Source organism: Phoenix dactylifera, unplaced genomic scaffold, assembly GCF_009389715.1.
Source record: "Phoenix dactylifera cultivar Barhee BC4 unplaced genomic scaffold, palm_55x_up_171113_PBpolish2nd_filt_p 000189F, whole genome shotgun sequence".
Classification (NCBI taxonomy): domain Eukaryota; kingdom Viridiplantae; phylum Streptophyta; class Magnoliopsida; order Arecales; family Arecaceae; genus Phoenix; species Phoenix dactylifera.
In genome coordinates, this window is record NW_024067716.1 from 674,193 (window position 1) to 746,281 (window position 72,089).

The 72,089-nt window shown below is 37.3% G+C and overlaps 3 protein-coding genes across 4 annotated transcripts; all 3 read right to left on the reverse strand.

Moving 5' to 3' along the window:
- Positions 1 to 8,647: 8,647 nt before the first annotated feature.
- Positions 8,648 to 9,650, reverse strand: LOC103722589 (voltage-gated hydrogen channel 1). The gene is given in 1 exon segment (XM_026810581.2): positions 8,648 to 9,650. A coding segment is annotated over 1 exon segment (507 nt). The 5' UTR covers positions 9,394 to 9,650; the 3' UTR covers positions 8,648 to 8,886.
- A 174-nt stretch (positions 9,651 to 9,824) lies between these two features.
- Positions 9,825 to 42,211, reverse strand: LOC103722590 (abasic site processing protein YoqW). 2 transcript variants are annotated; one of them, XM_026810580.2, is made up of 8 exons: positions 41,924 to 42,211; positions 41,660 to 41,831; positions 40,730 to 40,815; positions 34,535 to 34,647; positions 25,436 to 25,501; positions 16,906 to 17,012; positions 16,521 to 16,586; positions 9,825 to 11,775 (listed from the first exon to the last, which is right to left on the reverse strand). In XM_026810580.2, the coding sequence occupies exons 1-8, from the start codon at positions 42,091 to 42,093 to the stop codon at positions 11,374 to 11,376; spliced, it is 1,182 nt and encodes a 393-aa protein (XP_026666381.1). In that variant the 5' UTR covers positions 42,094 to 42,211; the 3' UTR covers positions 9,825 to 11,373. The 2 variants fall into 2 exon arrangements, with proteins under 2 accessions (XP_026666381.1, XP_008811415.1); XM_008813193.4 differs by having other exon boundaries at positions 41,984 to 42,209.
- A 5,653-nt stretch (positions 42,212 to 47,864) lies between these two features.
- Positions 47,865 to 53,052, reverse strand: LOC103722591 (beta-galactosidase 13-like). Its single transcript, XM_008813195.4, has 19 exons — positions 52,856 to 53,052; positions 52,329 to 52,424; positions 52,126 to 52,238; positions 51,960 to 52,026; positions 51,732 to 51,824; positions 51,471 to 51,614; positions 51,286 to 51,374; positions 51,083 to 51,188; positions 50,904 to 50,991; positions 50,675 to 50,793; positions 50,345 to 50,509; positions 50,052 to 50,248; positions 49,868 to 49,974; positions 49,612 to 49,721; positions 49,398 to 49,508; positions 49,213 to 49,314; positions 48,757 to 48,971; positions 48,382 to 48,661; positions 47,865 to 48,279 (listed from the first exon to the last, which is right to left on the reverse strand). The coding sequence occupies exons 1-19, from the start codon at positions 53,015 to 53,017 to the stop codon at positions 48,169 to 48,171; spliced, it is 2,475 nt and encodes an 824-aa protein (XP_008811417.2). The 5' UTR covers positions 53,018 to 53,052; the 3' UTR covers positions 47,865 to 48,168.
- Between the last annotated feature and the right edge of the window lie 19,037 nt (positions 53,053 to 72,089).

Below are 72,089 nucleotides of genomic sequence, written 5' to 3' on the forward strand. Positions count from 1 at the left end.
TTTATCATTTACTCTAGCTTATCCTTTTTGAAGTAATTATTTAATTAGAAAAAATAACTTGTCTCCAATCCCTGTGGACCGACACCCGTAATCACTGTCCTACAGGATACGTGCTATTGCGTGGTTTATTTTCAAAATTGAAAGAACCGATCACAAATAAAGATCAAACCTTATATACTCGAAAAACATAAGATTATGTTGAATCCTTAATTCTTAATGACTTCAAAGTTCTTTCATGATATAAAAGTATTGGGGCATAGATACCAAAACATGAATTTATGCAGTGTAGGATACATAAAATTCAAGGCTTTGAAAGTTCTTTTAGATCTCTCTTAAAGACTTTCTTTTACTCCTTTAAAGATCATAGCATCAAAATCAATTAAAATGAATTGGCTCAGGATTGAAATACTAAAGTGCAAGCCAATAAGAACTCATAAGTAGATTCCAAGACAAATTTTCGAAACTAAGACAGATGGAATCATTTTCAATTAAATTTTCAGAAATAAATGATTTACCGATGAATACAGATGGAAATCCAACTTTCAAAAGATATTCAATGAAGCACAAAGTTTAATCCCACTTTACATTTAGTATTCTTTGTCTCATCTTTAGATGCGAATTTATACGATTAAGTTCTATATGATCTCTCACTCTGAAATTTTCTTTCTCCCCCTTAATTAATCATTCCATTTGAGAGTTTAGAGTTTGAAGATAATTTTCAATAAAGAGATTGAGTATTTAAAGCTCCCCCTCAAAAGATGCATTTTCTTTCAAACCTTTTTTTTTGTTCTTCTATAATATCAAGAATGTAGAGTGATCTAGAATTTTTCAAAATTTATAGCAATCACTCTTTTTAATCTTTCAAGAATAAATTATATTTTCTCTTATTTTTTTTTTGAATATGTATGGAAATATTAATCAGAAAATAATTCTTTTGAAGCTCAAATTTTTTTCAAAAGTAATTATATTTTCTTTCCTATAAGAATTATTGAAGTGAGTTGAAATATTCTAAGCTTTAGGATCATTAACTCTCTTCTTAAAAATAGCTTTTTTTTTTAATGATAGAAGCATTTAATTATGTAGGAGTGTATATTCAAAATATTAATTTCTTAGTCATAGTTTTTTAGCAACGTATATATGAAGTACCATAAATCTTTTTAATATCAAAATAATATCATATGTTTAGAACCATTTATTTGCAATCAAGATCATTGAAAAACACATCATTTAGACCAATTTCAGTACACTTATAAGATAAAAAATGATATGTTTCAGATGCGTATCGGAGCAAACAACCAAGGTATCCAAAGTAATTCTATTTTTCTTAAACCGTAGTTTTCATCTAGAAATCATATTGAGTTATTCCCCAAAATGATGCAATCATTGAAGTATATAATGAAAGTTACAAAAATGCAACGATAGAAGCATTTTTAAATTAAGTTTAAGCTTTTATCCTTAAGGTGTGTTTTCAAGTGATCGAAACTTCATTTGGCTTTTCACAAGCTTTTTATATACTTTCATTTATCTTGTCATTCATTTCCTCATTTTGAATTTCTTCCTTTAACCACTCAGTGAATATTCTAATCTTCATTTCTTTTGGTTTTACTTTTCTATGCTCTATACTCTATTTGCTCCCTATCCGGTGGAGTTGAAAGGGGCACGAGGTACTACCACTAGCCTCCCTCTTGTGCTGTCCCTAATATGCCCTACACCGAATAGTTGGGTCAAATAGTGCCGGGTACTACCACTAGCCTCCCCATTGGCACCATCCCTATGATGAGCAATATAGAAGGGTTAAAATATTCACTTCAAACTTTTTCTGTAATTAATTACGGATTTTATCTCTTCCAAAAGGAATGTTCATATTAGTCTCACAAATGTGCCAAATATATTATGCTTGTTTTGCTTTTCCTAAAGATTGGAGTATTTGCCTTTACTTAGATTTTACTTCCCTTGAATAATTGTTCATTTTCTTTTCTTTATCTCTCTTTCTTTTTGTTATTCTCAAATAATTTACATGAAAGAGCAGAATAAAGAAATAATCTTATGTATCATATAGATGTATATCATGCAAACAACATTTTCATTATGCTCAAGAATTCATAGCTTCTCACAAGTCAATTCAAATCAGCATTTTAAGCATATACTTGTGTATTTCATGGTTATGATATAGGCAAAGGAACATTTTAGTTTGAGCAAACCATGAATCAATTTCTAAAAGCATAAGTCAATTAATACATATATAGACATGATATCAAGAAATTAATAATTAAAGATTTTAACCATGCCACAATAAGATTTAAGTTATTGACTTTGCTCAGCTAATTTATGAGAGAGGTATCTAAAATTACCGATTCATTCTATATTCTTCAAGTCAAACTAGATTTCTTATGTGTGAACATTTGGCTGAAGAAGGTCCTCTCTCTTGTTTGCATGTGAATGTTTATTGTATCTTATGTGGAGGTGTCCTTCAAGTTGAAATCTCTCATTTTCTTGCTCAAGGATCCTGCATTATTAACAAACTCCTTTTCTTTCTTGAAAGAAAGTCATTAGTTTCTTCAAGATACAGAACATTCATCCAACATATTTTTAACTAGATGACTCAATATAAGATATGACAATAGTTGAATGTTGAGTCACTTTACTCAAGAGATTGCCTAAATATAAGCAAGCACATATCACTTGAACTAAAAAGATAGTTTCATTAACCAAGATGGTTCAAGGACAAGCATGTGAGGCAATAGAAAGATTCATCAAAGTTAAATCAATTTTTTTTTGTTTTCAGAATTAATTTAACTTAGATTCTATTTGCATAAGATAATTATCAATAAAATATACAAGTTGAATTTTAATCAGATTATCTTAAGTAGTTGTTTCTATCAAAATTCTGATTATGATTTAGCTTTCAACACAGATACTCTTGTTTCAGGAAGACAAGTAATCTTCTTTTAGAAAAAATAAGAAATATTTTTGACTTATGAGAGATAGCTCAAGAAAATTAATATTCATGCTTTAATAGATTTTTATGCTCAGATTAAACATGATGAGTTAAAATTAATCAGTGGAATTTGAGATCATTTTAGAAAAAGATATTAATCATGGATACAATGATTATGCTCAATGAAATATTTTAATGATCAGATTTATTGATTTTGAATTTTAGAATAGTCTTGAGCATTACTTGTAAGAGGGAAGACGATTTGTTATTATAGAAACTTTTAAGTAAGTTTCTTATTATGATCATAACACATTAATCATTTATGATTGAACCAATTTGAAATAATTATGATTTAACCTATGATGCATATATGAGACTTATAAAGCAAATCATAATACATTTCAGATAATCATATAAGGAATGAATGGTATAATAACATGATGAATTACATTCATACCTTCACGAAGGATAACCTAAGATTTCATAAGTATTATGCTCAATAAAGTTTTAGCATGAAATCAGCATCAACCATTTATATTAGAGAAGAAATTTAGATTTTGAAAAACTTAAAGGAGAAGGTTATACATATTCATTCATTGTTTTCTTATTATCATGCAAGCACTAGAAAAATTTTATGCTAAGATCGTTGAGATAAAAATTCAACATATGAGGCATTTAAGAACTTTGATGCAGAGAGTATCGTAATTTCATAAAAAGATAATTTTGATACACGATGTAGAATGTTAAACCTTATACTAGATTTAATGAATAAATTGAGACTTATCTTTAATTATGTGTCAACGCACCCATTTGTATGAAAGTTTCATTTGTTCCATGGGTAGCTTGGCACACTTATATCTACACCCTCATATTTTTATTTTGGGTACCCAAGCTTGCTTGGATCCTTGAGGGTTAGTGCATATGGTTCCTTTTGGAACCCAAATCTGTTTAATCGTAATAACTTTACCATTTGATTTATTCGCATTAGAACCATAGGTAAAGTTTTTATACCCAATCTTTTTATGTTTGAAATAAGTTATCTTATTTAATGGTTTGCTTGGCGAATTGATAACCTTTTTCTTTAGGGGTTTATTGTTGAGCAAAGAAATCCAGCCAAGTCTTGATTTATCAAAAACAGCATGTTGACTTTCAAACATCGTTTTTAATCTTTCTGAACTTACAGTGAATATGTTAATAAAAGATTTCAATTGGTTAACTTCTTCACTTAAGTTTTGATTTTCTTTAATTAAATTCTGATTTTTCTGAATCAATTCTTCTGAATTTAATCTTAAGCGTTCATTCTCAGAATTTAATTTGTCTTTTATTTCAGCAGTAGAATTTCTTTCCTCTGACATTTTCAGATGTAGCTTTTTATTCTTTAAACTAAGCTTCTTATTCTTTAAATTAAGCTTCTTGTATTCTAAGTATAAATCAGAAAATGCATCATGAAGTTCATCAAATGTAAAATCAGATTGAGCTTCAGTATGTACTTGATTTTTGAATGAGAAATCACTTTGTATTCGAGTACATACCTCATCTTCATGTGCCACAAAGCATAGATTTTCAATTTCAGTTTGCTGCTCTTCTTCTTCGGAGCTAGTTTCAAATTCACTAGAAATGTTAGTGCATTCATATTTAACTTCAAGCATACTCCATATTTCCTTAGCAATCATGCAAAAAGATATGTTATTAAGTTCACTATCATCCAATGCACAATATAGAATATTCATGGCTTTTGCATTTTGCTGAGCTATTTTCTTATCATGATTAGCATTTGTATGTAGCCCATTGACTATGATACTCCATAAATCGTAGTCATGTGCTTGAATGAAAATGCGTATGCGTGCTTTCCAATGTGTGTAGTTTATACCATTAAATAGTGGAGGTCTATCAATTAATTGTTCCTCACTCATAGAACATCCCACTTGGGTTGTCATGATCTTTAACTCTTGATTGTGAGATCAAGAATTACTATTGGAGCACCTTGCTCTGATACCACTTATTGCCCAAGGTGACAAGCCAAGAGGGGGGGGGGGTGAATTGGTTTCTTTTAATTTTAACTATCTTACTTGTGTTAAATGATGAGTTAGTGAACTTAAACAAATCATAATGCAAACAACAAGAAGTATAGTGGTTCGGTGCTCTCCTTAACACCTACGTCCACTCCCCAAGCGACCCCTTGGGAATTCACTATAATTCCGCGGATTACAGTTGGATTGTTTTCCGGGCTCACAATCCAAAAACCTTTACACTTTGGTTTTCCGGGTTCACCAAAAACCTATGTTGGTTTTACGGGCTCACCAACGAACCTTTACAATTGGTTTTACGGGTTCACCAATCAACCTATTCCGTTGGTTTTGCGGGCTAACCAACCAACCTTTACAAGTAGTTTAATAAACAAAGGAAGAAGATTTAAGCTCCTAGATGAGCAAATATAACAATATAATCTACAAAGAAGAGTTTAGAGAATAGTTATCGCTTGATGTGACTTCTCTCTTCTTTGTCAAGGATGCTTCACTCTTCACGGGTGGATGGAGCTCTTAATGACTCTTTGAATCTGCTCAACCACTTTTTTTTGACTATTGAATGAAGCACTTGAATGAAGAAGATTAGGGCACTTTCTCTTTCTTGTGTACTCTCTGATATTCTTTGGAAATGATGTTCTATCTGATGAATAGTGCCACTTTAAATAGTTTTCTTCATCAATTGGACAAGCCCCAATGGTTAGAATTCAAAAACTAGCCGTTACTCACTGTTGGAAGGACAAAAAGTACTTCTGCAGAACTAGCCGTTATGCTTCTGCCCGTGTTTGGGTCGGCTCAACCTGTCCTTGGGTCGACCCAACTTTCACTTGGGTCGACTCAAACATTCCTTGGGTCGACCCTCTCAGAAACACAGAAACTTGCAATTCAGCCTTCCTTCACTTGGGTCGACCCAACCTTTCTTTGGGTCGACTCAAGGTTCAGTTGGGTCGACTCAACTTCTTCTTGGGTCGACTCTAACAGTGTTTCCAGAGAACCTTTTCTGTCATCTGTTCTGTCTTGCCTTTGGGTCGACCCACTCAGGGTTTGGGTCGACTCAAGCTTGGGTCGACTCAACTTCATCTTGGGTCGACTCAAGCTTAGGTCGACTCAACTTCATCTTGGGTCGACCCTCTCAGTATTTCCAGAGAACCATTTTCTGAGTTGTTTGAGAAGCTTGATGTTTGGGTCGACTCATGCTTTCCTTGGGTCGACCCAACTTACTGTTCATCTATGCCATTTTTGCAGAAGTGTGCCAAATGCTTTCCTGATGTGCCGGGGTCGACCCAATCATCCTTTGGGTCGACTCAATCCACACTTTGCTGCATCTCAAGGTTAGATTCATTCATATAAACAATGAAATGTATCTTTATCAATTTATACAAATATACTGAGAGTAACAGACTTATAAATGAAGTATCGATTTAACTTATAACATACTCTTGATAATTGCTTGTTAATTATCAAAATAACACTATCATCCTCAGTTCCCAAGTCTTCAAAAGCTATAAATCAAGGGGAGAGCTAGGGGAGAAGTTAAGGAAGTTGGAGAGAACACATAGGGAAGAGATTTCAAGGGAGATTTCAAGAGAAACCTTCCAAAAGCACAAAAGGGCCATTCAAAGCAAAAGTGAGAGAAGAAGAGCATCCGAGTGAATCCCAAAGCTTCCTCTCCAACTGTGTACTGCCTCAGTGATCCTCTACCTCATGCAAAATCAGAAGAGGGTCGAGTAAAGAAGAAGCCGAGTTTCTTCATCTACAAAACTTGTTTGAGGGCTTCTTCTCTTTACTCTATTTGTTTATATTGTTATATCTGCTTGTTTAAGAAGCTTGTATTTGTTTTAAACTCTTGTTCTAATATCTTGTAACTTGATTCAATCAAGGGATTGAATCAAGGGGTTAAGATTTGTTGGTGAGCCAAAGGGAAAACCAACGGTGTAAGGTTGTGGTTGGTGAATCGGAAAAAACCAACTGGGTTTGATTGTGAACCTGGAAAAACAATCGGTTGGTTCTAGTCGGTGAGCCTGTGAAAACCGACCGAGTTCATTGTGATATCGTGAAAACAACAAGTTAGGTTGTGAGCTTGTAAAACAACCGGCTGTAATCTGAGGGATTATAGTGAAATTCCCAAGAGGTCTTGGGGAGTGGATGTAGGTGCTGGGGTGCACCGAACCACTACATCTTTATGTTTGTGATGCCTTATCTCTTGTATTTCATGCCTTACATTCATACTTGATTGTGTAATATCTCTAGCTTTATTTTCTATAGAGTTATAAGTGATTGTTTAGAATTTGCTTAGCTTCCACTCCATTCTTACCATACACATAGATTAAAATTGATCATACAACTATAAGTTAATTTTAGATCAATTGCACCCTAAAGCCATAGTATAATTGCTCTAGCTTAATTTTCCACTGCTTTACTTGTAAATGCCTAGAGCTTAAGTAAATAACATCTTATCATTCCGCTGCATTCAATTCAAAGTAAAAATTAGGGAACATAATTTTTAGAAAACCCAATTCACCCCCCCTCTTGGGTTGTCACCTTGGGCAACAGGATGGGTGATCTTTCCCGCATTCTTAGGCAGGAGTATGAGCCTAGTCTTGATTGCGTCTGGATTTGGCGATTGGGCATCCTCCCGAGGGTCGCGTTGTTCCTCTGGAAGGTGGTTTGGGACCGGCTCCCTACGAGAGCTATACTTGGTGGACGAGGAGTGAGGATCCCATTGGAGTGTGGGGTGTGCGGTGCGGTCGAGACGGTAGACCATGTTCTGTTTGGGTGTACATGGGCGAGGGATACTTGGCGCCTGGTAAGAGTCCCACAGTTGGTTTGGAGCTGTAGAGACCAGTTCTTACAGTCCATGCGTCAGGGCTCGGAGTCCCCGACGCTTAGTCAGGTGGTGGTTCGAGCGAGCTATACCGCCTATCAGATCTGGTTGGCCAGGAACGCTCGTACATTCGGCAAACGACATATGTCGCCAAGATTTGTAGTCGAGAGCGCCCGCTGTCAGGCGGCAGAGCTGTGTCACATCACCCCCGTTGGAGGGACCTTGACAGCTCAGGACATCTGGAGCTCCCACTCTGCTTCGGCAGCTTCCCGCACGGTGTTTTTCACCTAGGAGCCCCCGCCCCCGAGTTTCCTCAAGGTCAACTTTGATGGGTCAGTTTTGGATGGTGGCACTAGGGGAGGCGCGAGTTTCGTTATTCGGGACCCGTCTGTTAGGGTTGTGGCTGCTGGGGGTAGTCAGCTATTTGACACCTTGGTACCGAGTGCGGAGCTGAGAGCTGCCTGGGCGGGCCTTTGTCACACTCGGTGTGTGTTACAGGCTAGGTCTATCATCCTGGAGGGTGATTCTGCTACCGTTATCAGTTGGATCCAGGGGGGACCTTAGGGTGACGGTAGCGACCATCCCTTGCTCCGGGACATTTGGGCTATGGTGAGGGATGGAGGGGCCTTTCAGGCCAAGCATATTTACCGTGAAGCCAATGGTGCGGCGGATTGGGTGGCTGCGTATGTAGCTAGTCATTCCGGAGGCACTTTGTGGACTGTAGATGAGGAGCTGCCTTTGGCACTCCGAGGTATCCTATTTTTTGACTTTATTGGGTGTATCCGTACCCGTCAGGTATGATCCATCCGTATTAGCAAAAAAAAAAAAAAAAAAAGAAATATAATTGCCAAGGAACAAAAAAGCACGGTTATACCAGATCAATCAAGTGTGAGAAATGAAAGTAGAGTGGATCGGGATATATATTAACAGGTCCAATTCCTTGGTAGAGGACTTCAACATCTACTGGTGAAGTCAATTTGAATCCAAAGGATAGGAACTAGAAAAATACAAACAGAAAATATAATTTTAATTGAAAAATACTTAAGAAAAATACAACCCAAGCCTCCCGGATGGATCGTCGCTCAAATCTCCACCAAGCATCAAACCAATATCCGCAGACTTGCCAATTCCTCCTCTTTCTGCCTGATCCTACCATCCTTCTCGGCCACAAACCTCTTCATCCTTCCGTTTTCAAACTTCAGCTCCTCCAACTGCGACACTACTTCCTCAATCTTGGCCTCAATGGCCTCGCTGCTGTGCTCGAACATGCTCTCCACCACTCTCACCACCCTCCATAGGCTCACCACCACGAGCAGCCCGGCGACCCTCCCCTGGGCCACCACTTCAAAAGAAAAGGCCCCGGTCACCACCAGTCCATCGATGATAAGCCTCGGATGCACAAAAAATGAGCTCCCAAGAGCCATCGCCAATGCTAGAATCCTTGCAGAGAGTAGGCTCAAGATGGCAACGCCTCTCTAGTGATGCAATTTATTGCTTTCCTTATTCCTATCGTGATAGGAGCAAGATAGGAGAGAGGAGGAGAGGTCAAGGATGGTGAATGCAAGGTCAAGGAGAATGAGGACAATGGCAGTCAGGAGGGTGGGCATCCCTTGTGGAGTTGCATTGAGTTTCTCCTCCTTGGGTTGCGGGGCAGCCAAAGAAGAGGAAGAGGAGATGCCATGTTTGCCTTCTCTGCGAGTTAGCCACCAAATGTTGGATGGAGGACTCGAGTGCCTCGGTGGGTGTTGATTTGGAAAGGTGGGGATATGGGAGAGTGGATTCGAGTTGTCATGTCTTTCAATAAGATTATCTGGGATCGATGATTGTGGGTGATTTAAGATGGGTCTGTGAGGAAGTACAAAGTGTGAAGCGGGGTAAAGGTATTGGTTAGGGGAAGACCAATCACTTCTTTATTACAAATTGTCATGTTGAAGGCTAGCTATGGTTTCTCTTTTCTATTGCAATCGCCTTCTTTCATTGAGCCTTCGAGGTTCGAAAGGCGAGCAAGACTAGTGTAGAATCTTTTTGGGTTCTCTAGAGTTTTTATTTGACAATGTATGTAATTTTCTTGAGGACTGGAGACTTTGTTGCAACTCAAAGAATACGGACAGTTGTAAAAGAGAGGACAACCTGTTTGGCATCGGTTAATGTGATTTCCACTCCTTCATGGGAGGAGTTTGTAGTTGTATGATATTCTTTATTCTTTAATAATTTGACTGGGTCTCATCTTTCCTTTCCTTTAAAAAACAAAGGAAAGAAAAATTAAACTTTAGCAGAGCCTAGGCTTGATCTGCCCAGACCCAGCTCAACCTAATTCAATGGCATGGCTAATCGGGACAGCTTATATTGCATTGCTTAACAAATGAAGAGTAGAAGCCTTATTATGTTTTGATAAGATTCTCAAACAATCATCTTTGTCAAGTTCAACTCGCTGAAGGGATTATTGGATTTGTTTCTTTACCATGAATGATGGAGCTAACACCAATTGCTTTCGATGGTTACTACTTGCGCTGACAATGAAAGGTATTGTGGTAATCATACTCTTCAAATTTGAAGTACCCTTGTATTACTTTCATATATTTCCTTGCTTAAACAACCTTGTGATTATATTCAAATTCATATTAGAAATTGTCGTTTATTTATAATTATATAACTTATAATTTTCTTATGGATACCTAGGAACTATAAAATTCGTGACATGATATGGTGCTAGCAGGCGATCATAGTGTTTTTGCACTTTTGTTTTTCCTTTCTGTAGCAAGCTATTTTTAAAAGAAATTAGTGTATAAGTAGATTTATTATCTTACACTATTTTTGTTAATTTTCTCTTCGAAGCTTCAACTATTTGAATTCATTTAGAGCTTTGTCAAATACTATTCTGAATTTCAGGCATTGAATTTTGGAATATGATATTAACTAACGATGAGGGCCATTGCTCCGTGCTGTAAAAAGCTTAGACGGTGAGGGTCCGAGGCCTGGAGCAGCTATTATGTGCACAATTCCCCGCCCTAAGTACCCGGATAGTGATTTTAATTCTGGTGTTCAATTGGCACTCAAAGCCTGGCCTAAAGTCTGCATGACTTGGTTTATACTACTTTTGCATTATTGATCGAATGGCGATGATCTGACATGCATAACCACAACTTTTTATGGGATGAAACTAAATCAAACGGCTGAAAGCTGTAAAAGATAATAAAAGTGTGCAGATCTTGTGAATGGTACGTCCTTTGTCTGAGGAACCAATATCATAAGAAATTAAGGTGGTGCAATGAATTTCGATGTTGTTTATAAAGCAGTTCTACTTTAATCCGACTGACAAAGTAATCAACAACTCAGTGTGCTGATCATATGTGCCATATATCAAATCAGATTTTCTGTTAATTTCTTCCTTGGTTAGATCAACTTTACATGTATGATAAGCATGCCCTAGTGGGAGTTACAACAAAAAGCATCCATCAGTGGTCAAGTTGTTACAAAAGTAGTGGAAGATTGACACCATAAACTATAAGGATTTTCCAGTTTATACAAGACATGTGACAACAACGTACACAGAAAAACAAAACAAGCTAGTGTCGATGCAACAAGCTCTAGCGTTTCCCAAAATATGAAAGCAGTGATGCTTGTCTATCACCAGTGCTCTTGACACTTTTTCCCTTCTTCACTGGACTGGCAGGCAGGACAATCGCAGTCTCAGTCTGAGATATAGAATTAGTTGCCATTTCCTCAAATTCTCGTTTAATACCACAAACATCTGGTCCAATGGTTTCCCCTTTGGGTGGTGCAAAGTGATCGGACTTGCCATTCTTTTCCTCCTTAGTGAGTTCTTCAGTTTCTTCAGCATCAGGTTCATCTTTGACACTACCAAAAGCATCCGTTTGTGGAAATTCATTGGATGATTTCTTGTGTTCTGGTTCTGACTGGCTTTTATCAACTTTCTTTTTTGCGAAGAACTTTGACATTGGGTTTTCACCAGTAGATTTCAGCTTTATCTGCAGATCAAAAACAGCAGATTTGAAAGTATAAAAAAGAAAAACAAATCAACTTGGTTTGAGAACCAAAGTGCAAAATTTGACTGTAAAGAGTCCAAAGCAGCAGCAGCATGCCAGCATGATACATTCAACAAAGAGAAGTTGACAATTAGCATCTAAATTTGACTCTGTAGAGTTTTAGGTTATAATTTATTTTCTCTTGTGCATCCAAACAGGGCCTTTTTTGAATATAAGTTTCCTACACCAATTATGGATAGGGCTCCAATTACATGAGCAGCTCTGCCAGCTGCCAAGGATTTTCAAGTTAGCTAACAAGTCGATGTCTATACAAGCCAAGATTTAATTCATTCGTTTGCCTAATGTGGGGCCCGAAATTTTAACCTAGCTTACAAGACTTATCCAGCCCAAGCCATAAGGAAGCTAGACTATCGAATTCAACTTAAACCAATCATCAGATCTTACTCCAATGGGAGTCACACCACTGAGCCATCTCCTTTTTCAGTATTGCCCCCACCACTTTATGGCAGAGGAATTTGAAAATACATTCACGATATTAGCATACACTCCCTATATCATCTTTAAACAATTGTTTAGAGCGAGGATCACAGCAAGTGTGCACCTAAATCACCCATTTTCGTGCTTTTTGGAAAATTAATGCATTTTATAAACCAAATCTTCCATTTAGGATTTCAGTCGTAAGAATTAAATGCAAGACTATTGGGGTTATTTCCAAGAAACTTTCCCAATACATCCAGAGTATGGGAATAGAACCAAAAAAAATTCTGTTTTGGAGGCAAGGTTGTTACTTGTTACTATAATGACAATCAATGGTTCAAAGCATCTTACTTGAAACTAAAGCTCAAATGAAATAAGACATCAATGTCAAGTTTCATCAATGCAGACAGAAGAGATGGAATCCAAACTATAAATAGAAGCTTTTTAGCATTTGCCTTCCACCTTGTTGTCCTTGAGTCTTTAAACTAGTATTAATTTCTCATAAAATGAGAGGATGAAAGTTGGTACTGAGGGCAAGGAACTATGAGAAAGAGAACTAAGTCTCAGGCTATGAAGTTTAGAATTTAAGTTGGAAAAACACACACACACACACGGTGGTAGGGTCCAAATTATTTTCCACAGACCTCGGTTGAGTTGCTGAGATTCTTGGAATCTTGAAGCTTAAAGATTTTGAGTGGAAAGAGTCCTAAGGTTTCAAGACTATTGAAATAATATTGGATGCTTCTGAAGAGTATTGAGAAAGACGTATAAAAAGAACAGTTTTGACGTAATAGATTATGAGATAATTGATGTATAGAGTAAGAGAAATGATGTGACAGACGGGCCATAAAAACAAGACCAGTGCCTCCCAAGTTGGAGATTAAGATTTTAAAATAACGTGACATCTACTTCTCCAAGCATAAATGAACATTAGTGTGAGATTCAAGTTTTAGATAATACTTTAAAATGCATCTCTCAATAGGCTATTAAAATAATAGACATGTAGAGTAAGAGAATTGATGGGATTAAACTTAAATCAAGATTCAAGATCTTAGGATCTCCATCTCCAACATATGGAGAAGCTTAAAAATGGGGACTAAAATGGTCATTACCATGAGACATGAAGCCAATGTGCAAGGGAACTACAACAAGTTGGATTCTGTAGGTCCTTCCCATACAAGCTTCACACCCTTTTCTCAACTAAGGGATCTTAAGTAACCACTTCAACCCAAGAGCTTAAGCTATCAAGGAATGGGTCAATACTAGAAATCAGGCTCAGAAACCTGCTCATGTGCATTGGACCATGCATGTGGGGGGATAAACAAGATATGGTAAGAACTAAGATGACAGCCAGGATAACAAATAAATAGCTGATTTGGAGGGATTTGAACCCAAAAGTTCTATAAACCTTTACCTTTGATACCATATTAACTAAGAATTTGATCCCAAAAAACTTAAGCTGTAAGGCAAGTGTTGACAATGTATATCAGGCTTAATAGGCGGTTAGCATAGGGAGGGTGGAAAAATTAAATTAGCACTGCCCCTGCCAGTTTTTATGCCTACATTTTCATATTAAAAAAAAAAAGTTAACATATCACCAGGGCCCCTCATTTACATGACTGCTGAAATTTTAGTAGACAATATATCATATTGTGATTGCGTAATTAATAAAATCCAGATCTATAAAACCTTCTACATACACAAAACTTCTTATACTTTTCAAAGAAGACCATCAACCTTTTCTCTCTCTACAATTTTACATTAACCACATATCTCGCTGATTTACACTTTTGATACTTAAGAAGATAATCTAATGCATGAGTAGCTAAAATATGTATCTAGGAAACATGGAAGGTGCATCTCACAGAGGTAGATGCAAGATGTGGCAATAAGAAGCTGGAGAAAGGAGGATGTGGTGAACCAAACAAAATGGATTTGGAAGAGTAAACCCATATTTTGAAAGTAATTTTTGACACCATATCCTTTATGATAATATATTTAATTTAAGTAACTAAATAGATGTTGACATATCATAAATAACAACTGCGGTGTTCATTACAAAACTGCTTTATGGGCATCTATCAACTAGACTAAATATATACTGTTGCTGGTGGTCTGAGTTCCCCCGTAACATATACATATGTAAGTATGTAGGTATGTGCTTCTGTACGCATGTACTCGTATGCACATGTATATACATATGTATTACATAGCCACAACCCTACAATAATTTCAACCTACCAATGAAATATAAATGGCAAGACATATTAATCATGATCAACAATTCTAAAATGTCAAGAAACAAATATTCCAAAATATTGTTAAGCAACAAAAGGGTGGGGAATGAATAATTATTCAAGAAAATAAATACACAAGCCAAATTAATGTCTTGAAAAATCCAAATTTATTTAGTATTGATGTACATTTTCTTTAAGATGTGTAACATCATTATTTTTAGTGCAAATTCCCATTGATATGTATGCAGCACATGTTTCAGCACCCCACACCTAGCAGCAATGTCCATTTTGGGATTGTTCAACCATAGGTAAGGAACTTAAACAAAATCTTCTCTGAAAATGCAGTGGTGATGCCATCACTAGGGTTTGAACTTTGAAACCTGGTCTGCTTGCAATTGGAAAGGGATGCCAAATAAATGAGCTAAGGCTGGCTGGAAACCCAAAACAAAACTTTATTTTTGGTATTTAATGAGATTCTAGGTGTTCTATACCATGCTTAAATTTTGTTGATTCTAGTTAAGATGGATTACTATGCATTTTACACTGACAAAATGATTAAGGACTTGCAAGGACATGTGTCTAGTTCCCCATTGGGTGCATGTTTGGGAGATCTTAGGCCCTTACATAGGGCCAGGGACACTAAATAATAACCTTGTAGCGAGCCCTTTTTGGGTGAGGTGAGGTCCCATATTATTACAAAATGGCATCAGAGCTAACCTACCTTAGCACATGTGTCTACGTTAGATTGTAGCATGGGCCCCTTTTGGAGTTGGCCGCAAGTCGATCATAGTGTTTGTAATTGGACCCTTTTCCCTCGTAAAGATACCAAGGCTTAAACAAGGGGAGCATGCGAGGACCCGCACATGCATATTTATTCCCACATCAATTACGCGTTGGAAAGGTCTTGGATATTTAAGCAAAGCTGAGGAGCCCAAATAATAACTTTGAGCTACTCCTTTTGGATGAGGTCTCTAATTTTTACAGATATCTTCCTACAATATTCACTTCTCTCCTAGAGGTGAGGAAGCAAAATCATGTCTCTTGCTCTATTGATGATATAGAGTAGCATGCCCTGCCCATGGTCAATACATCCTTGAATTATTTTAGTTTAGTGATTTATTATAAGTTGGAAGTTACACTAGCTACACCTAAAAAATTTCCAACATGAAATAAAGAAGAAAAGCCTTCTTGAAAGAAGAAGAAGAAGAAGAAGAAGAAGAACGATAACCATCTTCTCTCATTAAAAATTTCCTATTAGAAATCTAAAATTATGAGTTGGAAGCTACCATTGGTTAATCTAAGAAAATTCCAACATGAAAAAAAGAAGAGAAGCCTTCTTGAATTAAAAAAAAAGAAGAAAACAACAAAGAGAATCATCCTTTCTCATTTAAAACTTTTTGTAGAAATACAAAATCAGCACCCTACTAATATTACATAGACTCCTTAAGTCGATATACATCAAGTTATGGGAAAGAGTCTTCTCATTTAATCCGCACTAACAGTAAGTATAGCCATGATGCTACAGCGGTATCTTTCTCCAAGAGAATAGAATTTATATTATATTGTTATAAAACTTACTGTAGCCTCCTCTATGTAGGCTGTAATTTAAGTGCTCCCCTTTTTGAGTTATTTATCCTTTCCAAGAGAAGACATAACCCAGAGATAGTGACCCAATAAAAGGAAAATTACAACTCATGATGAACAATATAAAAGGTCAACCTGAAAATATATTTCATTTGACTTAATAGAGTTTCATCTCTATTGCAGAATTTTTCAAGTTCCATTGGTGAAAGATACATTTTTACCTTGGTGACAAGAGTGCCTTGCTATGTATGAAGTGTCTGAGAAATTATCAGCAGTATCAGTTGATAGGAATCTCAAGTAATTTTACAATATTTCTAGAATTTGAAAACATGTATGCTGTTTTCCTCAACATTTTCATACTAAGAATTGTCATTGCTTACCATAAGTTAAAAGGGCCAGTTTAAATCAATACAAGCTTAAAAACAATACCTCTTTAATGCACTCAGGGCCATCAAAGGATGGTTTACCGACTGCAGTGGTCACAGGGTACCAAACCTAAGCAACAAATGTTACAAGTAAAAGAAATTAACAACAACATATGACCAAATCATTAAATCTAGCAAATTTGGTATATGTAAACTTGGTATATGTAAATGAGAAACAATCAGAATGGTGACAAACAAAAAGTTTGGAGAAATACTTTCATGAATTGGTATAACAGTAAAAAAGAAGAAGATCATAGTTATATCAATAAATATATCATAGTCTAGTTCATATTTTTGGTCTCAGGTACAAAAGATTTTCCCTCAAGGGTCTTCAGAAAAAGTTCCCACAAGATGGTACAGGATGCCAGATATGTTATAACAGAGTTTACCAGATCAGAATCTTCATATGGCCCAAGGACAGCTTCAAGCTTTGGTGTGGATTTTTCTAGCCAAACATCAATGGAGCCCTTATTTCCCAAGATCACGGGCATTCTATCTGCAGTTGGAATGCATATTAAGAGTCACGAAGCAATATATTATGCCTATAACTTCCATAACTATAGTTTCCCGTAAAAAAAAAAGCATTGATAATATGGCAAAATTAGTGGGAAGGTTGAATGGATATATTAGCCAATATACTTTATTATTACTTTATAGAAAGAAACAAGAAACATAAGTAAATATTAAATAATACTAAACAACATAACAAAAAGCTTAAGCTAGAATTTTGCCATCATTTCTTCTTTATCTTGAGATTTAGCTTACACGGTTATCATCAACATAGTATAAGACTTAGTTGCCAGAATTGAGTGTGGGTGCAAGAGAAGGTGCGGGTTCAGGGAAGCGGATATTTTAAAAAAGCCTTTGTAAAGAAACATTTAGGAAGTGAGCGCAGATTCAAGATTCTGAGAAGATTCCGAAGCATGTGCATTACCCTAGGTAGAAGATTCCAGCGAACAAGATATATAAATGACTTTTTAATTTCAAATAAGTTTTAGAGAATACTCATGCATGCTATCAAATAAGAAAACAAATAAAACAATACAATTTGATTGGTACAACATAATCAATAATTCAATATATCAAATGATAGGGTAAATAAACTATTACTAGGGAAATTGTAGTACACAAAGAGCAACGAGCAGCAACAAAGCATGAATAGAACTCCCCTAGAAAACATTAGATAACAACTAAGTGAGATCGATTCGTTGGGCATGTTGAGGAGGAAGACAATTAGTGAATATTATTGCCAAGAGTATTGTTTACATAGATTGGACAAGGGTAAGAGTGAAGACCAAGAAAATTTATGAGTTCAAAGGAATAAATTTCTACAAATTAGTTGAAACAATGAAAAGTAAATTGTAACTTTTATTGAAATATCTGCATCAACAAGGATCCCATTGCAATTCAAGTACAAGTGATTCTAGACTAAGTTTGTTTTCAATATATTGGTCCATCTCTAATGCTCAAAATACCTAGTATCAAGGTCCACGATAATGGACCATGTACCGGTAGGATATATTATTGATAATTTGATATCATACCAGGCCGAAAATTGTATTTTGTTTTTATTTCCAAGATTTATTTTCAAGATTTTTAAGCTTCCTTTATTTAGCTTTCTGAGTTTGTTTTTGATGTTTACATGCAATGTACTTTAACTTTTTTTATGGTACATGTCTAAAGACTGGCATAACTATGAGATATGTTAAATTAACAAAGTATAACATTGAAAACATAAAATGCAATATAGTTTTATTTTGGCATGATTTCCCAATATTTTGCCAATTTTTTCCCATTTATGGGATGTAACAGAAAAAAGAAAAGGAAAAAAAGATGCCCTTCCCTAGATTGGACGTCTTGTCCACTCTTCTACTAGCTCCCTCTCTTTCTCCTCTCCTCCTCTCTTACCTTGAAAGAGAGGAAGAAAAGCTCTTTCTCCCCCATTATTGAGGCCCCAAACCAATAAGGGATCCTTATCGAGCAAAACCACCTGGAACACTCTGGTTTAGGCCAAAAAACCATACCAAGACCATGAATCTTCTGGTTTGTAGCTGATACTATATGATACTAAACAGATTGGGTGGTTCGATACAGTATTGTAAACCAAGGTCCGGCGTACCGGTCCGGCTCGGCGTACCGGTGGCCGGCCGGACCGGTACGGTACCGGCCGGGCTCCGCGAGCCAGACTTTTTTTTTTTTTAATGTTGTCTCTGTTGGATCTTAAATTAAGTGAAAATTGATGTTTTTTTATTACTTTTTTCATGATTTTTGATATTTTCATATTTAAATTTAGGGTTGAAATTTGAAACATATATGATGCATGATTGCATGTTATGTTTTCCTCCCGTTCCAAATGATAAAATCATACACATAAAATATCTTCAAATTAAGATACAATCATTTACATACATTTAAAGTACTCTAGGATATCTAAAATCGGGACGAGTGCCGATGGCTCTCGTAGATATCTGGATCATAAGTATAATCAGGAGGAGGCAAATCAACCCAATCAGAAGGAACGCGCGCCAGGTTATAAGAATTGTCGGATCTCTCGCTCACGCTCTGGCTCTGAGAGGTGTCCTCTGATTGTGTAGGGGCCCATCCAAATATGGCGGAAGCAAAATCCAATGCACCATATCCGTATTCGTCAGGCTGAGGCTGTGGATAATAGAATCCGTATCCGTATGTTGTCGGATCTGCAGTCGTATCCTGTCTTCCTGAACGACCTCGAGGAGCCCGTCTTCTATATCCAATAATATCCTCACGATCTCTATCAGGTGGTCGACCGTGGTCCGTATCCTGTGTAGCACCCATAAATTGGGACTCACCGGTGAAATAAAGACCACCCTCCGGCTGTGTCTCATGAGTACCATACTGTCCTCCGCTCCCTCCATGGCTAGAAGATCCATCACCACCAGAACCTTCATCGCTGCTAGTCCAAGTCTCTTCCTCGACACTCTATTGGGATTCTTTGTTTTCCTTTCCTGGCCCTCTCTGTCTGGCTCCCCTGTGCCTGCGGCTGATCAGCTCTGGGAGTGCGTGGAATATTGCGCTCAGCCCATTGCTATGGATCGACCCCAGCTTCGGTGGCTATGAAGGTAGCTGGTCGTGGAGGCGATCCTGGCTCGTCAAGCTCGGACTCCTGCTGCTGGCCTACAAGCCAGCCGAGTAGTGGATCATCGTCATCAGCGGTGAAGGACCCGTAAATCGGATCTGTATACTTGAGCTCCACTTCCTCCTGGATGCACTTTAGCCTCAACCGCAAATTGTAATGCACATAAACAAGGTCGTTGAGGCGCTTTTGCGTCAAACGGTTTCTTTATTTGCTGTGGATAAGGGCGAAGGTGGACCAATTGCGCTCACATCCACTAGAAGAGACTGTTTGGGAGAGGATCCGGATAGCTATCCGCTTTAGATTTCTCGCGGATCCGCCAAAATGCACCCACCATTCAGCTGCAAAAATATTTATGAAAATTACATATATGATAGTTCCATAATAGTAACTAAGTAACACCAGGTGAATGTTTTCCTGATGTGTCACGTACCTGGATTCATATTGTGTTTGCTGACGACAGCCGCTCGTTGGCCAAAACTGTAGCTGCCCTCTCTAAATAATTTGCTCTGTGAAAAATAAGCATAAGAAAACCATGTTAATAATTGAAGATGCTGATATACTTACACATGCTGGTAATTACTAAATCATAATTACCTCTTCAAGACATAGGGCCGCTTTTTCTGGATCTGCCTCCATCTTGTAAATCACATTACGCAAAGCATCCAGAAGTGTTTCATCCATACCAATTCCATCTATGCTGTACTGAAACCGGGGGTTTAGGTAGTATGCTGCACATATACGAGACTATCTTAGCATAATTATATAATTATATCCATCACTATAATTGTCACTATAATTATATCTTAGTTTACCTGCTAGATGTAATTCCGTACCCATTTGCGCTCCCCACCGTTGCTCAATGATGTTGATGTATGACCGGCCATGTGCTGGATCTGCCTCCATAATCTGATCCTTTGCCTTAACCATCATGTGATACAAAAACCCCATCTGGGGGTAGATCTCGCTATCTACGGCCCGCAGCACTTCATATAATGGTTTGATAGCCTTGACTATTGTAGTAGCCCGTTGCCAGAATGGCTGTCTCGTCACCAAGTCTTTTATCTTGCTCCCTTCAGTGCCGGCATAAGAATATCTACTATCATACCACTCGGGACTGGCAAACATCTGACGTAGGGCTCCTCTCTTCTCGAGTATGCTATCAAGTGCGATGAAGTTGGTAGCAAACCGTGTGACTCCTGGTCTCAGAATCTCTCCCCCTGCATACTTTCTCATCAATGAAAGATCCCAGTTATGGTTATAAATATACCTCGTAATGCGTTGGGCTGTCTCCACCGTTTGTTGCACCCTACGGATCTTTCCAATGTCCATCAACATAAGATTGATACAATATGCAGCACATGGGGTCCAGAAAATATGTGGCCGCCGCTCCATCAAGACCTGCCCGGCAGCCTTATATTGCGGCCCATTATCAGTGACGACCTGCACGACATTCTCCTCTCCTACCAGATCAATCACATCCTCCATAAGTTTCAGCATGTACGAGGTGTTGTGCACATAAGCCGAAGCATCAATCGACTTGTGGAAGAAGGTCTTAGCATCACAGTATGTCAGGAAGTTGATGATGCTCCGCCTGGTCGGACCGGTCCAACCATCGCACATGATGGTTAGTCCATATATGGGCCACTTGCTCTTGTAGGAGTCAATCCAATTCTCCAGCTCCTCCTTATTGTTGTCAAGAAGCTCACCGTATATATCCTTCGGGCCTGGAGGAGCTACACCGGGACCGGCAGCTTGTATGGCGGCAATGGCAGACCTGTAGTATGTATTGTCTGCCACATTCGCTGGGATGTGGCTGAAGTGAAACCAGGATCCAATAGCTCGCCACATAGTTTTCTTCTTATCCTTCATCCACATTGTGTCTACCCTCTGCTGCCTTGAATCTCTACTGGGGAGAGCATGCGGATCTACATCATGAATTGTCGCTCCTTCTGGAACTCCTCTAGATGACTTCTTTCGGCTACCAAAACTATCCAGCATAGATGCAATCTGGCCACGTTCTTTGCCGACGCCCTCCCTTACTGAAGTTGTCCTCAAGAACTCTGGATCTTGTCTAGTGCTTCGAGAACCGCCGCCCGACTCGTATGCAGAGGGCCCAAATCGAGCTCTATGCTTGGCCACCTCCTCGTGCTGCCACTGATCATCCAGGCTTGCATGCATGGCCGCCTGAATATCTGCCTCCTCCTCATCTAGATCCTCGACCTCCTCTGGCTCCCTAGAGTGATAGGAAGGTGGCTCTGCCGCTTGGCGATCGACCTCCGCCCTCTTCTTGGAAGCCATCTCCTTCGCTTCTTTGGCCTCAGCAAGATTCTGCCTCATCAGCACACGAATCTCGTTAGGACAATTTCGGCACGTAGCAACCTCACCGGAATTTCCGGCTAAGTGTTGCTTCAACCTGGTTACCCCTCCTCCTTTGAAAACCTTGTCGCAAAACTTGCATTGAAACTGGTGTCGTTGCCCCTCACTTCCAAGTCTTCGCCCATAAGACCAGCCAATATCACGCTTTGCAGGGTTCGTTTTTCTTGATGGCTCCATTTCTATCATAAAAGGACAACTTATCAAAAAATTAAGCTAATAAAGTAAATTTTTGCATTATCTTATTATTTAAGTAATTTATAAACTATTTTTTTAAGTAAATTATTAACAAAATTAATGAAATAATATAGGATAAAAAAACCGCACCTTAAATAGTCTCCGCTGGATTTTTTGGGCAGGACCTCCTCCTCGCTATCTCTCAAATCTTTCCGTCTCCGCACCTTAAATAGTCTCCGCTGGATTTTTTGGGCAGGACCTCCTCCTCGCTATCTCTCAAATCTTTCCGTCTCCGCACCTTAAATAGAACCTCTCAACCTCAAATTGTTTGGGAAAGAAGTGAGCCTCGTTCGGTTTTTATAACCGAACGAGAGGCTTAAGATCGTGCTGTTAATCCCAGATTAACAGAAAAGAAGTGGCCTTTCGGCCACTTCTTTCGTTGATTTGATGGGAAAGAAGTGGCCGGAGGCCACTTCCTTGTTTTTTAATGGGAAGGAGTGGCCGGAGGCCACTTCCTTTCCCATTAAAAAAGAAAAAGAAGCTGTGGCCTGTCGGCCACAGCAATTTTTTTTTTTTTGAAAGAAGTGGCCCGTTGGCCACTTCCTTCTTAAAACCACGCGCGGCGCGTGGTTTTTGAAACCACGCGCCACGCGGTGGTTTTAGGAACCACAGCGCCTCGCTGTGGTTCCCAAAAAAAAAAAAAAAAAAACTTTTTTTTTGGAAAGAAGTGGCCCGTGGGCCACTTCTCCCTTAAAACCACGCGTCGCGCGTGGTTTTTGAAACCACAGCGCGAAGCGCTGTGGTTTCTTAAAAAAAAAAAAAAACCCGTACCGGTGCGAACCGGCCGGTTCGCACCGGTACGAGGCCCGTACCGGCCGGTTCGCAGATGAAAACCGGATATACCGGTTTTCATCTGTCTCCGGTACCGGTCAAGCACCGGACCGGTTTGTACCGGCCGGTACGGGCCGGTACGGCATTCCTTGTTGTAAACTATGCCTAATATGACGCCAAATATAAATGATACTTTCCTCTAGATTGATTAGTAAGAGCAGCTTCAATCTGGAGTTCAGCGGATATGGCTACCCTCCATATATTCCTTCAGGCAGGTACAACCATGAGCCTTGGTATGACCACAAAGCTTCAGATCTATCTATTTGTTCTACCTTACGGGGTCCCACTATTCTCCATTTATGGTGATAATCATACCCATGGAATGACCTATGCAATACAATGAGTACAAGCAATACCATGCACACTACCAGCAGTATATGATATTGGAGCGGTGTCGAGATTATATCAAGTGGACACACAATGTGGACCTGATACTCGATGAGGACATCTATAAGCTTGCCAAGTTCTTGCACATGCACTAAGGTGAGGAATTGCATTTGCATATCAACTTCTAAAGAATATGATATAATTGTTGAATGACATTTTAAATGGATTTTTACTTGCTCAATAGAAAATTAATCAATCCACTACTCATACTTACAATACCCAACTACACCCCTCGTAGAATAAGTCTATGATTTTTAGTTGGCTAATTGCTTTTCACACATAATATTTTATATTCAAGTTATATGATTTGGGTAATACATATGCATATTAATGACTTTAGCACACATAAAAAACAAAAACTTGAGTAGTTAACTTGATAGTCTCACCTAATTCATTTGAAAACATAGCATTAAAAAAAGAAAACATAATAAGAAACCATAACCAGATAACAGAGGCCAAATAACGTTGTACCAATCATATCAATGCATAGCACTAGGTTCATTTTGTCAATACAATCTGCAGTATGTGTGTATCGTACCAGACCCCTCTTATAGATGCGCTTAACATGTAGAGCCTGGATTGGAACAAATAGACTACAGGACAGAAAAATATGCCATACAAAAGGATTAAAGAAAGGCATACATACCCATATCCTAAGACACATCTACATCGGCCCATTTCCCTCCAGTGCCCACCATGAATGCCACCAAATTTGGTTTTTGAATGTGCCCATTTATTATCAGACCATCCAAGTATCTCTTTCCTAGAGCACCATTTTCTACCACCTACTTATCCCTCATAAATGATCGGACTTCCATGAGATAAGGCAACATCTTCTTCACTTTTCTAGATTCACCCCATTTAGACAATTTTTAGAAACTCTACCACATCTCCATAAACCACCATTAATCTTCATGTTTGCAAGTTGGCATGTGTATGTTGAACAAGAAGAAGTAGTTCCTTTTTTCAGTGAAGCTAGCTTATGAAACTTTGCTTGTCAAGCTTGTCTTTGGAAGTTGGTAAGCCTTTCATGACATAGTGAAGCTTTCCTCTCTGTCTGAAGTTTGTGATTGTTCTTCTATATTTGCTTCGAGATCTTGGGCTAGCAATGACCTTGTTTACCACTACTTGAGAAGGGGATCCTCTGTCTCGCAGGATCCACCATTCTTCATAATCTATCCTCTCAAATTCATTCTTCATCCAAATTTTGCTATTATCTGAGACTATTATGGGAAAGACTCAAGCATGCACAACATAAAAAAAAGGTCACAATAAATTTGGCATCTGGTTTTTACCAGCAAATTTTAAGTTTATTTGCAAGATCTAAATATGTCTTGACAATTGTTAATATGATCACAATACTAGCATCAGGAAGTATGTAGCAGTGATTCCCGCGTATTGTTTATATGGTGCATCAAGAGAAGTGAATAGTACACCAAGATATCAATAAATTGCATGCTGTCCACAAATTTGAGCATCGATAGCTTTATAAGGTAATATCTGTCACGCAATTATGACTGGCATAAACAATTTGTGAAAGACGAGCACTTTTGCATTTGGGGGTTGAAAGGCACAGAGGAGCCCGATCTGTACCCCATTTATAAAACAACAGTTTTTGAGAAGTTGTGTAGCAAATTCCATCATAACTTTGATAGTGGTTTTAGGTATCCCATAATGCACATTCAAGGAATTTACCATAAAAGCAAGCCACAAGATTGCAGACCAAAGATCATCAAAAAGCTTGTTTTCTTTTTAAAGTTCTTTCATGATTGAAATAATTCCTTTTGCTTAATCATTTACTATGCCACTTCCATATCAGTTTCTTAATTTTCTAATTATTTGTTTCATCAAAGGGAAGTTTGTGAAGCTTATACCTTACGGGCAGCCTTAATATCTTGCATTACACCTTGTTTTCACAAATTATTTTTATGAATATTATTCCATTTCAAGAAATTGAACAAACTAACATAGCTAACCATGAAGCCACTGCAAGGCTGTTGAGGAGCGAGTTGTCAAAATAGTGAAAGTGTGAAGAATCTCTCCTGTGACAAAGGACAAAGCAAATTTAGACAAATTAAAAGCCATGAAACTCTAAAAAAAAAGTCAAGAAGACGTTCTAAATATATGAAATTCAAAGAAAAAATATTTGATAAAAAAAAAATATGAGAAATAGCAACAAACTACCTTATATTGGTTTTAGCTCATAACTTTCTGCAAGAAATTAACTAAACTAATTTGTTGAGGTTTCTAATACAAGACAATGATATATTTGGTATGACATGCTTGGCTTATAGTGACGTTCCATTTCCATTAGAAAATCACTTTTTCCTCAAATGCATTTTGTAGGCTTATAAGATATAGTGTGCATATTTTACTATATGGCGCAGTCCAGTATGAAAAGCAATCTTTGTTATCTTCAGAGTCCGATAGTCTTCTTTGTGGATGATTGTAATATGCAGAAAACAGTTGCACATTCATGGAAACAACCGAAATAATATAATGTAAAACATGAAAACCTTACACTTTTTGTTAGCTCGAACATAATTTATATGTCTTTATGTGTATGTGTACATTATAGAACAACAATGTTTATGACATTGTCCTGGTGCATTTTTTCATTGTTTTTACCATTTTATCAGTACATACATGAATGTTATAGTACATATAGAGGCTGGAATGGGTTCTAAAAATGGGGTGGCTTTATTCCTTCAAAAAAATGCATCGCTTCAACACTTATGAAGCCATTTTTGTTCCATCAGATCATAAATCATATGAAAAAAAATCCTTTAGAAAGGATTCTAACCGATATCATGTGAGGCTTGTCCACCCAGTAGAGAGCTCCATAAATGGACTGAAACCTTCAAAGCTTCAATATCCTATTTACACAGTCATACCCAGCCCAAAATGCGAAGTCAGAGGATCTCTGAATTTTGATAATGCTCCTTGTAACGTACACCATCAGGTTCCAATTCATCTTTTGGCAAAGTAGCTCATTGATGGTCTTTTCTCTTTTGATAAATAGCTCATTGATGGTCATGGATCATCCATCCAGCACAAGAATTATTGGATTTGACCTCTACTTACATGGACAAGTAATAATGCATAACAAGAGAAAACTTCATCAATTTTCATATTTAGAATACCTTAAGACTGGTAGGTATAGATCTCCAAGTAGTTAAGGTGATATTCTCCTCTTTAGATTGAATGTGCCGCACTCCAGCCAGTCAAAACCTAAACCCCCTAAACTCACATGGAACAACCTAAAACATTGCAGGACTCACTTAACCATCTAATTGTTCTGGCACAATAGTGAATCTCTTGTTTAGGTTTCTCAGTTTTTCATAGCCAGCATGTAGCTTCCACGTTCTGAATAGGAACCATCATAATTTGTACCTTTATGGCATTATAGCCTTCCAACAACCCAAGTCAAAGTCCAGTTGTCGCATTTTATTTGCTAATGAATCCTTGTCCATCCTTCTCTTAAGGTTCTACAATCACAATTAAATCATTTTGTACCTTATTTTAGAGTTTTTGGGTTTTTTTCTCTTTTGAGCACACAATTTCTTATTGTCTTTAGGTTATTGGAGGTTATTTGTTGGACTTAGTCTACTTCCTAACCTTCTTTACTTTAACAGCATTGCTTGTATGTGAAATCCACTTCAAAACATACATTTATCATTTATATAGGGTTCCTTAATCCTCTATGAGTTTGGTTGTGCGAAGGTTTTGGATCCAAAATACACATGAAGGTAGGCATCCTACTATTTAAGCCATTTATTCATTGTCTAGATTTCATAATCATGTTCCTTCAATCTCTTTGTACACACATTTAGTTTTAAATCCCTGCATCCTATTTGACTTTGAATCACCTTATCTATATATGAGTTTGGTGGTGTGAAGGTTTTGGATACAAAATAAACATGAAGGTAAGTATCCTCATACAGTGGCATCCTACTATTTAAGCCATTGATTCATGGTCTAGATTTCATAATCATGTTCCTTCAATCCCTTTTTACACACAATTAGTTTTAAGGCCTTGCATCCTATTTGACTCTGAATCACCTTATCTATATAGACTTTATAATCATGTACCTTCAATCTCTTTTTACACACAATTAGTTCTAAATCCCAGCATCCCATTTGACTTGAATCACCTTATCTATATTTTGTTTTATTGAATCAAAACTAGATGCTATCTATCCTTTTATTTGAAAAGTCTCAAGTTTTATTAATTGAACTGAAACCTATTTTCCAGCAATGAACCCTTGACCAACAAGTATTCGTTGCTTTTTAGTGTATCTTGACCAACAGGTATAACAGTTGGTGCATTAGTGAACCCTTGACCAAGGTTGGCTCTACCGGCATTGGGACCCGTACCGATTGTCCGGAGGTATGATACGGTACTGGTATCATGACATTCCGGTCCATTTTGGACCTCTTTTTTATTTCCAAATTTTGAGCTGAAAACGGCATATGATTCGTTGACTTTAGTTCAATATTCAAAAATTTAAAAAAAAGTGCTTGAAATGGAAATTTTTCCACTCTCCCCCATTCCAAAACAAAGACGGCAGAAAAGAGAGGGAGAGGGGGGAGAGGGAGAGAAAGAGAGAAGAAGAGAGAGAGGGAGGGGGGAGAGAGGGGGAAAGCCTACCTGAGAAGGAGCAGGAGGGAGGAGGGGAGAGAGGGGGCAAGAGACGGTGGGACTTACCGGTAGCAGTCGAGGAGACGAGGTTTTCAGACGAGCAAATGAGCGAAGGACGCGACGAGGGATCTCGAAAGAGCAAAGTCGAGGGATCTCAAAGCCGAATAGAAGCAATCCATGGGGGTAAGATGTTTTATCAATAAAACAATACTGAACTGACCTAAGAGGATGAACTGTCCCAAGACAGCTTTGGTACGGTTTGGTACAAGCCAAACCGTCGGGTTTGGGTTGGTTCGACATTTCTTATCCTTGACCAATGGGTATAATAGTTGGTTATTGACCAGCTGGTATTAATTTGATTCTATAAAGTGATTTCAATTGCATTTCTATGCTTTCAAAATAAAATGCACTAGTAAATGTTACCTGTTCTGATTTTCAATGTTTTGAAATGTGATATCTTGGAAAATGTATCTATTTTGATTGCACCTTTGAAATGTCGTTTTCTAAATGTTTGAGTGTCAATAAGCATCAAATATTAATACTTATATCATATTAAGATTGCTTAACTCTATCTTGTTCACTAAGTTTAGCTAGTTACTGAACTATGTAGCTTACTCATTATATTTCAATATGGAGACTAGTTGAATTAAACTACTAAAAAGTTTGAATAACTTTTGTGAGGATTTAAGAGTTATTTTCTGTATTGTAAGATAATCATATGTAAATGGACGTTGTTTTATTCAAGGTTATAAGATGTAAAAATTTAATTTGGATGGTATTCAATTTGCGTTGTGCGATCAAATGATCATTATTTTTACAAATAAATTATTTTGAAGATATATTTTGTGAATTATTAGCTTACACAACTAGTGATTAGTGTAAATATTTAGTCCATTGGAAAATCGAGACTAAGGTTTGCAATCCAATACCGAACCCTCTACCGGTGTCCAACTGGTAAACTGCCGATACGTTGCATACCTCAATACTGACACTTAATATGGGAGGCATACTAAGTACCAATATCCTATTGAAATGGTACGGCATGCCTCATACCAGACAGTTTGGTCCAAGATTGAAACCTTGACCAAGATAGACTTGGATCTTAGTCGAGCGAGGTTCCTAGTCATGACAATTTTTCCTTATTTAATTGCAATATCTTAATTAAATGGATATATGCTTAAATATGTTTAATAAGTCTATGTACAATAGCTTGACTATTTATTTATTAGTCCATCTCTCCTTATAGTAGTCTACTTACTTAAGTCCTAGAATAGACCTACTTAGACAAGCAGCATATTCAGATAAATTGACCCAATAGCCCCAACTTGCTAGAGAGACCTACCTTTCGTATAAATAGAGGCAAGAAGGATCGACCATGAAAAGAGAAATAAAAGGAAGGGGAACTGGGCTAAAGAAGTCAAGAAGATAAAGAGGAAAAGCTTGGACAAGGAATTAAGAGTTCTATTAGGCTATACGTTGTAAGTAACTTTTCCATTTTCCTTGGAATTTACGTGGTGCTTTCTAAGCCTTTAAGTTCTTCCCAAATTTTGATATCTTTCAACTTTGAGCCAAATTTCAAACTCTAAGGTTTCCTTAGTGTAAATTAGTCTATTGCCTCTTGAAGTCATGTTAGATATTATTCCTTGTAAACCTTATAATCAAATTTTTCAAGCCTAGATATCCCTTAGAAACCCTAAAACTCAACAGCTCTTGAAAACTACTTAAAACCCCACAAACCAGGGAATTCTTTTACCTATAAATTTTAATGTAAAATATGTTTTTCCGTATATTTCTAAATCAAGCACTATTTTGGAAACTTAAAACACTAGTCAATTCTCAAAACTTAAGTTTCTCTTCGCATTTGGATTTTTTGCAAATCATACCCAACATTTTGTCAAAATTAAATATAAAACATCCTCTCATCAATATTTACAAATTGAACATGAAAAGGTCTATCTAAATTGTAAATAGAACATTCTGTTAACCTTCCATAGCCCCAATGAACCGTAATCCCTGGTTAACTAAGGATGATAAATAACTATTCAACCTTGGTTACTCTCCACTAGGGGTCCATGAACACTAAAACCTCTTCCCCTTTGCATCAAATCATACAAGTGGATGATCTCGCAGGTGTTGAGGTGTGCCCATTGAAGACGTTAAGGTGGAGAATCTTATGAATGATGGCAAAGAGGGTGATGCAAGAAGTGGTGGTTGAGATCTTGTTGCTCTAGATGATGTCAAAGAAGAGGGAGAGATAGACAAAGGACTCAATGGCGCGCCACTCACTGTGGTGGGGGCGGACGATGAGGGAGTGAAGGGACTTGAAGGATTGGAAGAGCTGGTAGTTGGCGCCTCGTTGACTATAGTGATGGTTGGAAGCTTGGGAAAGGGGAACTTCTTACAAGTGTGTTTCTTGAGGTGGTAGGTTATTAACAACGAGGTCCACAAGAGAGGGGCAAAAGACATGGTCCTCCCCATGATCTTTACAAGCTTCACATCCCCAAAAAAGCCCACTTCCACCAAGTCAACAAAACCCAACTTCTCCTCCTAAAAATGCTTAATATATTAGTGATAGGCAGATAGTTTAGTGTCTTTGTGATGAACTCAATCTCATCCATCAGCTTATCCTTGACGTCCAAAATCTTGGCCTTGGCCAAGGCCAGGTAGTGTAGCAAGAGGTCAGTCACAATCCCCTAAATTACTCTTTTGGATGAGAAACACATTGCAACTAGTGATCATGATCTTCTTCACCATCCCAAGGTTGAGCAGTATCGAGGGAGGTTGCAGCACACTTGACAAGGGACTACAGTTAGAGAGATCGAGGAGAACGGCAACACGGCAGAGGACATTAATGGTGTGGAGAAAGAGGTGATGGAAGGCATCAAAGATGGCTATGGGGGTGGATGCTAGTAAGGAGGATGGAGCAGAAGTGGCGAACGAGAGCATCTGCAAGGATGATGATGAAGGTGGTGTCATCACTGGGAGTAGAAAAGGTCGACAAGCATCTTGATGGTGGGCTAGAGGACGACGACCTTATTGATGATGGTGGTGTCATCATTAGTGATGATGACATTGTCAAAGGTGAAGATCATCTTGTCCATGCTCTTGGGGCCAAGGAGGCGATGATGTTGGCCTATCAGACTTCTTCGTTGTTGAATCAAAGACTAAAAGTAGGGAATAATGGAAAAGAAAAGAAAGGAGACCCCATGTCTAATATTTAATCTAGGGCTATTTTAGTCAAAAAACATTCAAAAGTTTAAAGTTGTTTTGCATTCCAAAATCAATGATTAATTACAAAGATATTGACTTATGGCACCCTACGTTCCCGCCGATAGTTATCCTACTTTAGGACTTCAAATTCTGTACGTAGGAAGTATAATTAGTTTAGTTGTTAAATGAAAATTTTTGTTATTTTAGGAAACCCGAATAGGAATAAATAAGTTTTTGTTTGTAGCAGTCACTATTGGTGCAAGTCTAGGATGATTACTGGCAAGTCTAGGATGATTACTGAACTAGTGTTTTATCCCATAATTTAATTTGTTTTAGATTATTTGAGGTGTTGAGGTATTGGATTGTAGTGTTTTCAGTTGGGAGTGTAAAGATAAGCGTCTTTCTTACATGTTCCCTTTTGTTTTGTAAGAATCCTTGTTTTATATAGATACATACATATGTACAAATGTACATATGTATGTATGTACATATGAATGTTTATGTGTATATATGTATGTATCATATGCTTATGTATATGTGTACGTATGCATGCATATATATGTATATATGTGCGCATATATGTATATAAGTGTATATATATAAATATGTATGTATGTATATACATATATATATATATACCATAGGAAAAGTTGTAGATTATAATAATTCTTAGAGAATATTTTCATGAATAGCTTCAATCTGGATCTATCATTGTGTATTGACAACTCTCAAACCTGAAATTGATGTTTTGATGAAATTATGAATCCAACCTTTATGATACTTGATAATTAATGATGCTCGCATTGGAATATTGATGAGAATACTTGGATACTTTAGTATAAGGCTTGATCATGTATGAGATAACTAGCTACCTTCTATTGATGTCTGGTCACAAGGAGTAAGAGGGGCATATTATTGATGGCCTGTCATGTGGTGTAAGCATGACAAACTATTGATGCACAATCATGGTGCATAAGTATGACACACTTTTCCTACCTGGTCATGTAATCTAATCATAATATTATCAATGCCCAATTATGAGGCATAAGCATGACCTTGGCTTAGTTATTGAGTTAAACTCATTTTCTTAGAGTATTGTTCAACAGAATATTGGATACTATGGACTCATAGATTAATTATTATAGTTCTCTTTTTTTTCAAAATTGATTTTCTTGTGCAAACTCGCTTGATTGGATGATTACAGAATAATAGTGAAGTTGCTCAATTTTCGTCATCTGATTCAAGGGATTCTAGAAGTAGATGCATGACGGCAAAGATGGAGCAATTAATTTTATTTAATGCTCCTTTCTATGATGTGTGGAGTTTTATGATGGGTGGAGACATGAAGCATCATGATTTTGTAATTTATTCCTTGACAAGTGGGTCCCACCTTTGGTAGCCTTCATTGAGAGACTTTTTATTTAAAACAAAGTAGCTTATTTTAATATATCATTATTTGTCACTACCTAAAAAAATTGGGAGAAACATTTAGGTCATGTTGAAGCTCAGGCTCAACTAAGCAGCAGGAGTCAATCTCTATCTCATCTAGAGATCGACTCCCATTCCTCTCCTTGACCAATGGAGAAGCACTACCTCTCCTCCACCACCTGCCCTCCACCGTTTCTCTTGCATGGGGATAAGGATTCTTCTTCTCCCACTCCACCATGGGTAGTTGTAAACAAGTGGAGGTTCGGCTTCTCCAAGGGCTTGAGTTTTTCTCTCCCGTTAAGTGTAGTTGATCTTCATTCCCATCAAGAAGAAGGCTGTCTAAAGGTGATCCAGCCAAGACCTGAAGGTCTTGAGGTGTTTCACCTTCTCTGCTATCTAATAGGAGTTTCAGATATGCACATCATCATTTCTATTGATTGTTTTCGATTTGTTTGGGATCAGGAAATCTATAGATCATGTATTTTCAGATTTTGAATGTGGTATCTTCCCATTACAAAGAACATAGATGAGTACGAGCCACAGATTGAGAGGCTAAGAAACTATAAGATCAGCCAGCAGTAGCCATGGAGACCTGTTCTATGTCACATTTGGTTTAGATTGAACCATTTACCACATAGAGCTTCAAGCATTAAGCATTATGAAACCATAGGTGGTTGGAAGGAAGGAATTTTCTTTCAGCAGCACTTCGATCCAATGCACTAGAAATAAAGATAAGGTGCTGAGAATGACGACTACCAGAATGTCCCTAATTTCTGATAGATATTATCTCAAATTAGTGGGGATAAGAATAAGCTCAGTAAAAACCACCTAATAAAGCCAAGTAGAATCCTGGCTGGACTCTTCTTCTCTCACTCTCCACAATATGAATGAAGGTAGTTGGGTCTGGCTGCAATCTAAACAACCAAGCATAAGGACCCCACACTGAGGAAACTCATGGCACAGGACTAGGAGGCAGAACTTCAACAACTACTGAGGCAGTCACTGAGATAACTGGCTCCCAACTGCTGTCAAGACTCTATTGCTCTGAAGGCCAGCTTCAACTTCGGCCTTTTCTTACTTGTTGTTCAGCAAAGGCTTATGTATATTACCCATGCCCTCAACCTGGGTTTGTAGCTCAGGATGTGATCTCCCTGATCATGTATTAAGCTAGAACAGGCTAATATCATATAACTGAGTCCTAAATAGACTTATGTTTTACTTATGTGTCACTATTTTTCTCTTTTCTTGCCATTTCAAATACTTGGATATGTGTGCTGGTCTAACTCTTGCTCCGCATCCATACAGCACTGCTACAAAAATCAACCCTGCTCCTATTTTAAGAAACACATTACAGATTTGATTGTTACTATGGTAAGTTAAATTAAAAATCTAGTATTGATTTAAGGATATATAAAGCATGCGGTATTTTCGTGACAAAAATTGATGCTTGAAGTTACTTGGACTAAAAATGGTCAGCATGAAAATAAAGAAGTTTAATAAGTAGGATACACAATAAATCAGTTAAAAGAGATGGTTGAGGCAATCAAAAAAAAACATAAGTAAAATGATGGTAATGATCTTGATGATGACTACAGACATGACTGCTCGCTCACTTCCTTCAAAATTTGAAAAATAAAAATTTTAATGCTTAACATGAGGATCAAATATTACCATCATTTACATCAAAAAAAAAGTGGTCCAATGTGAAAAATAAAAGGTCAGTTTAGAGTAACAGCCACATAAATCAACTGAACAAGCAGTTTTAAAACTGTACATAAGAAAAAAACCAACCAACCTTCTGAATTAACCCAAGAATCATAAAGAGCGGCAAACACAAGAGGTCTGTGATCCTTAAAATGTATATAATATGGCTGCTTTCTTGATCCATCTTTCTTCCACTCATAGAATCTACATCCCAACATATAAAACATATATTGTTAAGTACACTAAATTGAAAAAGAAAAAGAATAGAAATTGAATATACAATAACAGATCTGATCGTATAGCAAGCAACCTAGACTCTTCCCATTCTAAGTCCACACCAATAAGTATACGGCATTCAAAGAGAAGCAATGAAGCATTTCCTTTATAATAGTAAATTAGTATATATTTTCAGAAAATCTGTGCCAATCTTTTCTATTCTTTTTTTCCCAAGATATATGTGACAGTAAACGTTTAATTTTCCTAAAAAGCATCTGGGTATTGCATCACCTGTATCATATTTTTGATAAATGTACTATGCCCTTGCATTTAAATATCTAACAGCTAGAAGAAATACTAACCAAATGCTTCTGATGAAACTAAGGGTTCATGATTGCAAGCTTATTAAGTTATCAAACAGATAATGTTTAAACTTCTTTATCTAAATGTAGCTGGAAAACTGAAGCAGGGAAGTTGCCATAATTGATGTAGCGGAAACAAAATTTTCCAGTGATCAACTGGAAACTTCCTGCTCCAATGGCTGAAACTGAACTATGACAGAAAAATATATCTCCATTTCTTCATGTGGTGGTTCAGTTAGAGATAAAAATGGAAACCCAGTTCTCAAATACTCAGGCAGCCTTTGCTCCAAGCATAATTCATCCAACGTTAAATGCCTTTAAGCCTTCAAAGGTTCAAAGAATATTATTTAGAAAGAAACAACAGATACAAAATTATGGATTGAAATGGACTCTAAGGTAGCAGCTGGCTGGCTACAATGGCTTCTGATCCAGCTGGGAATGTTAGACATTTCCTTAACAAATTAGAAATTTCGTGGCATCATAAGAGATTTTAGAGTGACAGACATACAGAGGGAGATAGAGGAACATACCATATCGCTAAACTAAAAGAACTTCAGACCTTGATAAAGATCAGATTCTGGCTTTTTCTCTTTTATCCCTACTCCATTTTGATCTTGATAGTATTATTGAGAGCACAATGATGGAAGAGTACACTGGAACCTCAAGCGCATATCTGAATTTCTCATGGAAAAAATCTTCTCAAATCAGGTAGACCATCATAGCATGCATAGCCGGGTAATTTTTCTTCTGCATTGACCTAATTATATGTTTTGCTGAAGTATGTAGGTAATTATATGTTTTGCTGAAGTATGTAGGTATCTAGTATAACTCAAAGCCAATCTGTGCGAGAGCTGGCTTTCCGATTTGCTGCCTCTTGTCCATTGACATCACTAAAGCAGTAATATTTAGCATGTAAGAAACTTGCTGGATCAACCTGTTCTACTAAAGCTTCCAACTTGACAGCGTGAACAACTCAAAATTCAGCTCAAGGAAACTGGATCAAGCAAGGATTGTTCAAGATGCTAACTGTTGGTCCTAGTGGAACCCAACTCTTTCAAAGTCAAACTTGGAAGGTAGATCCAATGATTGGTCAAACGATACATTTTACAACAACAGGAACAAGCCAACAAGCAATGTGACCAGTCATAAGTTACCTAACAACTCAGCCATGACAAAATATTCATCGTAATTTGATTTAATTATGATAACTGGAGTTTTATATAAGAATTTTCTATTCTTGCATGTCATAGTGAGAAACTTATACAACAATCTTGGGTTTGAGTCAATCTTTCTAGTTAGCAAACCAGATTGTCTAGCAACAGGCTATCTCCACTTATCATCAATATATCCAGAGATTATTATTTCCCTGTCAGTACATAATTTTATAGGTAAGAGCTCTTGTATGATACGTACACATAAAACACCCAAATCAAACACCGTGGATCCACTCATTGCTAGATTCAAGCAGAGCCAGTTCCAAGAGGAGATAGGTGTCTCTACCTCCCATCAGAGTTAGCCCAACAGTTTATTGTGTCAATGGGCTTTAACTGACACAGTTAGAAATTTTGAAACAATTTCAAGGAATATTCACCTATATAAGCTTCATAAATAATAGACTACATCTACATATGAAGTCCAACAAGAAAGATCAACTTTTGCATTGTATGGATGATTCTGGTCAAAGACAATTGTGGTTACTTATTTGACAATATCAGCACCTGATTGTTGAAACAAAATTTTAAAAGGAAAAAAGGGAATTAAAATATTGATATGTTTGAGAAAGCATCTTTCACATCAGCATAATTAACTTGTATCTTAACACCAAAATGCGATAATAAAGGACTGCTTCTGCAGAAAAAAGAATGTGCCAAAAAAAAAGCCTATGTAAGCATTACGTATTCAAAGTAAACTGAAGTGCTAAATACATGAGAACTACATGTACAACAGACTAGAAATTACTTCATATCATGGCTCTACAGTCTACACCCAATGCCGGTTTTCAGCTAATTAATATTGTAAATCTGCTAGAATAGATCCCACTAGTACAGACTACAGAGACTATCAGCATACATACTTATTCAGGTCTACAAAATCAGAATATATCTCTAGTAATAGGTTTTCTGGAGACATGGTACCTGCGGACTGGAATGGACTGGAAAGGCCAACAATTGAAGCCATGTTTCAAACCAACTAAGATTTCATGATTAAAAAGTTGTGGTTACCCGTTAGGGGGCTATTTTGCTCTTTTCAACAAACCTAGAAGATGGTCATTACTTGAAGTGAGTAGCAACTCTTATGAATATAGAATGCCATCCAGCTAAAAAAAAAGGATTTGAGATGAACACTGGATTATAGAAAGCTCATGATTACCACATTAAGTTAAACATTCTAGACATTTTTCTGATAAGCATGAGTATAAGTCCTCCAGGCAATATTTGATAGGAACTGAATGCACTGAAAGGCATGCTATGTGGAAAGGAGAATAAACTTTGAATATCATAGAAAAGTCAAAATGATAAATCTTGAAATAAAGGAAAAAAATAACATTACGATTACAAATTTATATACAATTTTAAGGAAAAGAAAAAAGAAAAAGAAAAGAAATGTTAATACTTTGTACCTTCTACTTTATTTCCAACATAACTAAAAACCTTTTCCACTTGCACTGCATCAAAGCAGTACTAAAGCCATGCAAAATTTGGTGTAAACTGGTGATCAAGGAATCCAAAATTGTGTTTCTTTCCACAAATGGTGATTGGGGAGGAACAATCAAGTTTACAAACAGGAAGAGATAAAACAATTTCAGGTTATTTAAAGGATAGAATTTTTCCATCAAAAACAGGACTGAGAAATTGTGTCAAGCATTTTATGATGTGTTAATGAGACCTTAGGTCTCTGAAAGCTGACCTAACTTAATCCTTTTATGTAACATGAATCAAGCCCAGCAATAAAGAGATTTGGAAAGTATTTTGGTAAGATAGACAGAGAGAACATAGGGTGTCATTTGCTTCAAAATTGAGATAAAACTATCTCAACCTATATGAGGGACATACTCAAAATCATGTAAATTTGACATATTTTAGAAATTAATAGTGATCCACATGTATATCCTAGGGAAATCATTTTAATGTACCATTGTTCAAATGCTCACAACATTATGATGAGTTTGGAAAATTAAATATGCTATTAGACCTTTGGTTATAAAAAATAAAAAGGATAGCCAATGCACGAGGCTCCAATCATTGCAAGGTCTAGGGAGGGTAAAATGTATGCAGCCTTAACTTGCATGTAGAGAGGCTATTTTCATGATTCGAACCCATGACACCCAGGTCATAGAACAACCTTATTAGTACGCCAAGGCTCACACTGTTTTCGTTTTACAAAAAATAATATGATTATTGTATTACTCTTCAATAATGGGCGTTCAACCAGCATGGAGAACTCATATTGTACCATCTCTTACTTCCAAATGCTATTGGTCTTTCTTATGCTCATACCACAATCTCTCACTAGCACAAATTCGCTTCTGATTATCTAATTTTGCGTCATTCTTTTAACACCTTTCAGTGCAGAAATCAACAATCATACTTTAGTTTTTTCAACAAATTGTCTTCAAAATAATTACCCAGTAGTATAGTAGCATTTTATTCAAACTATAGCCATTTCCCATGAACGGCTAAGATGCATAGGGCTGCAAGTAAGTCAAGTTGGATCAAGCTTTGGCAAAATTAAAAACCCAATCCATATTTCAATTTTTCAATTAGTTCAAAAATTTCAAATAATCTAAAATAGTCCACTTCTAGTCAGGCAGGTTTGAACGGGTTTAAAGTTATCAATCCATTAAGCTTTTTAGCTTGAGTCAAGTCACGAATAATCCAAATACAAAACATAATAAACATATATAAATTGGTTAATAATATCCTAAACATTATTGGCAAAAAAGAAACAATTAAACAACAATATAGACACTATTAACAAACTATTTCGCATAAAAATGGCAAACAACCAAATATAAATATAATGAACCAAGCTTAAATCAAATAACTGGCTCAGATCAGACTAAATTAATTTTCACTTTTCAGGTTAGCTCCAAATAAAAAGCATGAAAATCCAATCCATTTGCAACCCTAAAGATAGCATTTTACCCACTTAACCTCGAAGATAACCAACAAGCTTAAGCCAAACTACATGAGAAGCATTATGGGTCAAGATATGATCTATCACAACCTAAAACCTAATCACGACTAAGTTCTGAATTTTTGTTGAGTTACCAGTAGCTACTTTTTCGGCACAAAATTCCTTCCTATTCCGACTCCCACTTCAGGACAATTACATTGCTAAAACATGAAATTGCACAACTTATATCAACATTAAAAGATAGATACTTGTAGGGATTTAAAATGCCAAGTAACTCTGTCAACACAAGATCTAGAGAAAAAAGGTATAAAAATGACTCCATACTGCTCGAAATTGCATTATAAGCTTTGCACCAAGTGCACTATATAACTAACTTTTCCCTAACCCCTTTTGGTTGACTATATAGTACTTGTTGTATCCATGATAGTGTTTTAAAAAACGGTTGTGGTATGCAAGTAGTCAAGGGACCGCATAGTTCATACACGGTATGCAAGTCGCATATGCAAGTGAATATGGATGCGTGTGGTCAAGGGACCGCAAAGTGCATATGCGATATGTAGGTGCATATATGATTACCATTTTATAGCTATTAAAAATATGTATAATATAATAACAACAAGAGTAATTATAATACTTTTTTTAAACAAGACTAATTATAATAATTTTTTTAACAAGAGTAATTATAATATTTTTTTAAACAAGAGTAATTATAATATTTTTTTTATGGATGAGTAATAGCAATAACAACTAATCTAAAGCAATAATTATAACATAATCAACATTTATCACTATTAATACATGTATCAGGCTCACCTGAAACTATATCAAACCTAACCATCAAATTGAACCTGTTTCACCTACATGGAAACACATAAATGTAGGTTGTAACTCCAAAGTGCTAAGTAGGGATACATATGCAGCCATATAATACTAAGAGGACCACTTACACGGTTGCACAATCCTAAATGGACAACTTTTTCATCCACGTGCGGTATGACTGCATATAATACTATACATAGGTAATGTGGTGTGGTTAAGAGACTACAAATGCATATGCAGCTGCATATCCGATAGTATGCACCACATTTTGAAACATTGCTACGTATAACCCATATGGCCATGTTTGCAAGTTGAAATCCATTAAAAATTAATACAGAGTATTAATAACTTGCAGACTCGGTTGGGAGACATGGATATACACAAAGCAAAAAAAAATGGTTAGAATTTTTAAATCTCATTGTTTCATGGATTTAACATTATGAATACTTTAGAACATCACTACCCATAAAGTACTTAAACACTCACACCCAGAACAAAGTAACCACACATTTCAGCTAAGCTTTATTAGTGCAATTACCCCATGAATCAAATAAAAAGACTGTCCCTTGATCTCAACAAGATATCCAACTTCAATGTGATAGCATGACTTAACAACTATGAGAGAGAGAGAGAGATTAAAAGGAAAGACACAGCATAGAAAATTACTCTATTTTCAGAAAAATGTTTCTAAGAACAAAAAGAACACATCAGAATAAGAAAATAAAGACCAGCAAATTTACTGTCTATCATACCCTTCTACTGCCACAAGGCATCGATTGGTAGGAATAAGTCGACGAAAGGAAGCCTTCTCCTTTATTGACTCTGATCTAGCATTGAACTGCATATAACAGAATAAAACTAACATTTCTCCCCCAGAACAGACATTTTATGATCAGCAGTAGAGTGTTACAGCTTGCAAAAAAATTGTCCAATCCAAGTAGTTAACTTTCATTGAACAACATATTTGTGAAGCATAAATAACAATGTCATACAACTAATGCAGCTGTTATTCAGCTATTGTCCTATTACAGAAGGCTGTTATTCAGCTATTGTCCTATCACAGAAGGCATTATACATGGGGATAATGGACATTATTTTCAACTTTTCACTATTCATCTGAAAAAATACTATTTAAATTCAAATTTGTGTGCCAGTTATAAGGATATCTTTTTACAAACAGTGATTTGCGAAAACAATCAACTTCACATTACTGTTCACTATTTCACTGCTGTTATTATGAACACTATTTTTTTTTTTTGTTTCACAAATAAACCCAATCAAAGCTATATTAGACAAATAGCACGTCGTATTTTTGTTTATAAAAAGGCATAACGGTGTTTCAAAAGAGGCCTTTATTTTTGCTATAATTGGGGTAATTGGAACCATGATATTCATCCAAATCCTAAGCAAATATTTGACACTCTCAAGTCCCAACTTCAGAAAATACGGCAATTTCTTGGTGCGAGGGTAAAGACTTGGGCTTGTAACTCTAAATGCCACTTTATCTTTATGTTAAAAGCATACTTAAGCTTAGGTCTATCCCCAGTTCTCCCTCCCAGAACCCCATGGTAGTGATCTTATTTAAGTCCCAACTTCAAGAAAATACACCACTTTCAGCCTTCCCAGGCCAAGTTCACAAAAAGAGGAAAAAAACATAAGGAGAGGGTTAAACAATCGGATACCATTTTAAAGTGGTCGGGCTTCTCGGTCTTCTTAGTAAAGCTAGGAACCAGGCCCCACTTCATGCAGTGGATGACCGGGGCCTCTCGACCTTCACCCGAACCCTTCGCCTCCTTCCGCGCCGCCACCACCGGCAGGTACGCCCCCGGCGAGACATTATACGACGGGCGGTAACTGCACAGCGAAAAAAAAAAATCAAAAACATAAATCGCCATCATGGCTCGCTCAAAAGAAAATTAATCAAGAAAAAGGAAGAACACACCCACGTTAATTCCTCGAAATTAATGGGAATATAGGAAGAACATTCAAGATTGACTCGAGAGTACCGATCCATTTGGAGGGTGGGGATGGAGGAGGCGTCGCCGCCGCCGTCGGCGAGGCGGCAGGCCTGGGCGACCTGGCCAGGATTGAGAGTGCAACGAGCCCTTCCGCACATCCTCTTCTTTCTGTCTCTCCCTCCGTCCGCCGACGACCTTGGGGACTTGATCTTCTAATCGAGAGTGGGGCGGGAAAAAATTTATTATATAACGAGGAGGAACACCAAGGTGTCGAGTTGGGGAAATACCAACGGCCTTTTATTTTCTATTTCCCAATTATTTTATTTTTAATGCATTAAGCAACTGAGAAAAATTAAATTATTTTCAGTCTTTCTCTTGGACCAACAATTCTCTCGTTTTTCATGTGTCTACCAGCAACTCATAGTTAAGGAAACCTAAATTTGCAGGGAATCTAAATTTGAGGGAAACCCAAATTATAGGGCAAGATTAGCAGGGATTTGTGTAAAGAAATCTTTGTTGCCTAGCTATGCAATCTAAGAAGAGAGTTAATTGAATTGTTGAAAACTTTTACTAAGTGCATCGAAATTCATACTAGATAGAAGAAAATAATCTTTAGCAGGAAATTAATAAGTAAATATGCTGAAGATAAGAGCAAACAGGTCAAGTAATGTAAACACAAAAAATTTATAGTAGTTCGGTGCCAACTCTACACCTACGTTCTCTCTCCAAGACTTTTTTTTCTTGTAAATTTTACTATAATTTATAACCCAGATTATAGCCCAAATATTTTCCGGGTTCATAGCACAACCCAGTTGATTTTCTCAGATCAAACAACCAAAACTTACAATCGATTGTTTTTCGGAATCACAAACAACCTACTTGATTTTTCAGAAAATTAACCAAAATCTATACTAATTATTTTTTGGGAACACAAACAATCCAGATTTAGATGGACCTTTCCCCCAACTTTCAATCCCTAAAACTTGTTACAACAAAGAATAAAAACAATTTAAATATAATAAAGTACAGCTTCTAAACAATAAAAGCAAACTCAAGAAATGGAGCTTGACTATATTGGTTGACTTGGTTACTCTTGAAGGCATATCACCAACTCTTTGATATTGAATATGTGATCTTTCAGCTTGCAATGAAAGCTCTTAAAGGATTTTTTCTTTGAAGCTCTCTCTTTTTGCTTTCTTTTTTTGGCTCTAGTGGATTTATCTTTATAATGCTTGAGCTCGCATTTTTCTTTGGTGTTCCTAAACATTTATACTCTTTAGAGAAGGTTGGAACACTTTTTCTAATCGTTAGACAGTAAATAGAGCTATTGTGAGATGAAAATGGTTGTTCTGATTCACAAAAAAAAAACTAGTTATTTCTGTTTTCGGGTGCAAAGGGATCAACTCACTATTTTCTAAGGTCGATTTGAGATATTCAAGAGTCGACTCGCGATCTTCAAAAGTCAACTCGAGCTTGTTGCTATTTTTGTTGCGCTCTGTCTTTCTTCTATGGCACTTGTGGAGTCAGCTCTCTCAGTTTAGGGATCGACTCGTTGCTTTCAAGAGTTAATTCTTTAACAGACTAAGTTTCATTGCTTTCTATCTGTTGTTCTAGGTTCGACTCGACTATTTCTGGGGTCGATTCTAGCTTGACTAGGGTCGACTTGTGAATTTTGTGGTTGACTCGCCAATACGATAATTTTTTCAGCTCTCTACCTTTTCTCTATGGCCATTCTAGGGTCGACTTGCCTTTGTCTAGGGTTGACTCTTACTAAGCTGGAGTCAGCTTGAGTACTTCATGGGTCGACTTATCAATGTGATGAATTTTTTGGCTTTCTGTCTATCCTCTCAGACTGTTCTAATGTTGACTTGTGATTTGTTGGAGTCGAATTGTGAAGGCATATCAGTCAGCGACAGTGTGCCAGAGTTAACTCGTTGCAAGTTTGGAGTCAACTCTTGAGGTAGCTCAGGATGAAATTTTTTATGCTTGTTTGTGAGCTTCCAATGAATATTTTTATGGCCTTTTAAAGTTTAGCTTCTTAATTAGAGCTTCAGATAGGTGATCTTCACTTGAGAGTAGCTAAGGGCTTTCTTCTTGCTTTCTGAAATTTATCAATTAAACTCAAAATAATAAACTATTTAACTTTTGACTCAACTATTTTGCATCATCAAAATCAATCCTTTAAGGTCAACAATCTCCTCTTCTTTGATGATGACAAAACCCTTGAGTTCCAAAAATAAATGATATAAATGATAATAACATCTTTTAATATATATATATGTGTGTGTGTGTGTGTGTGGGCGCGCGCAAAATTCAAATAGAAAGAATAAGAATGAATAATATCTGAATTTAAGTTTACAAAATTCATAGAGTGAAAATTGATTTTATATTATTTGATACTATTCACTCTTTATGTTTGATTGAAATTGCTTTCAACACCAAGTTATCTATAAGAGTGATTCTCCCCTATTTTGATGTAATAATAGAACTATTTAAAGAAGAATTTTAGATCACTATTTGCAAAAAAATAAAATTAATCATTCTCTTTATACTTTGCCTTTTGCATTCCTTTAGAATTTTTCTGTAATTTCTTTCTTTCTTTTATATTTCTCAAACTTTTCTTTGGAACTTTTATTTGATAACATTGAAGTTTTATCATTGATCATTTTTCTTCCTCCATTTTTTTTTCTCCATCTTTTTCTTTCTCCTCCCCTCCTATTTGTCATTATCAATAAGGAGGGCACAAAAGAGAGGAACCATTTCACAAGATAAGTATGATAGGCATTGAGAACCACTTAAGCATTCATAGTGAAATAAAACATTCATTAAGCTATCTAAAACATCACCATGTCACAAGCATATGTTTCATAAACAAATAAACATATGTCACTTGAACTAAAATTGTAAATTTCATTAAGATAAAGAGTTCAAGTACAAGATGAGATAGAGACAAGTTGCAAACAATTGGAAGGCTTAAACATTGATCATGAAAGGATGTCTAGCCTTTATCAGAAGAAGATGATACATCAAGATGAGCGGGCATGCTAGAAGATGCATCAGCTCGGCGACTCCTAGTTCTACTAGAAGATCCAACACAAGTAAAGAATTGAAAAAGTCTAGATGAAGAAGGTTGACTGGGTTGTGCAGAGGGTTTGGCAGAGTTAGAGGCTCCGGGGATAGAAGATGCATTCTCAAGTTGTCCAATCAATCTTCCTACGGCCTAGAGAAGAGACATCACCCTAGAGAAAATAGTATTAGAGGTGCCTTGAATCTCTTCTCCCAATTGTTGGATTCTAGACTCAATTCTTCCTTGGAGTCTTCCAAGTTCCAAAGCAAGTTCAAAAATTTGCACAGTGTCTTCACTTGAGCTTTGACCTGTTCTATCATGATTAATCTTTTTCTCCAATGAAGCCACCCTTTTACTTAGAAAGAGAATGGAGCGTCGCACTCCAAGAAAAAAGAGAATCACTCTCAACATTTTTTTCTAAAAATCTATCTCTCAATTTTATTCTTCAACCTTCTTTTTTATATAGAGTAAGAGAAAAATAAGAACACAAACAACCAAAATTTTAGGACTCTAACTAAATATGGACTCTTTTAAATCAAACCAATCATTTGACGAAATCAACTGACAAAATCAACTAATCCAGCTAAGACTTCCAAATAACTAGAACTCTTTAAAGACACATGGACTAAGAGTCCAAACTAGTTAGGACTCTTTCAAACGATATATGGACGCAATAAATAAGACTCCAAACAAACTACAACTTCTTCAACACCTAAAGACTCAATTGAATTAGGCATTGGAATACTAAAACTCAATGCAATTAGGTGTTAGAACTTTGTGGACCTAATATAATTTGGTGCTCACCCAAAGAAGGGACTCAATTTCTATGCACGCTCCAGGCTTGAGCTCATGTTCCTACATCATATGTTCTTATAATGGCCGAAGTAGCTATTTCTTCGAAAAGTAAAAAATAGACTTTTGTGGCCTCTTCTATTATGCAAGTAGAGTTTGTGGCAATGTTACAGAGCTACAAAGCATGTTGATTAATTGAAAAACTTTATCTTAGGGCTTATGATTGTACATGTTATCTCAAAACTACTTAAAATTTATTGTGACAAGAATGCGGTTGTGCTCTTTTTAAAAAACGATAAGAGTTTCCACGATAAAATATCTGGCACTTAGAGATTTGGTTAAGAAGGAAGATATTATAATAAGCATGAAAAGACTGATGCAATATTGATAGATCCATTGATCAAAGGACTTAGATCCAATATATTTGTTAAGCAAGTGAAAACAAGGGTCTATTAGTGTCTTTTGATGTGCTTGGTCCGTGGGAGTATTATTTTATAAAACACTATTTGGATGCAATAAAGTATCGTTTTATTTTTATATTAAAATATTGTATTTATATTTGTGCACATATGGTTGTTTATAAATGTTGTTTGAATGGAAACAATAATAGTGCTTATGTTTTAATTGATATCATAGTTAGTTTTGAGGTATAAGGTGAAATTGTGACATAAGTTTAAAACTATTGTAAGTGTAGCAACTTTCATTTGAAAGCATAAGGAAATTTTATTTAAAATTATAAATTGGAGTGATGATGAACTTTATATATTTTTTTAATCATATAAGAGCTCAAAGTTCACTCTATATGCACTACACTATTTAGATCCCTTTTGATGAGATTACTAACATTTATAACCATAGAATGGTCTTATGTCAATAGATGATGTAAAGACTGCTATGATTCGATGTTAGTGATTATGTTTGTCTGGATTCTAACTTATGATGTTATTCATTCAGAATATATACAAATGTGGCTACATGAGGTGAACTTACCCTGAGAGTCATTTTCAAACTATATACATGTATGTAATAAATATATTTTCTTTAAGATCGAAGTCTTAATTAATATCATCCAACTGGGAGAATGTTGGAATTTCTAATAAGGTAGGCTTTCATTGATTAAAGATTGGTTTTATTATTTTATTATATTACGGGCTAAGTTATTATCTAAATGAATATTTAAGGGGCCCAAAATTAATTTGCATTCATATCATCAATTTGGGTCTTGTTATCTTAGTTATATAGTATAGTGAGTATCGGTATTGGCCTGCATTGGTTGATGGGCTCTATAATGGGTAGATTCATTGGTAATATATTATTTGGGCTAGGTCCCTACTCCACTCGCATATATAGTTGTTTGATATGAAACCTTATGATATTCTGAATCTTGTGTATTTTGGGGGCACCTATCCCATTGAGGAGACAAATATTAACAAGGAGAAGAAGAAGAAGATCTACCTATCCTTGCATCTTCTTCTTCCCAACGGATCCCACAACAGCAATCAACAATGGCTTTTCAGGGATCTCAAGGTATACTTCAATTTGTTTCTGATTATTTTTATATATTTTTTGTGTTCTAATCTCCTGCATGGTGTTCATAAAAAAATCCCATAGATAAAATGATTCATTTGTGCAGTGTAATTTTTAAAATTTAAATTCAATACTATGTATAGAAGTCTTTGATTTGATGATTTAGCTTGCATAGTTACTTGTAACGGTAGCTTAACATAATTCGTGAGCTTACAAAGAATTGTGCTCACATTTCTATAATCTTTTTTCAATCCTTTTATCTACAAAGAAAGTAATGCAATTTGAAGCAGTAGATGAAGCTTAAAAAGAAAAGTTATCGATATACTATCCATAGTTGGAGTGTACTGATCAAGATTATAGCTTTCTACGAAGAACAATTAGGAAAATGATTTAGCCTGGTTGATAGGAAAAGCAACTTCCAATCCTACCAAGCTTGATCGGAATCAGAGAGATGCTAGTCTTTTATATGCAAATTACCCAACCTGATCCCATCTTCTCATTATATGCAAACAAGACAGCATCGCAATAATGACTATAAGGATATCAAGGATGATAAAGCAAAACCAAACTTATTTTTATTCATCTTCAGTCTTTTACATGAACAACCATGACAATTTCTCAGGGATACAAATTACAACACTTGGCCATTATTTTGTTAAATTGATGACTAGGCCTATTTTATAGATGCCGTTATTATAGAAAAGCCTGCTCATTATCAAGCTCTGGATAGTCCAAATTTAACTTGGCTGGGTTGCCTGTTCTACCCATTCCTTGCTTAAGGGATTCTTGAAACCATCTAGCAAGCTCGATTTTGCAATACATAAAGGTTGGAGTTGATACTAGCGCTTCAACAAGTTGCTTGAACTACTAGTTTCTTCGAGGTGAGGCTATTGGACTTGCATCCACCAAGCAAATTCTCGCTATTTTGGATCGAGCATGACTCCTTTCCAACACAAGCCTGTAAGAGGTTAACCAAGTCAGAAACTAAAAGAAGAAGAAAAAAAAAAAGAAGAGTTAGTAAAGCGCCAACAAGATGGGTGAACATGCTTCCGGACATTACATTTGAAATTGCAAAGTAAGCTTCATTGGAGTCGCAACCACTTTTCTCAAAACGTCCACAAGACCCTTCAGGTTCTCCGAATCTAGTAATATCGATCTTTGAGATTGATTGACCATTTTGGCATGACAAACTCACAGTCTTTCCCTGGTCAATAGTTGCACAAATGGTACCAACACTAACAGTTTGGAAGTTTATTTTGGATGGATCACCACCAGCTTCCTCGAATAAGATCAATGTGTTTGGCTCACCAGCCTTCAGGAATGATCTTGGAACATGGTACCTAGAAGATTTAGGAAGAAAATTGTCTAATCTGATGATCTTGTTCTCAATGAAATATTTCATGGACATGGTACAAGCAACATGAGAAATTAGTACCATCGTTGAGAAGGTTCACCGCAACCGGTTTGGCATTTTTGTGATTGGTAATTTCCTCTATACTCGCAGTAGTCACGGCAGCCGCCATTAGTTGACGAAAGATAGCTTGTCCAATAACGCCCGAGACTGTTGCCATTCACCCAAGCAGCACCTTTCCCCATGCCGAGCAAGTCAATGACCACAGGATCCAAGCCAAGAGGAGCTTGGAATTTCGTCTTGATAAACAAATATCAAATAAGTTTATCTCATATATATTAAAGTGCTAGTTTTATGTAAGAAGCCATTATTCAAGTATTGTTTGTTCAAATTCCATCATAAATTGGTATCAGAAAACCATCACCACCAAGCTTTTATCCAAGAATACTACCTGATGGTAAGCTACTAATTTCTCAACCATAACCTTAATTTGCAGGGGACTTCCTTTTGAAACTAATCTCACAAGATGACAGAGATTACCTTGTACCACGTAAAGGGTCTCTTGGTAGGAAGTTTTTCATCATACCATTTATCTTCAGGATTATCAAGGTAGAGTTTTTTCTTCTCACCATCAAGGCCAATCTGAAAACATCATTGATGGTTATTTAATATTGGAAATAAGACAAGTACTTAAACGGAAAAATTATATAGTGTATAGTATTTACTTTGTAAGACCATTCATTCTTTGATAGATCTATTGTGAAATCATCTCCAATCAATTGAACCGGTCCACCAACAATTCCAGCTGGCATTTGCTCAAAAAATGATCCATAAGTCTGTTTGACATTTCAAGTATGTAGTAGTATTAGTGACCAAAAAGAACAAAGTAAACATTAGTTCCAAATGACAAGATGAAGGGTTTATTGTGGATTTTCGAACCTTTAGTCCGACAGTTGCACTAAGTAAAGATATTTTGTTTTCTCCAGGTTCAATCATGACTTTGCGCTCAAACATGAAGGTAAAATTTCCATTTGGAGCATATTCGGATCCTAATAACCACAAAATTTGAAATTCATAAAAACAAGATTCTCTAAAATAACTGCAGGCCACTCTGAACAAATATTCCATGGTTTCTTATCTTTTCAAAGCATAGTCTAGATTATAAATTTATGACGACAAAGTGAATTCAGTTTACCTATGAGATGCCCATTCACAAAGGCGTAGAGGATGTGGCCTGTCGAGTTAACGCGAAGAGTCACTTCATGCTCTTGGGTAATACCAACATATTGCTTGGTATCCACACTACATCCATGTGATATTTACAAGTTACCTTTATTTTTCCTTAAACAAATTGTGCCCCCTATTAGAAGAATATATACCTTGTCATATACCACAAGTAGTCACTCTCATCCAAAGTGGTGGTGATTTGTTCCAACAGCGTATAATCTGTGAAGCTACCTCCCAAACCTTTGAGAGAATGTCTCAAGGTCTCAGGTCTCCATGACCATTTCAAATCGTTAGGCTCATTCTCAGCTGTGTTTGGCTTCTTTACCATGATTGATGTTTGGACATTAACCTATATAGGGCAGGAGAAAAGGAGACATGTCATTAATAAAATGCAGAGCTTATATTACATGGCTACATAGGATGGTGACACAAAAAAGAACTTTACCTTGGCAGTGTTATGGACTTCTTGCTTACAATCAGGAAGAATACTAACAGACCAAGCAGGCACAAAATATTTGGCCCCTTCAAAGTCCACAGTGGCATCAGAATTTTCATTTGTATTACTTATAAAGCAACCAGGGGTGATCCCATTAGCTATGTACTTAGTTGCCTGCAATCATCAATGTTATATATTGTTAAACGTACACATGAACGTCACATATGCAGGTGCTTGCGTACTCGCACATGAACATGCATATAAATATAAATGTTTATAAATATATGTATGTACGCACGTAAGAAGAAGGATTTTAAGCTGTGATTAACAACACCATACCCATACTCCCTTGCTGAGTTCCACATCCTTGACATCACCATGGATGAGGGCTTGCTCCATCATATAAATGGCAGCATGAAGCTCCTTCAAGTGACCCCATTTTGGTTGCCTTTTGTTTCCTAAGGTGAAATCATATACAATTCCTTGAGTTTCTTATGTCTAGCAAAGTGACATGGATATAGAGTTTAAATAATGAATGAGATTATCAAAGTTAATGCAAGTCAAATACCATATTCATCAAGAGGAGCATCATAATCATAAGTTGTTGTGATGTATGGACCTCCCGTTGTGCGACCAAAGTTGGTTCCTCCATGGTACTAGTAACATGTAATTACATGTTAAGCTTGCGAAAAAAGAAGACTATACACTAATACTGACCCAAAATCTCATGTTTAAAAATAAACTTACCATGTAGTAGTTCACCAAAGATCCTTTCAACTGGAAGAAACGAGCTACTGAGAAAGCCAAGTCTTCTGCAGCCCTATGTGGGTCTGGCTTGTCCCAAGCTTTGAACCTGAAACAGTTCATTTTGATGAATTGATTTAAAGTAAAAATTAGATAGGTCAAAATAATAGCAAATCAATTTCTGTGGCAGAAGAAGGAAAACTCACCAGCCAGACCAATTTTCTGTCCACATCTTTGGACTATTTGGATTGTTGGGCTTAAATTGGTCGCAATAGTAACCATTGCAAGTGTTAATCTAGTTGAACACAACAAAGACAAATTGTCTTTATTAGAATATAATTTAATTTGGTTAACAGTATCATGTTAAAAGGAAGAGTTTGTTCTGGTGCACCATTGGTTGAGGTGCATTGTCTTGCTGACACATGATCCATGGTACACCAACTTCGAGGGATTGTGCAAAACTTGCGCACCACTTAACATACTGATTTCCCTCTTCACCATAAGGACCCATAATATTGCCATACTCATTCTCAATCTAGCACAATCATAATATCATATATTAGCTTTTAATGTCGAAATATGATTGAATATAAAAAATCTTTTGATTCAGGGGGGAAAAAACTTTCAAAGAAAAAAAAAAGAGATTATATACCTGAGTTAATATGATGGGTCCTCCTTGTGGTGCTAGGAGCTTTTCTCTCCTAACCATATCTACTATCAACGTAGTAAAATTTTGCATCTCATCCTTTAAAATATTAGACAAGTACTATTAGTATAGAGAAAGGTATAAGCAAAGATATTGAAATAGAAAATAACATTTTTTAACTATATGTAGAGTAAATCAATATTTTAAATTATATATTTGAAGTTGAATTTTTACTTTCCATTGCTGGTTGTTGGTCCTAAATTGCATCCCCGGAATTTTCCGCAACCAAGCCGGAATTCCTCTGAAATCATTTTGGCATGGTTCAATAAAGAGATAAAAGTGTATACGTAAATTTATAAACTACTTTTTCTGTCTATATATAAAGCAAACTAGTAATTACCCGTAGTTCCATTCAGCACAAGCATAAGGTCCAATGCGAAGAATGGCATATAATCCCGCATTTTGGATTTCCTTAATGAACCGAATGAGATCATAGTTTCCTTCAAAGTTATACTGAAAACAATGGAGCACAAGACTAATGTTAGGATTTATAGTTATATATTGCATATCAACAAGCATCATCATCTGAAATAAAATTACAACCTCACGTTGTCGAGGCTCGTGTCCATTCCAGAAAACATAAGTCTCGATTGCATTAAGCCCTCCTGCTTTTGATTTTTGGATCAAATCTGGCCACATCTACACCATGGAAGAACTACTTGAATAAGAATTTGTCACCTATATAATGTAAATAGATGCACATAAAATGTAAACAACCTTTAATATCCTCAAAAAATGGTTTAAATTCAATAAGAGTATGGGTAATAGACTCAAAAGTGGAGACCAATACATCAAACACCCCTTAACCATATTCACAAAAAAAAAAATCATAAAACACATTCTACGATCAAACTATTATTTCACCATATGTTAGCAAAACACGTGACCATGCTACTTCTTCTATGGCTTTGTGTATTATTATACCATCATTTTACCTTCTATTTCATAAGATTTATATCATCCGATATGAAAAAAAAACAATAATATATAACTTTAGAACATTCTTTTTAACAAGATTTTACATTTTATCCTAGTGAAAAACAATTCAACAAACAAAAATATGAACAAACCTGAGGAGTGCTGCGTGGGTAGTGAATAGAACCTGAGATAATAACACGGTGCTGGCCATCAATTTTTAAAGCACGCCCATCATAAGAAACTTCAGTGGATTGCACAACATAACAAATAGAAGTTAGAATCAAGACCACCAATGAACTCTTAGATAACTCCATCTTTCCTTTCTCTTCTATTACCTCAAGGGAAAGCACGTCTTGTGATAGGGTGAACGGCCATATTTATAGCTAGAAGGGACAAATGGTCAAGAGAGTTTTAAGGAGTTGTCCTATTCAGATGGGTTTGGTTGCCATATATTGACCGAGTATTTTGTGGCATCACTTTAAAGTACAGTTTAGTTGTTTACCAAGGGAAAAAAATAGAATTTGGTTTCTAATTCAAGTACCGTGTGATGAAACTAACACGTTATACTTGGTTCTATTTAGTTTTCCAAATTTTTTGGGCTAGTGCTGCTATCATGTTTCTCATTTCTTCTTCCCTATGGCTTAGGAATGCCTTGTTTGTTTTCTGTAATCTAGAACCTACAATATAATTTGGGTTACACCATGCCAATATATATATGTATTTCAGTTGTGCTTAAATTAGATAATGTCACCACGAATATATGAGAGGTCAAGTCTAGGTTGGAGGCTCAAAAAAAATTCTTCTACTTGATGCTATCTAAATCTCATCCATTTTTCTATATTAGAAACTTCAATCTAAAATTATATAAATCGAGTCTAATTTAAGCCATGGCCTATGATTGAAATTTTGGTAGGTAACCTAAACGACATTGTCATGACTACTTAAACTCAATCAATCCCAAATTGTATTTTGGTTGAAAATTTTGGATTTGGTTTGAGTTAGGATAGCCAAGTTTGAATTATATATTTCATCGACCTCTATATGACTAATGCTATGAGCACCCATCATGTGTACACAAACAATTCTCTTGCGATGATATGGTAGAAAGAGATTGTTGTAATTTGTGAAATTTGTTATCACATGAAGCAGGCTTGATTAATTATAAAATTACTACGTCAGCATTTATGGGTCCAATATTATTTTAATATGGATAACAATTTTAACACTACATAAGTGCCTCTATAAAAACTTCCTGTGGTTGTCTTAATATTTTTGTGGCCAATATCACCGATGGTCTCATCTACAACCATGCATTGATTCTTCCATGGAGCAGGGGCCACTTGGTCCATGAAAGTACAAACCAAGTGGGGTAGGCTGGGATACACATAGGTTGGGTTGATACATATTAGGTGTCAATCTAGATTGGCCATCCCAGTATACATGTTTATTTTTTATGGGCAGAATTGAACCAATTTGATGTTAGAACCAAACCATAACAAACATCTAGCATGAGGTTGGTTTGGATTGGTTCGTGGGATAACATGTTCCAAAAATGAATAAATCAATTTATTTGACAAAACAAAGGTTAACATAAAATATAAGTTTAGGATATAATTATAATTATATGAACTAAAGTGAGCACATATTATAAACTTCAAATATTATATTGTAAATAGGTCAGCTTGGATACGCTAAAGTGGATCTCCACTCATATTTGGTTAGGTCTATATTGAAAAATAGAAGTCCCTCATCAATGATTCAAACTGTTAGATATGATCTATGTCCTCTAAGCTACTTACATACCAAAAATTATATAATTTGAAGACTCTTAGCCTATATATCAAGTAGTTACAAAAATAGAAAAAATTACTTAAACAACTCCTTAACTTAAGAATAGTTTTACTAAGTAACCTTTGAATTTAAAAAATTTCAAAATGATCTTTGAAGTTAGTTAAGTGGTTCAATATAGTTTCACCATCTATCTTTGTTTACCTAGTGAGGGCAAAATTTGTTAGAAGTATGCCCTGGAAGCCAACGTGGCTGACGCATATTTGTAATCTGGGGTATAAATTTGTAATTTGACACTTATTAATAAATAAGATTGGGTAATTTATTTTTCATTCATGTTTGTATGTGTCCATGAATCGTCCAAGAAATTAATAGATGATGACACATATTTTAAAGGAGTTGAGAATTTGAGGCATGTGTCATTAGGGATTAATTTCTAAATGCTCCTGATCGATGGATCCATCACAAGGGATGGTGATCGATCCGCTGAGATTAGTGCATAGATCACTTAGTCAGATGGACGAGTCTCGAGTCCACGGTGTAGAGACACTGGAGTGAGTATGCAAGTACTTGTTAGAGAACAAGGTACTGAGCGTGACCAAAGATAGTAGTCACATGGATGTCTATCCACTCGTCAGTGACTACTTAATGAGCCAAATCAAATTGGGTTCGACCCAAATTGATTTGGGTTCATGATTGGGTCAATTTGATTAAACCAAGATTTGTGTGGATTTTAAAGATCACATGTCGTCGTAGGATGAATATGACTTAAGTCATGTTCACACTATGCGGACTTTAAAGTCCACATGGCGTCATAGGATGCATGCTCCCAAATCAATAAATTCTCCTAATGAGATTAGGAATCCTAATATGATTAGGAAATTAATCAATTGATTAAATAGACACATGTCATACATCTATAAGCACAAGGATTGGACACTTGGCATTAATCCAAGGGTGGGTTATAGTCCCATACTCCTAATAAGATTAGGAGGAGCCCTAAACCCAATCTATAAAAGGGTAGCAAGGGAGAAGTTATGAATTAATTCTCCTCTTCCTCTCCACGCCAAGGAAGAAAGAGTTCTTCCCACGCCAAGCCCTCTTCTTCCTCCTTCTCCACGGTGGCAAGAGGGTCTTCTCCATCCTCTTCTTCCATGGCAGCAAGGCAAGGAAGATCCATAAGCAAAGGTCCCTCCTTCCTCTTCCTCCGTTGCGAGCAAGATCAAAGAAGAAAGGGTTCTTCTTTAAGGAGGTATGTTGCACATTTTTATCTTCTAATATATATGATAGTCAGGAGAGGTCTTTGCAAGGAGCTAGCACTCTAGTAAGACCCTATCTCAGATGATTAGATCCTCGTGTGGATACCTGTAGAGGCCGGATAATTGTGTGGCTCAAACAGGAACCTAGATAGATCATCAGGCTGCGGTGTTCTTCACCTGCAGAATTTTTGAAGATGAGATCTTCAAAATAATTTCTTCTAATTTTAGTTTCAGTTTTATGAATCTTAATCAACCTTCCTCAGATCCTAATCTTCCCTCTCTAATGAATTCAAAGATCTTCTGAATTTGGATCCAGAAAATTTTTTGAATTCTACGATTTGAGGCACGTTCATGCATCGAACGGGGCGTAACTCATCAGTGGTATCAGAGTCATGGTTCTAGGGAGTATGATTAGGACCTAAGGATTGATTACCATATTTTTAATCTAATTTTTAAAGGAATTATGCTTGCTGGATTTTCTGCATGCTGAAATTTCAGGTTGCTGAAATTTTCAGCATGCAGATTTTTTATTTGCTATGATCTTGCAAATTATTTTAGAATTGCAATTAGATTACAATGTTTTAAATCAAGTAATGCATGATCTGAAATCCAGAGAATAGCATAATAGGTTTAAAATTTTAGATCTGAAAATATACATGAGAAGCATATGGTAATCATAATGTTCATACTTGTTTAAGGTTATGTTTAAAACAATGTATGCATGAGATGTATGTATTAGTTAAACAAAAATTTATTTGCATGAGATGTAAATAAAACTCTTAAACAACAGGACGTTTACATAAGATGTAAACTGAAACAATTATGTCATTTACATAAGATGTAATCACAGAATACATGAAAGAGTTTCATAATTACATAGGATGTAAATCTGAACCAATGTGACATTTACATAAGATGTAAATCGAATGACATATGGTATGGGGTAGATGGTTACATTAAATGTAAATCCCAAGAGACCTAAAATCTCCCTAAATTAATCGAGAGTGAACGATACATTGAGCTAGCCATATTTGATTAATTGATCTAATTGGTGTCCAGGAAAGCTCAAAGGTGGTTACTTAATTAAAACCTTACTCTCTGAGTAAGGGGAGCCTCCCACCTGCTTACCTTGCCAATTGATCGATTGCCTCCTATGGAAAGCTCAAAGTTGGAATCACTAAGATCTGATTACCCAATATTAAGTCGATTGGTCTTCCACCATAGTAGAGTTGCTAAGATCTTTTCGGCATTAATTAGTCTCGGCTGGATACGGTGGGCTAGTTGCATCGGAAGATTGGACCTCTCTATTAACATGAGATGTTGTGGGGTAAGGATGGGGTTAGGCTCCAATAACTGTTAGATGAGGACCCAATCACAGCTTTATTTTCGCGGGATATACGGTGGGTCTGACTTAACCAAGGAACAGGTCCAATAACTGTTAGGTGAGGTCCTTATGACTTGGAGACCAGGTTAGCTCAATATGCTTACGAAGCATTGTACAAGAGTTATACACTCATCGTCTATGTGTCTCCAATAACTGTTAGGTGAGGTGACATGTAGATTGGTGGGACCGCAGCACCCCACTCGGAACCCTAAGTCGCAGGTTTCCGTATCTTTACCAAGGGATTGTGAGAGATCCGAGAAATAGTGGGAGGATTTGATCCAACTTTGTTTTAAAAGTTCCTAAAACAAATTAATGTCAAATACAAATTTCTAATTAGAATCTTTACTCTCTGCAGATGTCAGTGGCTTCCAACTCGATAGTTCGAATTCTAGATAACAATAGGTTGACTGGACCAAACTATAAAGATTGGCTCCACAACTTGAAGATTGTCTTGAGTTGCGAAAAGATAGCTTATGTTCTTAACCATGAACTCCCGGTGTTACCAACCTGTGCAACTAATGAGCAGCGTGAGACGCATGCAAAATGGTTGGATGACGACAATAAGGTTAGGTGCTACATTTTGGCATCCATGTCCAACGAATTGCAATGCCAGCATGAGAGCATGAAGACTGCTAAGGACATACTTGATTACCTACAAGAGTTGTATGGTGAACAGAGTCGCGCAGCAAGGTTTGAAGTATCCAAGCGGTTCTTCAAAGCCAAGATGCGTGATGGGCAGTCCGTCCATGAATATGGTTTGACCATGATCAAGGATTTTGAGGAGCTTGAGAAGCTTGGCATGACCATGCACAAGGATTTGCAAACGGATTTGATCCTACAATCGTTGCCATCTTCATATGGGCAGTTTATTGTAAACTACCATATGAATAAAATTGAATGCACCAAACTTGAATTGTTGAATATGTTGGTGACAACTGAGGAAGCCTTGAAAAGTTCAAGGGGCACAGTTCTCGCTGCTGAGCTAGCTTCTACTTTCAAAAGAAAGTCTACTGGAAAGAAGAAGAAGCCTGCGAAGAAGCAGAAGACCGAGAAAAAGCCGAAGAAGGAAGTTCCTAAGAAGAAGGTGATAAGTGCTAAATAATACATAAATTATCCTCTTTTTCATAGCACTTATCATTATTTTAATTCACATATTTTATAAATTTAAGCAAAAAAATGTGTTACCTTCATCATTACATTTTAATAAATTATAAGAGGTAATTCGAGTTGATTTAATTATTTATTGATTAAGCTTAATGTTTGCAGGTCTAGTCCAATAATTCCCAAGTCATCCACTGTGGTTTAGTTTCTTCCGCATCCAATTGAGTTCAACCTCTCAAGATTAGTTTCATCCTCTCCACGGTGCACTATTTGAACCCATACCACAACCGTAGATTAGCAATCATCCAAACCAATCTAGTTTTCTGTAATTCCTCTCACGTATCTAGATTGATCCCAGCCGATTCACAGCTCCAACAAGTCTCACATGCTATTTCTCGTGACCCACGAACAAAATCATCCACTCCTCCCAGCCAAAAACCGAACCTCCACGTCCAAGGAACAGAGCCGTTGGCCTGTTTCTAGCTGAATAAAAAGCTCAATCCCAGCTACTCCGCGATTGAGCAGCATCACTTCCGTTCGCGAGATCAGCATCCGGATTAACTTCATCTTCCGAATTCCCTATTCCCACTGAATCAATTATCATCCATGGATAAGTCTCCGCCTTCCAACCATTCCGTGAATCCCTCCCGTGACTTCATCTCTTCCGAATTCCCCTGCATCTCGGATTTCTTCCTCCCGTTCAAAACTAAGTCCCAGATCCCATCCTCTCCGTATTCTTCTCAGTCGCGTTGGCCCTCCTCCCAGCTGTTCCAACTCTCCTATTCCGAGTCCGTCCCGTATCCAGCTCCACCCTTCCGCAATATTCTCCTAGCAAAACAGAATGCATCCAAGCTTCCTTCTTCGGAATGGAATCCCATCGTCCACGGGCAAATCTCTTCTTCCCAACGTCATCGTCAACTTCTCTTCACGAATCCGAACCAGCTTAAATTCTTATCCCATCAAATCTTCTTTTAAATTCCTCCCAACTTCCGATTTTTTCTCTCTTCAAAACAGAGCTAGCTCATCCCAGCGTTTTCTCCACATTCATCCTTATCCTTCTCAGCCAAATCAAGCATCTCAGCCGGATTCCCACGCTTCCTCGTAGCCGTTCCAACTCCCCAGTTCCAGCTGCAACTTTATCCCAAAGAACAGAGCCGTATGTGATCTCCTCTTCATCCCGTTCGGATTGGTTCCATCTCCACGGGATAAATTCAAATCCCCTGTTCCGGATTACTCCCAACGTCCCAAGCTTCCCAAACTTCCTCTCGTTCTAGATCAACTTGTATCTGAGATTTCCTCTCACAAATCCAAACCAGGATGGCATCCCGAACAACCACCCAGTCGCTTCTTCCTCCGCTCATCTCATTTCGTGTTCATCTTCCCATCGCCCAGCTCGCTCCCAACCGTTTCATCCACGACGTCGTTCCATCATCCAGCTTCCACACGCGACAGATTCCTCCCACGCATCACAGCAGTCCGGATTACCCTCAGCCAACCGCAAGTCTCCGCATCTTCCGAGTCCCCTAGCCGTAAGCATCGTCCACGTCGCCTCCACGTTGAAGAAGTGCATCTGCCGAACAGAGTCCGAGTTCCCAGCATATATTCTTCCCAACTCCCGGATTAGATGTAGCTCCCATCATCTGCGGAAGAGATGAAGCCTCCACAAGCTTATCCACCACTCGGAACAGCCACAAGGAAGAGAGAGAGGGAGATGGGCCGCTTATATAAAGGGAAGACGTTGATCAGAGGGGGGCATTCCTCCTTATTCCCCACCGGGAGGGGTTCCACATAACTCTTCTCAGGGAGTTCCCACAAGAATAAAAGGAGAGAGAGAAGACTTTGGGGCATTTCGAGAATAACTTCCCATATAAAAAATAATGAAGTGCTGAGAGGGAGTTTTCGATGGGAGTCACCGAAGGAAGAAAGAAAAAAGAGCTGGTCGGGATGGAAGCCTTCTCCACCACTACTGCTGTCGCCCACGACTCCATGGAAGGCTGATCTTCTCTAGGGCTGGATGCAGCCCCAACAAAGGGATAAAGGTTTTGTATTTTTGATTTCTATTCTTGGAATTGTATAAACCTTATTTTGTTCTTAATGAATATTTTATTTCATCGCATATTTAATTTCTGTGATTTTAAATATGACGTTTATATAATTGTTCGTCATGATCACTAAGTTAATAGAAGATCACCCATGCTTAGGAAAGATGCAGTGTCCTGCCACATTAGTTTAGGGTAGACATTTCATGCCGACCGAAGATGGATGTTCCTAAATTACTTTTGTGAGAATTTATTTGAATGCTTATTGGGCTTGTAGTCAATTTGCATGTTAATCCAAGAATAAATTAAAATGCAAATAACCCTTGTTCCGATGTTAGTGGTGAATTTCTTGCCCTAGGTTTTCCTCAAACTGATAACATTATAATTGCATTTTAAATTAAATTCCTTAGTTTAATTTTCTTCACAAACTCTTCTTTTTAAATATTTTTTATTTTTAAGAAAACAACTGTACCCCAATCTCTGTGGATCGATATCCGTAATCACTATTCTACCAGATACGTGCTATTGCGTGGTCTTTAAAGTTGACTATCAGAAAGGCCGAACCCAACGAAAAATATTTCCATTGCAATGAAGACGGCCATTGGAAGAGGAACTGTCCTATCTACATAGAAAACATAAAGAGTAAGAAGGGTAATACGCCTTCTGAAGGTATATCTAATATGCTCATTATTGAAACTAATCTAATGGTTTCTTCTATTTCCAGTTGGGTTATAGACTCTGGTACTAGTGTTCACTTGTGCACTACCATGCAGGGTCTAAAGGAAAGTAGAAGGCTTATGGAAGGTGCGGTAACCCTACGGGTTGGCAATGGAGCAAGAGTTGCTGCTGTTGCTGTGGGCACAGTCCCTTTGCATTTACCATTAGAATTTAGTTTGATAATTAGAGATTATTATTTTGTACCTAGTGCTAGCAGAAATCTGATTTCTGTATCTTGTCTACCACAGGAACATTATGAATTCAATTTAAATAAAGACTACGTTTCCATTTATTTGTGAAATAAACTGTTTGGACATGGTTTTATGATTGACGGTCTCTATCACTTACATATGGATGTATCTGTGAACGTATCTGAGCATACAGTGAGTACCATAGGATCAAAAAGATCTAGAAATGAGATAATTCAAAAGTATTTATGGCACCTCAGACTTGGTCATATAGGAGAAGACAGAATTAACAAATTGGAGAAACATGAGCTTTTGAGTTCATTGACTTCTGAGTCATATCCGATTTGTGAATCCTGCCTTCAAGAAAAAATGGCCAAATTATCCTTTGTAGGACATAGGGAGACGTCCACTAAAATACTTGCCCTAGTACACACTGATGTGTGTGGCCCATTCGATGTGCAGGCTAGGGGCCAATTTTTCTACTTTATTACTTTTACCGATGATTTCTCACGGTATGGTTATGTCTATCTTATGAGACATAAATTTGAAGCATTTGAGAGGTTCAAAGAATTTAGATTTGAAGTAGAAAGACAGACAGGGAAACTCATTAACGTTCTTCTATCAGATCGAGGAGAAGAATACCTTAGTGGAGAGTTTCACGATTATCTCAAACAAAATGGTATAGTTTTACAATGGATACCTCCTGGAACACCTCAACTCAACGGAGTGTCAAAAAGGAGGAATCGGATCCTATTGGATATAGTCAGGTCCATGATGAGCTTCCCTGACTTACCTTTATTCATGTGGGAAGATGCCCTACTTACAGCTATCTATATATTGAATAGAGTTCCCTCTAAGTCCGTTCCTACCACACTGTATGAGATATGACATGGTAAGAAACCAAGTCTTGGTTATCTCAAGATTTGGGATGTCCAGCCCAAGTCAAGCGACAACAGGCGGACAAGTTAGAGTCAAGGACAATTGGTGCTCGTTTCATTGGATATCCTAAAGAGTCGTTAGGATACAATTTTTACATCCCAGAAGATCACAAAGTGTTTGTGAGTCGAAATGCCATCTTCTTAGAAAAATAGTTTATTCTTGATAGAGGCAGTGGGAGAAAAATTGAGCTCGAAGAGAAAGTCTCTGAAGAGCAACGAGCAATTGAGCCTGGTGAACCTATTCACATTGAGCCAATGCATGAAGAACCTCGTCCACTTCATAGATCCAGTAGGATCTTCCATCCTCCTGAAAGATACTTAGGTATGCTTACAGAGGAAATAGAGGAAGAGTTCCTCATGGGAGAAAGAGATCATAGTAATGATCCCAAGACCTACAACGAAGCGATGTTAGACATCGACTCCGAAAAATGGATGGATGCGATGAAGTCAGAAATAGACTCCATGCATTCCAACCAAGTATGGACCCCAAGCTTCATCTTTTGGATCATCTCCCAGACATCCTCTCAAATCTCCTCTTCCCAGCCAACTCCATGAATTCCCAGCCAATCCCGATAACATCGTTCAACTCCCAAACCGACCAATCCTTATTCTACCAGATACGTGCTATTGCGTGGTCTTTAAAGTTGACTATCACTTGAATTGTGAAAAATAGCTTATGTTCTTGACCATGAACTCCCGGTGTTACCAATCCGTGCAACCAATGAGCAGCGTGAGATGCATGCAAAATGGTTGGATGACGACAATAAGGTTAGGTGTTACCTTTTGGCATCCATGTCCAATGAATTGCAATGCCAGCATGAGAGCATGAAGACTGTTAAGGACATACTTGATCACCTACAAGAGTTGTATGGTGAACAGAGTCGCGCAGCGAGGTTTGAAGTGTCCAAGCGGCTCTTCAAAGCCAAGATGCGTGATGGGCAGTCCGTCCATGAACATGGTTTGACCATGATCAAGGATCTTGAGGAGCTTGAGAAGCTTGTCATGACCATGCACAAGGATTTGCAAACGGATTTGATCCTACAATCGTTGCCATGTTCATATGGGCAGTTTATTGTAAACTACCATATGAATAAAATTGAATGCACCAAACATGAAATGTTGAATATGTTGGTGACAGCTGAGGGAGCCTTGAAACGTTCAAGGGGCACAGTTCTCGCTGCTGAGCTAGCTTCTACTTCCAAGAGAAAGTCTATTGGGAAGAAGAAGAAGCCTACGAAGAAGCAGAAGACCGAGAAAAAGCCGAAGAAGGAAGTTCCTAAGAAGAAGGCCGAACCCAAAGAAAAATGTTTCCATTGCAATGAAGACAGCCATTGAAAGAGAAACTGTCCTATCTACATGGGAAACATAAAGAGCAAGAAGGGTGACACACCTTCTGAAGGTATGTCTAATATGCTCATTATTGAAACTAATCTAACGGTTTCTTCTATTTCCAGTTGGGTTATAGACTCTGGTTCTAGTGTTCACTTGTGCACTACCATGTAGGGTCTAAAGAAAAGTAGAAGGCTTACGGAAGGTGCGGTAACCCTACGAGTTGGCAATGGAGCAAGAGTTGCTGCTATTGCTGTGGGCACATTTCCTTTGCATTTACCGTCAGGATTTAGTTTGATCCTTAGAGATTGTTATTTTGTACCTAGTGCTAGCAGAAATCTGATTTCTGTATCTTGTCTAGCACAGAAACATTATGAATTCAATTTCAATAAAGACTATGTTTCCAGTTATTTGCGAAATAAACTGTTTGGACGTGGTTTTATGATTGACGGTCTCTATCACTTACATATGAATGTATCTGTGAACATATCTGAGCATACAGTGAGTACCATAGGATCTAAAAGATTTAGAGATGAGATAAATCAAAAGTTTTTGTGGCACCTCAGACTTGGCCATATAGGAGAAGACAGAATTAACAAATTGGAGAAACATGGGCTTTTGAGTTCATTGACTTCTGAGTCATATCCGATTTATGAATCCTGCCTTTAAGAAAAAATGGCCAAATTACCCTTTGTAGGACACGGGGAGAGGTCCGCTGAAATACTTGCCCTAGTACACACTGATGTATGTAGCCCATTCGATGTGCAGGCTAGGGGTCAATTTTTCTACTTTATTACTTTTACCGATGATTTCTCATGGTATGGTTATGTCTATCTTATGAGACATAAATCTGAAGTATTTGAGAGGTTCAAAGAATTCAGATTTGAAGTAGAAAAACATACAGGAAAACTCATAAGGTTCTTCGATCAGATCGAGGAGGAGAATACCTTAGTGGAGAATTTCGCGATTATCTCAAACAAAATGATATAGTTTCACAATGGACACCTCCTAAAACACCTCAACTCAACGGAGTGTCAGAAAGAAGGAATCGGATCTTATTAGATATGGTCAGGTCCATGATGAGCTTCACTGACTTATCCTTATTCTTGTGGGGAGATTCCCTACTTACAGCTATCTACATATTGAATAGAGTTCCCTCTAAGTCCGTTCCTACCACACCGTATGAGATATGGCATGGTAAGAAACCAAATCTTGGTTATCTCAAGATTTGGGGATGTCCGGCCCAAGTCAAACGACAATAGGCAAACAAGTTAGAGGCTAGGACAATTGGTGCTCGTATCATTGGATATCCTAAAGAGCCATTAGGATATAATTTTTACATTCCAAAAGACTACTAAGTGTTTGTGAGCCGACATGCCATCTTCTTGGAAAAACAGTTTATCCTTGATAGAGGCAGTGGGAGGAAAATTGAGCTCGAAAAGAAAGTCTCTCAAGAGCAATGAGCAATTGAGCCTAGTGAACCTATTCACATTGAGCCAATACATGAAGAACTCGTCCACTTCGTAGATCCAGTAGGATCTTCCATCCTCCTGAAAGATACTTAGGTATGATTACAGAGGACATAGAGGAAGAGTTCCTTATGGGAGAAAGAGATCATAGTAATGATCCCTAGACCTACAATGAAGCGATGTTAGACATCGACTCTGAAAAATGGATGGATGCAATGAAGTCAGAAAGAGACTCCATGCATTCCAACCAAGTATGGACCTTAGTAGATGCACCTGAAGGTATTGTACCTATTAGGTGTAAATGGATCTACAAAAGAAAAATGGGTTCGGATGGCAAGGTAGAGACCTGTAAGGCATGGTTGGTAGCAAAAGGTTATAGTCAGCGCGAAGGCATTGACTATCAGGATACCTTTTCACCGGTAGCCATGCTGAAGTCCATTCGAACGTTGCTTGCCATTGCAGCTTATCATGATTATGAGATATGAAAGATGAATGTGAAAACTGCATTCCTTAATGGATATCTTGAGGAAGATATCTATATGAAACAGCCTCAGGGTTTCACTTCTAGTGATGGTGATCACAAGGTCTGCAAGCTGCAAAGATCCATTTATGAACTAAAGCAAGCATCTCGGAGTTGGAACACTCGTTTTGATGATATGATCAAATCGTTTGATTTCATAAAAAATGAAGAGGAACCATGTGTGTACAAAAAGGTCAGTGGGAGGGCTATAATATTCCTCGTATTGTACATGGATGATATACTCCTAATTGGGAATGATATTCCCATGCTCACATCGGTCAAGTTATGGCTATCTAAGAAGTTTTCCATGAAAGACCTAGGTGAAGCATCTTATATTTTGGGAATTAAGGTCTATACAGATAGATCTAAGAGGATGCTTGGCCTATCACAGAAAATGTACATAGAGGAAGTGCTGAAGAGGTTCAGCATGGAAAACTCTAAAAGGAGATTGTTACCCCTAAGGCATGGGATAAATCTCTCCAAGAAGATGTGTCCCAAAACATCTGAAGAGATTCAGCGCATGAGTAGAATCCCTTATGCATCGGCAATAGGGAGCCTCATGTATGCCATGCTATGTACTCGACCTGATATAGCACATGCTGTGAGTGTCACGAGCAGATATCAATCGAATCCAGGCGAGAAGCACTGGATAGCTGTGAAAAATATCTTTAAGTACTTGAGAAGGACTAAGAATATGTTTTTGGTCTTTGGGGGAGGCACAGAGTTAAAGGTAGAAGGATATACTGATTCAGACTTCATGACTGACCCTGATGATAGAAAGTCTACATCAGGATATGTATTCTTATGCAATGGAGGATCGGTAAATTGGAAGAGTTCCAAGCAACCGATTATTGCAGATTCTACCATGGAAGTAGAGTACACTGCTGCATCGGATGTTGCGAAGGAAGCGTTCTGGTACAAGAAGTTTGTCGAAGAGCTAGGAGTCATGTCATCAGATGCCATAATCCTTTTCTGTGACAACAACTGTGCCATAGCACTGGTTAAGGAGCCGAGGTCTCACCAGAAGTCCAAGCACATAGAGTGGCGATTTCATCTAATTCGCGACTACCTCGAAAATAAATATGTAGAGGTGCAGAGAGTAGACTCCACTGATAACGTGGCGGACCCATTCACTAAGCAGCTGAGTCAGAAGAAATTAGAAGTCCATCTTGAAAAAATGGGACTTAAATACATGTCTGATTGGCTTTAGTGCAAGTGGGAGATTGTTAGAAGTATGCCCTAGAAGCCAACGTGGCTGACGCATATTTGTAATCTAGGGCACAAATTTGTAATTTGACTCTTATTAATAAATAAGATTGGGCAAGTTGTTTTTCATTCATATTTTATATGTGTCCATGAATCGTCCAAGAAATTAATAGATAATGACATATATTCTCAAAGAAGTTGAGAATTTGAAGCATGTGTCATTAGAGATTAATTTCTAAATGCTTCTAATTGATGGATCAATCACGAGGGACGGTGATCGATCTGCTGAGATTAGTGCACAGATCACTTAGTCAGATGGACGAGTCTCGAGTCCACGGTGTAGAGACACTGAAGTGATTATGCAAGTACTTGTTAGAGAACAAAGTACTGAGCATGACCAAAGATAGTAGTCACATGGATGTCTATCCACTTGTCAGTGACTACTTATGCTGCATTTGTATGACTGGTCCTTTGACCTGCGATGCCTCAGCTATTCACTATGAGGTTGCTGTAGTTTGATGAGCATGTGAACTTGGGCCCTAACCATTCGGGTCCTTGCAGTACGGATTGGCTACAGTAAGTTCATTTTTGAATAGGGTTGCATCTAGATGGGATCTACCGACCTTGATAGATTAAGAGTGATCGTATGTGATTTATGAGACTGAGTTCGATAAATTGCTGGGCAGATATTTTGGAAAAAGAGTTTTCCATATCTCGAACTGGAAGTCGTATAAATTTGACATATGATGGACGATGGGGTTTGATGAGATATCCATAACCTCCGTCACGTCGGAATCCATGATAGAAGGACTGTATCATACGCTAACTGCACCTAGAGGTTCAAACATTCTATTCTGCTGGGTTGCCACCATATAATGCTAGGTGTCACTAGTGGATTGTGAGACTCGAAGGCATTTACTTGGTGATCAGTGAACCCTGAGAGTAGAACTGAAATTGTTTCAGTCCACTGAAAGGAGTTTCAGTGATATTGAGATGGAGATCTCAATATGTCTCACTACCAGTCAGAATAGAACCTACGGGATCACACACATAGAGGATTTAATTAGTCAGACTATCATAATTATGATTTGGAATCATAATAGAAATCAATCATCAATATGATTGGTGATTGAATTAACCCACTAAGTGTTAGTGAGTTAATGGAAGAAGAATTAAGTGGAATTGATTGCAATTGGATTGCTATTGGGCTGATTTAATGAGCCAAATCAAATTGGGTTCGACCCAAATTGATTTGGGTTCATGATTGGGTCAATTTGATTAAACCAAGATTTGTGCGGATTTTAAAGATCACATATCGTCGTAGGATGAATATAACTTAAGTCATGTTCACACTATGCGGACTTTAAAGTCCACATGGCGTCGTAGGATGCATGCTCCCAAATCAATTAATTCTTCTAATGAGATTAGGAATCCTAATGTGATTAGAAAATTAATCAATTGATTAAATAGACACATGTCATACATCTATGAGCACAAGGATTGGACACTTGGCATTAATCCATGGGTGGGTTATAGTCCCATACTCCTAATAAGATTAGGAGGAGCCCTAAACCCAATCTATAAAAGGATAGCAAGGAAGAAGTTATGAATTAATTCTCCTCTTCCTCTCCACGCCAAGGAAGAAAGAGTTCTTCCCACGCCAAGCCCTCTTCTTCCTCCTTCTCCACGGCGGCAAGAGGGTCTTCTCCATCCTCTTCTTCCACGGCAGCAAGGCAAGGAAGATCCATAAGCAAAGGTCCCTCCTTCCTCTTCCTCCATTGCGAGCAAGATCAAAGAAGAAAGGGTTCTTCTTTAAGGAGGTATGTTGCAGATTTTTATCTTCTAATATATATGATAGTCATGAAAGGTTTTTGCAAGGAGCTAGCACTCTAGTAAGACCCTATCTCAGATGATTAGATCCTCGTGTGGATACCTGTAGATGCCGGACAATTGTGTGGCTCAAACAGGAATCTAGATAGATCATCAGGCTGCGGTGTTCTTCACCTGCAGAATTTTTGAAGAAGAGATTTTCAAAATAATTTTTTCTGATTTTAGTTTCAGTTTTATGAATCTTAATCAACCTTTCTCAGATCCTAATCTCCCCTCTCTAATGAATTCAAAGATCTTCTGGATTTGGATCCAGAAATTTTTTTGAATTCTACGATCCGAGGCGCGTTCATGCGATGAACGACGTTCCGTTCGAATTCCGCTGCGAACGTCGCATCGAATGGGGCGTAACTCATCAAAATTATCCTTTATGACGGTATTTTAACGACATTGGATGCCAAATGGGGCTTGAAATTTCATTGAACCATTTTAATTAACTTCAGGGACCAATTTGAAACTTTTTAAAATTCGAGAGATACTAAGTAAAACTAGTCTTCGATCAAGAGAGTGTCGAAGTAATTTTTTCATAAAAATATATATGTTGTTTCATGCTATTTCAACTGACTAAATTTTTTGATCCAGGCTACAGGTCTCCATATCACATTTTTTTTTGTGTATCAGAGTAGTCTATTTATAGAAGATGATATCCAACAACTTGAATCATTGATATGAGACTTTCATTATCTGATCTAGACCTAACTAGATCTGAGTGAAGATCCATTCGTGTGTAGCCAAGTCTACCTCTTGTAAACTTTGTATGTATAATATTATAATATAAGATCGATTTGGTTTATTGGATTGGGTCATCTAATGTCTTAACCCAAAATTGAACAGATTCAATCAGGTTTTCAAAATGAGAACCAGAACCTAAGTAATATGTCATAAAATCCAAATCAAACTGGCCCAACAAGTGGGTTCGATTCTTATAATGACCAAAGCCATTTACACACCTAGTGTAGGCAAGACATGGATGATTTCAGTGGTGGAGAGCCAGATTGGCCTACCTTGAGTCCTATACTGTCTTCTTACACTATGAAAATTCCATAGTTTGATGATTGTCCCGTAGGCCACAATGAAGGCTACACACGCTTGCTACCTAGACCATTCAAGCTCCCTCATATACGCTCTTTTTCATGAAGAAATTATAACAAACTACTACCAATAAAAACCTTCTAAAGAAGCATTCAACCCAATTTCTTTTCCATTTTATTGTTTCCTTTCTCTAATGGATCTATTGCATGATCCAGGTTACAGACCATTCGAGTAAATAATTAAGGCATTAGACATGGGTTGCATCAAATATGGGATAGATTTGATTATGTCTAATAGCATGAGCAAATATTTGGCAAATAACAAGTTTGGATTTAAAACTAGAAATGATGAGCTTATTATATAGCCTTTAGACTATCCTGACATTGTAGTTCAAATTGAACTAACTTGAAAGTTTCCTAATTCATTTGTTCACATGGTAGAGTTGGAACATGACAAATATAATAGGACCTGTACATCCGAGAGTTAAGGCATAGACTATAAAGAAGCTGACCATACCTGTCCGAGACCTCAAAACACAAAGGACCATGCTATAGGCCGATTAGAAGGAGACAACCAAAGCAAGCTATTACGTGACAAGTCAAATGGAGGTTAATAACAAGCTAAGGCTGATTTGATACGATAATCAATCTGATGGGTGGTGTAGGATCTGACCATTCTAACGAATATGAATAGTAGGAGGACAAGCGGTATCAACTACCAGAACTATCAAAAGTAGAGGTCGAACATAAATTATCAGCAAAAAAACCTTAAGAGTACCGGTAATAGTAGATTTCTTCAAATCGTAGCCTTGGCTACATCTTATCCAAATCTATCTTTTTTTGAATAGGCAGTGTGATGATAGCGAAAGTTCTTAAAGGTCAATACACCTGAACCCATGCCATCGAACTATCTTCCCTCGGTTATGCCCATTCCAGCTTATCTGATATCAGTGGCATGCTCGTGCATCTATCTTGCTTAGTTATGAGATATGTCACCACCCTTTGCAAATGAGTAGGTTTTTTTGGCATACTTTTCTCCCTCGAAATCATCAAAGTGAGAGTTGGCACCACCAAGTTTTATGGAATAACTGGTGGGATCAATAGTCACATAGCTGATGTCATATCACTTTTAATAGGAGATCAATGAAGCAACTACAAGTAAAGTGGTTGTCATGCTTAGGCCACTAATGGAGAGACATATGACATCTGCAATTTGGATGCTAGAACAGGTTGAAATACTTATTTTTGTTGTCAAGAGATGATATGTTTAGTCACAATATGTTTTGGTATTACACTATGGCAAAATGAGCCGATCTTGTCTTCATGGCAGACAAATTGGCTTATCAAGCTTCATACGGAAGTACTGGGGTATTTGAGAAACCTGAGTTTTAGATTTCAGCTTATCAAGAGAAAATTGCTGAAGACTATCCTTTGGAATCCTCGGGCTTTACTGATGAAGGTAATGTAAAAATTTTACTAGCAAATGAAGGGCTACAATTAATGAACTAATAGTTGATTTTCAGTCAGTATTTGGTTGATGTTTGAAGTCATTAGTCGTGGTAATCTATAGAAGATCTCTAGTGAAATCAGTGAATCCATGCCAATAGAGCCTTCAATCACTCGCTAAGAATTAAAGAATAAAATTATAGTGGCCTTATAGCACAGGCCATTTGTGTCACAAGGGCTAGGGGTTAACCTGGCCGGTGAATACTTCTAGAGTTTTTCTATGTGATGCATGTTCTAAGTCTATATATTAGGGGGAGCATAATTGTAGAAGGTTTAGTTCGGTCTGGTACCTAATAGTGCATATCATGGAAGATCCATATATAGATTATGGATCGGATAGTTCTCTCCTGAGTATCCATGGATGGTTCATTTGAACCATAATCTAAAATTACAAATAAAGTAGGATTACTAGTAATAAATGGATTCCACATCATGATTGACGAAGGTCCATTTATTGCTTTTAAGGCCGAATACACAGTAGTGCTATGAGTTACAATGTAAAAAGGATTTACAAAGTTCTATCTATATCCTTCATATGTTCCGATACTCACATTGCAACTGCTCAGCCAATTTGTTCACCTCGGCCATCTTGGCTAGAAGACTAGAAAATCATGACATGCAACCTTTAAGTTGGGCACGTGCTTCAGCTAGAGCCTACATCTTCCCTTCATAGTTCTTTCTTCTTCGGCCAAATTTACCTTCAACCCCTTAAGCCTGGCATGAGCCTTTACTAGTTGAACCTCCAGAAATATTATCAACTACTTGGCTGACATGACTTTAGCCCGAAGATTATCACGGGAGCTCTTGCATGGGATCTTGTCCTGTAGCGCAACTACATCAAGCTCCACCTCTTCCTTCTGAGATATTTCTTGTCTAACCTCTTTGGTTTTGTGATGATAACTTGGTCTATCTAGGAGAAGTTGGAAAGATGACTCTTCAAATTGATCAAGTTTGCCTACCTGACAGGCAAGTCAGAGACCTACAACAAAGTATCAATCGCACCTTAAAACTTTGCCATCTTCCA

Excerpts from the sequence above, each read along its gene's own strand:
- LOC103722591 (XM_008813195.4), bottom strand. The coding sequence starts at position 53,017 with ATGGAGTTATCTAAGAGTTCATTGGTGGTCTTGATTCTAACTTCTATT. Across the intron at positions 50,992-51,082 it reads CTTTGGTGAACTACTACATG|TACCATGGAGGAACCAACTT; the intron begins GTAAGTTTATTT and ends ACATGTTACTAG. Across the intron at positions 49,509-49,611 it reads GTGCAACTGTCGGACTAAAG|ACTTATGGATCATTTTTTGA; the intron begins GTTCGAAAATCC and ends AATGTCAAACAG.
- LOC103722590 (XM_026810580.2), bottom strand. The coding sequence starts at position 42,093 with ATGTGCGGAAGGGCTCGTTGCACTCTCAATCCTGGCCAGGTCGCCCAG. Across the intron at positions 40,816-41,659 it reads AGCCCGACCACTTTAAAATG|TTCAATGCTAGATCAGAGTC; the intron begins GTATCCGATTGT and ends TGTTATATGCAG. Across the intron at positions 34,648-40,729 it reads TGCCTTGTGGCAGTAGAAGG|ATTCTATGAGTGGAAGAAAG; the intron begins GTATGATAGACA and ends GTTGGGATGTAG.